The sequence below is a fragment of the Capricornis sumatraensis genome, chromosome 7 (assembly GCF_032405125.1).
Source record: "Capricornis sumatraensis isolate serow.1 chromosome 7, serow.2, whole genome shotgun sequence".
NCBI classification, from domain to species: Eukaryota; Metazoa; Chordata; class Mammalia; order Artiodactyla; family Bovidae; genus Capricornis; species Capricornis sumatraensis.
In genome coordinates this window covers 107,192,340-107,264,428 of record NC_091075.1, presented here as the reverse complement: position 1 = coordinate 107,264,428, position 72,089 = coordinate 107,192,340, and the positions used below count along the sequence as shown (strand labels likewise).

The following is a 72,089-nucleotide window of genomic DNA, read 5'->3' as shown; positions in this document are numbered from 1 at the left end:
CTTTAAATAAATATACTGATTAAGAGTGCTTTCAGCTGTGCATAATGGAAAGCCTGACCATTCATGGTTTAAGCACTGAAGATATACATACTGGTAAAGAATCTGCCTGCCAATGCAGGGGACATAAGAGATGTGGGTTCAGTCCCTGGGTCAGCATTATCCCATGGAGAAGGAAATGGCAACCCCCTCCAGTATTCTTGCCTGGAAAATCCCATGAACAGAGGTTCCTGATGGACTATAGTTCACAGGGTTGCGAAGAGTCAGACACGTCTGAAGCGACTGAGCCCAGCACAACAGGAAATTCAGAGGAAGCCAGCAAGGGCTGGTGCAGAAGCTCACCAATCCAACTATGAACCCAGATTCTTTTCGTCTTTTCATTCAAATGCTTCACCTTCTCAACACCGTGCCCTTGTGTCCTTAGAGCCTCATGGTCACAGGATGACTGTTATGGCTTCTGGAATCATGACCAAGTTCAAACTCCAGGTGCAAAATGGAGGCAGACTGTGCCAGAGGGACTTTTCTTGATGTGTCTCTCACCTGCCACCAGTGAAGAAAATCTTCTTAGAAAGACCTTCTGTCTCATTAGCCAGAGGGAACTAACTTAACTAGCCAGAACAAGCCTCAAGAAGGAGAAACAGTGTTCCCCGCCACCCTCACCCCACCCCCCGCAGCCAGCTGTGTTCCCAACTGGGAGAGGAGGAACTCTGTTGAATGAACAAATAAATGAATGAATGCTTAAAGATCTTTTAAGGCAAAAATGGGCAACTAGAAGATAGTTTCAATATATGGAAAGTTCAGTGAGAAAGTGTGCATTTAGTTGGTATTTGGCAATGAAGTTTAAAAAGTTATGGCAGGGGGGATGAGTTGGGAGGTTGAGATTGACATACATACACTTATTGATGCTTTGCATAAAATAGATAACTAATGAGAAAATATTGTATAGCTCAGGGAACCCTACTCTGTGCTCTGTGGTGACTTAAACAGGCAGAAAATCCAAAGAGGGGCTGTATGTATTTGCATAGCTGATTCACTCTGTTGCATAGCTGAAACTAACACAACATTGTAAAGCAACTGTATTCCAATAAGGCCTTCCCCGATGGCTCAGGGGTGAGGAATATGCCTGCATTGCACCAGACACAGAAGTCGTGGGTTTGATCCCTGGGTTGGGAAGATCCCTTGGAGGAGGAAATGGCAACCAACTCCAATAGTCTTGCCTGGAAAATTTCCCAGAGGAGCCTGACGGGCTTATCCATAGGGTCGCAGAGAGTCAGACATCGCTGAGCACACATGCATGTACTCTAATAAAAGTTCATTTAAATGTTATTTATTTGCTATTGGAGAAACTCAGATAAACTTGGTGAGGTCACCACTTCCTGATTAAGCTATACAGGGGCTTCCATGCTCCAGATGGAGAGCTGTGACGGAGCCACTTAACTATCAGTAGCTAAAGAAAAGGACCACCATTAAAACAATTTGATACATAAATGTAGGATTAAAAGATACAATAGACATAGGAAGGAAAGCTAAATGATGTTGTGAAAGTTCATAGTAGGGACACCAGACCCAGTCCAGGGCTAGTGGACACTTCCTTGAGAAACCACTGTTTGGATGGAGATCTGAAAGACGAGGAGGAATTAAGTAACTGAAAGGAAGAGAAAACAGCAGGTGCAAAGGTCCTGGGACAGGAGGAAACATAGTCCATTCAAAAAACTAAAGAAGCTGGTCAGTGTGATGGAACGCAGAGGAAAAGAGAAGCAGAAGCACAGCATAAGCAATAGGAGATCAGGCTAAAGAGCAGGGCAAGACAGACCATGCAGGACTCAGGGCCAAATTAAGGTTCTCTGTCTCAACACCAAGGAGAGGTCAGGGGAGCGTGTTAGGCAGGGGACAGATAGGAGCATGTTGGCCTTTTTCAAACTCCACTCCAGCCTCAGCGTGAAGGACAGACCAACAGAAGCGAGGATGAATTGGAGAAATAAATGAGGAAGCTACTTCAGAAGACCAAAATGGAGATGATCATGGCTTGCCGTAGGTAGTGGTGTTGGAAGTGGGAAGAAGTGGATAGAACCAAAGTATTTGGGGTTGGGAGTGACAGGTGTGGCCATTGGTTAGAAATGAGGCATAAAGGTAGTGTAAAGACAGCTCTTGTATGTCTGACTTGGTAAGAGACAGGCTGGTACAATTCATAGGGATGGAAAATATGGAGGGAGAGCTGGCCAGAGGAGTGGGAAATCTTGAGCTTGGTATTGGATGCCATCAGTCTAAAGTGCCTTTGGAGCACCCAAGTAGGCTGCCGGAAATGACCAGCCTGTAGTCCAGAGGTCAGGCTGGCAATGCAAATTTCAGAGCCAACAGTATCTAAAGAGTAGGTAAGCCCTTAGCCATGAACTAAACCACCAAGGAGAGCAGCGAGGAGCCAAGTGGATCCTGTATAGCTCTCTGCCGGAAATTCCAACACCAAATAGCCAAGAAGAGGGCCATGAGCCTGCCAACAGCCCTGAGAAGGAACCAACTCAGAGGGAGGGTGTCATCGAAGCCAAGACCCAATTCGTGCTGCTCACCTGCTCCATCTGCAGTCAGGGAAACCGAGACAGAGACAGCTTGGTATTGCCCTGGACCACCCAGCTTTTTCTAGGGCAAAGGGAAAAAGCATTTCCTATGGATGCTGTAACAAACTGCCACAAACTTAGTGGCTTAAAACATCACAAATTTATTACGCTACCATTCTGGACATCAGAAGTCCAAAATGAGTCTTATTGGACTGAAAAGAAGGCATTGGAAGAGCCACCAGTGGAGACCCTGGAGGAGAATCCCATTCCTGCCTCTTTCAGCTTCTGGCATTCCTTGGCTTGTGGCCACATCACTTTGGTCTCTGCCTCTGTAATCACGTTGCCTCCTCCTCACATATGTCCAATCTTCCTTGTGACTGCATTGAGGCCCCATCCAGATATTCCAGGAGAATCTCCCACCTTACAATCCTTGACTTGGGACTTCCCCGATGGCCCAGTGTTTGGAACTTCACTTTCCAGTACAGAGGGATGCAGGTTCAATCCCTCGTTGGGGAACTAAGATCCCACATACCCCCTAAACATAAAACAGAAACAATATTGTAACAAATTCAATAAAGGCTTAAAAAAAAAAAGATGCTTGACTTAACAGCATTTGAAAAGTCCCTTTTGCTTCTGAGTGACCTATCACAGGTTCCAAGGATTGGAAAATGTGGGCATCTTTAGGGAGCATTGTTTGTCCTCTTATGGGCTCTCTAGGCCATGTAAAGGACAAGTGATCTGAGAATTTTTGGACCCGCTCTTCTCCTGGGCAAAGAGAGACGTCTGGTCCACACGCGACAGCACCCCGGAGGCAGAGACCTGAAATGGTCCACGTAGCCTTGATAAGTGCTTGCTGCCTGCCAGGTGCTGTGGTTCCAGCTTTACATGCAGCATCTCAGTTCATGCTTTCAGTGACTCTTTAAGGTATATCAGGTGGTCCCCACTATCTTACAGAGGAGAAAACCAAGGCACAGGGAGAGGAAGGCACCTTGCAGTGGAGGGGACCTGAACCTGGACTCAACGCCTGTCCGTCTCCCCAAACCACTTCTGCCAGGGAAGCGCCAATCCTCAGGGACCTGTTATAGGGCAGCTCCAGCTCTGCCTGCACCTGGGCTGGTAGACTCGGTGCCCCTTCCCAGAAGGCCCCACCTCTAGACACTCACTGAGATCTTGACCTTTCTTCAGGGTCCAGCGTAGTACCCAGGGAACACCCAGATTCTAGCATCAGGGACAGAGCCCTGGCCTGTTTCTGCAGTTCACCCACAACCACGGTGCTGGCCGTGGTCTTAAGCACCACAGTGTCATCAGCCTGCACGTGCTAAGTTGCTTCAGTCGTGTCTGACTCTGTGCGACCCCGTGGACTGTAGCCCGCCGGGCTCCTCCATCCCTGGGATTCTCCAGGCAAAAGTACTGGAGTGGGTTGCCAGGCCCGCCTTTACATTGTAGGAGAAACTTCACTTTGGGGGGAAGTGCCCTGTACAGGAAGGTGACCTGCCCTGTTCCGCCTCTGGCCACTCTCTGGCTCTGTGACCCAATGGACACAGCTGGGAGGCTCAGTTCTGCCCAGTGAGCAGGCCACATCATCCCCGTCCAGGTTGGGTGGGTAAAGGGCTGACTGCGGCCAGACTGGAGTGTTGAGGGGAAGAAGGAACGCCTGCCATTCCCTAGATTGCATTCCTGGAAAAGGTGAAACCATTTTTGTCAAGTCAGGTGCTCATGGGACAGTTGTTAGGACTGTAAGAAGATATTGGAGGAAGCGATGGGCAGCATGCTATGGACACAGAGGAAAGGATGTGTCAGTGGGTGGGTTCTATGTGCTAATTCCCCACCACCAACCAGTACCGCAGACCCCACCCACTCTCAGGCTTATCCTTCCGCTCTAGAGCTGAGGCCAACTTCGGGGAGTGCTAGTCAGGATGCAAGTAACAATGAACCCAATGCACAGCAAGCTCCCAAGGCCAGATCCAGCATACTGCCTGTTTGGATCAATAAAGTTTTATTGGCACATCTATACCCATTCATTGATGAAGGGCTGTGGCTGCTTTCATGCCTCAGGGGCAAAGGTAAGTAGTCGCAACAGAGAACTAAAATATGTTCTACTTGACCCTCTACAGAAAATGTTTGCCCACTCTTTGCTTAGATAACAATAACGTTTATCTCCCATAAGAAGTTCAGACAACCACTGAGAGGGAACTCTACCCAATACTCCGTAATTGTCTATATGGGGGAAAAATTTTTTTAAAAGAGTGAATATAGGTATCTGTATAACTGATTCACTTTGCTGTACATCTGAAACTCACACAACATTGTGAATCAGCTATATTTCAATAAATGTTTTCCATTGTCAGAAAGAGTTCAAATTTCCTATCAAAACAAGGAGTCCAGAGGAAGACAGCTCCAGGATCAGACAGGGGTACAGCGAGGACCCAGCCTCCTTCCATCTGCTTCTTCTGTATCTTGGCCTCTCTTTCTTGGGCTTGTTGCTTCATGGTCCCAAACTAGCTGCCACAGCTCCAGCCTTGATGACTTCCTCCCACAGTCACATTTAGGCAGGAAGAGGGACAGACCTCCTTCTCATCTCTTTCTTATCAGGGAAATAAATCCCTCCAGGGCTATCCAGCAGAGGCCTCTTACCTCTCATGGTAAAGAACAGGGGTCAGCAAACATTTTCTGTAAAGATTCAGGTAGTAAATATGGCAGGTTTTATGGATCATGTACGGTCTCTGCAGCAAATTCTTTTTTGAAACTGTTTTTAAAAAAGACTTTAAAAAATGTGAAAACCATTCTAGCTCACAGGTGTAGGTTACCCACACATGGTCTAGAGCTATTCACACGCCCACTTCCATACTGATGCCCAGCAAAGGTTGGGGGCAGGAGGTTCACTATACTTGTCTTAGACCAACCACCCAAAAGTGAGTGTTCTAGAAACATCCGCCAAGACAGGTATGCGGCCCTGGCGGCTGTCAAGGAGACAGTGGGATCACTTCCTGTCGCAGGGGGAAGAAGCGATTGGCTGCTGGTTTTTCCCTACGTAGTGGGAGAGCAGACCCCACCTAGAGACCTCCGTCGAGCTGTGTCCCCTGCTTGGCTCCTGATCCAGAGCAGGCAGAGCGCGGCGCATCCTAATGGACAGTCTCCTGCACTCTGTATTAACAACCAGGCTTAAGGCGCCCTCTTGTGCCTTAAAGGTGAACGACGGCCCGGAGGTGTGGACTAGAAGCGCGCACAGCAGCTCTACCAATTGTACAGCTCTCACCAATTGTACAGTTCCCAGCGCCTGCTGGAAGAACTGACTCATTGGAAAAGGTCTTGATGCTGGGAAAGACTGAAGGCAGGAGGAGAAGGGGACGACAGAGGATGAGATGGTTGGATGGCATCACCGAACTGGATGGACATGAGTTTGAGCAAACCCTGGGAGTTGATGAGGAACAGGGAAGCCTGGCGAGCTGCAGTTCATGGGGTTGCAAAGAGCTGGACACGACTGAGTGACTGAACTGAACTAAACTGAGCGCCTGCTCACGTTCTGCAATAGTCTGGAGTCCCGAGGGCAGCACACGTGGTCATGCAACCCGTGTGGTGAGGCCCTGGGGCAGAAAGGCAGAGCCCCACCCTCCCAAGGCAGAGGGGTCCAATCCAAGAGAGACACCAGCAAGTAGTGGCAAAGGGCGCCAAGGTGGAGAGTCACAGCGGTCTACTTAGACTGATGTCAGTGGAAAGGGAAGAGACAGCGAAAGAAGGAAGTAGGGAGGGGAGGGGAGGGAAGGGGAGGGAAGCAGAGAGAAATAAAGTGCAGGCTTGCCTGGAAAATCCTATGGACGGAGGAGCCCGGAAGGCTGCAGTCCAGGGGGTCGCTGAGGGTCGGACACGACTGAGTGACTTCACTTTCACTTTTCACTTTCATGCATTGGAGAAGGAAATGGCAACCCACTCCAGTGTTCTTGCCTGAAGAATCCCAGGGACGGGGGAGCCATTTGGGCTACCGTCTATGGGGTCGCACAGAGTCGGGGACGACTGAAGTGACTTACCAGCAGCAGCAGGGGTGCCTGGGAGAGAGGGAGGGACCAGCAAAAGAAGAGGATGGAGCCGCAGAGGCCAGACCCTGAAGACCCCGACAGACCACCGTTAGGAGTTTGTGAAAAGTGAAAAAGTTACCCAATCATGTCCGGCTCCCTGCAGCCCTATGGACTGTAGCCCGCCAGGTTCCTCTGTCCATGGGATTCTCCAGGCAAGAATACTGGAGTGGGCTACCATTCCCATCTCCAGGGGATCTTCCCGATCCAGGGATCGAACCCAAGTCTCCTCAGTACTTTCTTTTAAAAGCAACCGGAAGCCAAGGAAGGGTTTTAGCAGGTGACTTAATTTGATCTACGTTTTTTAGACAACTAAGGTGCCTATTTCCCATGGTGCTTCATATGTTATTAGGGCAGCGGAAACACCACACCAGAAGTACCACCCGTTTGAGCACGTTCACGCTTCTGCTGCCCCTCCCCACCGTTCCCTTGGGGTCTGCTCACCAGAGCCCAAGAGCACCCTCTCCATCAGCTGCCCTGACAGGTCCCACCCCGGCCTCATGCTGGGGACTCTCCTCTTGCGGGAATCCGCAGCAAAACACCCTGATCCTCCAGAGCTCTCGATGGATCAAGGATGCCCCGCCCCCGCTCCGGGAAGTGAGAGGTGGTGAGGGCACATGGGGGAAGCATCCTTCTTAAAACTAAATAGCTCTCTCAGCTTCCCTGTGAGAACTCAAAATCTTCCCGATCCTCCCCTGGGATGCTGACAGCTACCTCTGACACATCGAGGGACCCCAGAGCTGTGGACAGAGTCCAATCAGGGCACCTGTTACCCTAGAGGCTGGTCCCACCCCCTCATTTTGGCCTCAAAGTGCGAGTGAACCCAGCAGAAAAGGCACCAGCGCCCTCTGCTGGCTGTGCTCTTCTACGGCAACGTCCACAATCCCACTGAAGAACCAGTTGTTTCCAGCGGCGTCCCCTTCACCGCTTCACCGTTTGAATTTATGACTAACCTAGACAACATATTAAAAAGCAGAGACATTACTTTGCCAACAAAGGTCAGTCTCATCAAAGGTATGGTTTTTCCAGTAGTCATGTGATGTGAGAGTTGGACTATAAAGAAAGCTGAGCGCCGAAGAATTGATGCTTTTGAACTGTGGTGTTGGAGAAGACTCTTGAAAGTCCCTTGGACTGCAAGGAGATCCAACCAGTCCGTTCTAAAGGAGATCAGTCCTGGGTGTTCATTCCAAGGACTGATGCTGAAGCTGAAACTCCAATACTTTGGCCACCTGATTCGAAGAACTGACTCATTGGAAAAGACCCTGATGCTGGGAAAGATTGAAGGCAGGAGGAGAAGGGGACAACGGAGGATGAGATGGTTGGATGGCATCACCAACTCAGTGGACATGAGTTTGAGTAAACTCCGGGAGTTGGTGATGGACAGGGAGACCTGGCGTGCTGCAGTCCATGGGGTCGCAGAGTCAGACACGACTGAGCGACTAACTGAACTGTACCAATTTACAACTGGGTGAAAAGGGAGACATTCTTCCATGAATGTAGTGGTCTGTACACACATCCCCAAGCCATTGTTTCATGGTTATATTCACTGAATTGCAGAGAGGGAAATGCAACAGGGTGTTTTAAAAAGGTTTATTGCTCCTGATGCTACAACTTCCTCACGGTGCAGTTGTGATCAAAGGTTCCCTCCATTCTAATAGAGTAGGAATTCTTATCCAGCGAGGTTTGGGAGCTTCTGAGACTTCGTAGACAGACCCTGGAGGTGCTTGGCAAACTTGAAGGGTTATGCAGTTAGGGAGGCGCGAGTAGTGATTGCTCCAGCTGGACTTCATGAGGATATTCACCCTGGGGAGATATAGGAGGCCAATGTGACCTCCAGATAGAGACGTCTAGACAGATGCTGGTGGAAGCAATGTCTTTTGTAAGGCACACCCACATGCCACGGGGCTAGTTGTGATCCTGGGAGCAAAATCCAAAGTTTTTGCTCTCCCACTTGGCCTTAACAACAGCTGTGGTACCCCAAAATCACAAGTTCAAGTCATCACTTGATGGATGAGCTCAAGCTGCCAAATGCGCAGGCTCCTCCCCAGTCTGGTTGCAACAAGTGAGAACAGGTAAGAGATTTTTCTGGGAACTTGACTGCCCAAGACATCAGTCCTCACAGTAAAGAACCAAGTGGGAAAACAAACCCATGTCAGGTTTCTGATGGACGTGGAATCATCCCTGGGGAGCAAGTTGGGTGATGTTTACAAGCTAATGGCATTGAGCTACTCCACCTCTGGGATCTACCTGCTGCCAAGGAGACCATACAGCGGTGACCTGGACACCCTCCTCCCAACAATGATGGGGGAATATTGCAAGTTCACCTTGTTTGACGACTCTAGTCTGTCTTCCTTACATTGGCTTTCTTTTCCTTCTCTTTCAAATGCTTTTATTATGAAATATGTCATGCATATCAAGAAGCACCTAAGAAAACATATGAATGCTTCTATACCAGTCACTTTGCCAAAGACATCAAACATTTCAGACACTGCATGTACTTGGATGCAAGTATAGAACTGGTTAGTCTCCACCCCAGCTCTGGCCCTTCTCTTCCTCCCAGCCCACAGGGAACCACTACACTAAGCCTGCGGTGCCTCCTTTCTTCATATGTGTCTATAATTTCACTGTCTATGGATGTAGCCCCTAAACATCAGAAATTGTTTTGCCTGTTTTAAAACACTCGATTAATGGTATCATACCAGTTATAGTTTTATGCTATTTCACTCCTTTTTTTTTTGGCTATGCCTCGAGGCATGTGGGATGTTAGTTCCCTAACCAGGATTGAACCCTGGCCCCCTGAAATGCTGCAGTGGAAGCATGGAGTACTAACCACTGGACAGCCAGGGAAATCCTGCTACTTAATACTTATTTCAGCATTTCTTGTGGGATTATCCAGGTTGATACACATTCTGGCTCATTCATTTTTCACTCCTGTATAATATCCCATTGCCGGAATAATCCATAATTTCTTTATACATACTCCTAATCGATGGCCATTTAGGGTGTTTTCCATTTTTCCCAATGACAAGGGCTATTGCTGTGGACATTTCTGAACACATCTCCTACGTGTGACGAATACATGTGAGGGAGAGTACCTCTGGGGCACACACCCACAGAAGAGTGGTATTGCTAGATCTCAAGGAATGTGCGCCTTCAGCCCTAATCAATATTACCAATTTTCTTCCGTCTGGTTTTATCAGTTTGCTCTCCTACCACCCATGTCCGTGAGTTCCCTTTCTTTCACATCTTGCTAACAACCTTTGCCAATCTGATGAATGGGAAATGGTATCTCATTATTATTTTAATTTGTATTGCTCTCATTCTAGCCCTGAGATCTGGACACTTGTTAACTGCACACTCTGCTTCCTATTCTGGAAATTTCATTAATATCAAGGTAATGAATTTTCCTTGGTGCCTAAGCTGGTTGAGTCAGGATGCTTGACTACTCGTGGGTTGAAGCTGCCTGGCTAGAATAGCCACCCCTGAAGCTGTGGGCTCTTCCTGTTTAGGGAAAAGAGATGACCCATTTTTAAGAATATTCCCAAATGCCCTGAGCCGCAGAAGACTGTGCTGACTTTTCTGAGCTCTAATGGTGCTCAGAAGAGGTGTTTTGAAGGAGGTCGCCATTATCTTCATTACCTCCACCATAGATGATGTGATCACTCATCTAGAGCCAGACAGCCAAGAATGTGAAGTCAAGTGGGCCTTAGAAAGCATCACTACGAACAAAGCTAGTGCAGGTGATGGAATTCCAGTTGAGCTGTTTCAAATCCTGAAAGATGATGCTGTGAAAGTGCTGCACTCAATATGCCAGCAAGTTTGGAAAACTCAGCAGTGGCCACAGGACTGGAAAAGGTCAGTCTTCATTCCAATTCTAAAGAAAAGAAATGCAAAAGAATGCTCAAACTACCGCACAATTGCACTCATCTCACATGCTAGTAAAGTAACGCTCAAAATTCTCCAAGCCAGGCTTCAGCAATACGTGAACCATGAACTCCCTGATGTTCAAACCAGAGATCAAATGGCCAACACCTGCTGGATCATCAAAAAAGCAAGAGAGTTCCAAAAAAAACATCTATTTCTGCTTTATTGACTATGCCAAAGCCTTTGACTGTGTGGATCACAATAAACTGTGGAAAATTCTGAAAGAGATGGGAATACCAGACCACCTGACCTGCCTCTTGAGAAATCTGTATGCAGGTCAGGAAGCAACAGTTAGAACTGGACATGGAACAACAGACTGGTTCCAAATAGGAAAAGGAGTATGTCAAGGCTGTATATTGTCACCCTGCTTATTTAACTTATATGCAGAGTACATCATGAGAAACGCTGGACTGGAAGAAACACAAGCTGGAATCAAGATTGCCGGGAGAAAGATCAAGAACCTCAGATATGCAGATGACACCACCCTTATGGCAGAAAGTGAAGAGGAACTCAAAAGCCTCTTGATGAAAGTGAAAGAGGAGAGCGAAAAAGTTGGCTTAAAGCTCAACATTCAGAAAATGAAGATCATGGCATCCGGTCCCATCACTTCATGGGAAATAGATGGGGAAACAGTGGAAACAGTGTCAGACTTTATTTTTGGGGGCTCCAAAATCACTGCAGATGGTGATTGCAGCCATGAAATTAAAAGACGCTTACTCCTTGGAAGAAAAGTTATGATCAACCTAGATAATATATTCAAAAGCAGAGACATTACTTTGCCAACTAAGGTCCGTTTAGTCAAGGCTATGTTTTTTCCTGTGGTCATGTATGGATGTGAGATTTGGACTGTGAAGAAGGCTGAGTGCCGAAGAATTGATGCTTTTGAACTGTGGTGTTGGAGAAGACTCTTGAGAGTCCCTTGGACTACAAGGAGATCCAACTAGTCCATTCTGAAGGAGATCAACCCTGAGATTTCTTTGGAAGGAATGATGCTAAAGCTGAAACTCCAGTACTTTGGCCACCTCATGAGAAGAGTTGACTCATTGGAAAAGACTCTGATGCTGGGAGGGATTGGGGGCAGGAGGAGAGGGGGACGACCCAGGATGAGATGGCTGGATGGCATCACGGACTCAATGGACGTGGGTCTGAGTGAGCTCCGGGAGTTGGTGATGGACAGGGAGGCCTGGCGTGCTGTGATTCATGGGGTCCCAAAGAGTCAGACAGGACTGAGTGACTGAACTGAACTGAAATAACAGGGCGGGTACACAGCTCCACCCATCAACAGAAAATTGGATTAAAGATTTACTGAACATGGCCCTGCCCATCAGAACAAGACCCAGTTTCCCCCTCAGTCAGTCTCCCCCATCAGGAATCTTCCATAACCCTCTTATCCTTCTCTATCAGAGCACAGATAGACTGAAAACCACAATCATAGAGAACTAACCCATCTAATTACATGGGCCACAGTCTTGTCTAACTCAAGGAAACTATGGGCCATGCCATGTAGGGCCACCCAAGACAGACAGGTCATGGTGGAGAGGTCTGACACAATGTGGTCCACTGGAGAAGGGAATGGCGAACCACTTCAGTATTCTTGCCTCGAGAACCCCATCAACAGTAGGAAAAGGCAAACAGATAGAACACTGAAAGAGGAACTCCCCAGGTCAGTAGGTGCCCAATATGCTACTGGACATCAGTGGAGAAATAACTCCAGAAAGAATGAAGAGATGGAGCCAAAGCAAAAACAACATCCAGCTGTGAATGGGACTGATGATAGAAGCAAGGTCCGACGCGGTAAAGAGCAATATTGCATAGGAACCTGGAATGTCAGGTCCATGAATCAAGGCAAATGGGAAGTGGTCAAACAGGAGACGGCAAGAGTGAACATCAACATTTTAGGAATCAGCGAACTAATCTGGACTGGAATGGGTGAATTTAACTCAGATGACCATTATATCTGCTACTGGGGGCAAGAATCCCTAAGAAGAAATGGAGTAGCCATCATAGTCAACAGAAGAGTCCAAAATGCAGTACTTGGATGCAATCTCAAAAATGACAGAATGATCTCTGTTCGTTTCCAAGGCAAATCATTCAATATTATGGTAATTCAAGTCCATGCCCCAACCAGTAATGCTGAAGAAACTGAAGTTGAATGGTTCTATGAAAACCTACAAGACCTTCTAGAACTAAAACCCAAAAAAAGATATCCTTTTCACTATAGGGAACTGGAATGCAAAAGTAGGAAGTCAAGAAACACCTGGAGTAACAGGCAAATTTGGCCATGGGGTACAGAATGAAGCAGGGCAAAGGCTAATAGAGTTTTTCCAAGGGAACACACTGGTCATAGCAAACACCCTCTTCCAACAACCTAAGAGAAGACTTGACACATGGACATCACCAGATGGTCAACACTGAAATCAGATTGATTATATTCTTTGCAGCCAAAGATAGAGAAGCTCTATACAGTCAGCAAAAACAAGACTGGGAGCTGACTGTGGCTCAGATCATGAACTCCTTATTGCCAAATTCAGACTGAAATTGAAAGTAGGGAAAGCCACTAGACCATTCAGGTATGATCTAAATCAAATCCCTTACAATTATACAGTGGAAGTGACATAGATTCAAGGGATTAGATCTGATAGACCCAGTGCCTGATGAACTATGGATGGAGGTTCATGATATTGTACAGGAGGCAGGGATCAAGACCATCCCCAAGAAAAAGAAATGCAAAAAAGCAAAATGGCTGTCTGAGGATGCCTTACAAATAGCTGTGAATAGAAGAGAAGCCAAAAGCAAAGGAAAAAAGGAAAGATATACCCATCTGAATGCAGAGTTCCAAAGAACAGCAAGGAGAGATAAGAAAGCCTTCTTCAGTGATCAGTGCAAAGAAATAGAGGAAAACAACAGAATGGCAAAGACTAGAGATCTCTTCAAGAAAATTAGAGACACCAAGGGAACATTTCATTCAAAGATGGGCTCAATAAAGGAAAGAGACGATATGGACCTAAGAGAACTAGAAGATATTAAGAAGAGGTGGCAAGAATACACAGAAGAACTATACAAAAAAGATCTTCATGACCCAGATAATCACGATAGTATGATCACCCACCTAGAGCCAGACATCCTGGAATGTGAAGTCAAGTGGGCCTTAGAAAGCATCAGTATGAGCAAAGCTAGTGGAGGTGATGGAATTCCAGTTGAGCTGTTTCAAATCCTAAAAGATGATGCTGTGAAAGTGCTGCACTCAATATGCCAGCACATTTGGAAAACTCAGCAGTGGCCTCAGGACTGGAAAAGGTCAGTTTTCATTCCAATCCCAAAGAAAGGCAATGCCAAAGAATGCTCAAACTACCACACAATTGCACGCATCTCACACACTAGTAGCGTAATGCTCAAAATTCTCCAAGTCAGTCTTCAACAGTACATGAACTGTGAACTTCCAGATTTTCAAGCTAGATTTATAAAAGGCAGAGGAAGCAGAGATCAAATTGCCAACACCTGCTGGATCATCGAAAAAGCAAGAGAGTTCCAGAAAAACATCTACTTCTGCTTTATTAACTACACTAAAGACTTCGACTGTGTGGATCACAACAAACTGTGGAAAATTTTGAAAGAGACGGGAATACCAGACCATCTGACCTGTCTCTTGAGAAATCTGTACGCAGGTCAGGAAGCAACAGTTAGAACTGGACATGGAACAACAGACTGGTTCCAAATCGGGAAAGGAGTATGTCAAGGCTGTATATTGTCACCATGCTTATTTAACTTAAGTCCAGAGTACATCATGAGAAACACTGGGCTGGAGGAAGCATAAGCTGGAATCAAGATTGCCGGGAGAAAGATCAATAACCTCAGATATGCAGATGACACCACCCTTATGGCAGAAAGTGAAGAGGAACTAAAGAGCCTCTTGATGAAAGTGAAAGAGGAGGGTGAAAAAGCTGGCTTAAAACTCAACATTCAGAAAACTAGGATCATGGCATCTGGTCCCATTACTTCATGGCAAATAGATGGGGAAACAGTGGAAACAGTGACAGACTTTATTTTCTTGGCTCCAAATTCTTTGCCGATGGTGACTGCAGCCATGAAATTAAAAGATGCTTGCTCCTTGGAAGAAAAGTTATGACCAACCTAGACAGCATATTGAAAAGCAGAGACGTTACTTTGCCAACAAAGGTCTGTGTAGTCACAGCTATGGTTTTTCCAGTAGTCATGTATGGATGTGAGAGATGGACCATAAAGAAAGCTGAATGCTGAAGAACTGATGCTTTGAACTGCAGTGTTGGGAAAGACTCTTGAGAGTCCCTTGGACAGCAAGGAGATCCAACCAGTCCATCCTAAAGGAAACCAGTCCTGAATATTCATTGGAAGCACTGGTGCTGAAGCTGAAACTCCAATACTTTGGCCACCTGATGTGAAGAATTGACTCATTGGAAAAGACTCTGATGATGGAAAAGATTTAAGGCGGGAGGAGAAGGGGACGACAGAGAATGAGATGGTTGGATGGCATCACTGACTCGATGGACATGAGTTTGAGTAAATTCCAGAAGTTGGTGATGGACAGTGAGGCCTGGCGTGCTGCAATCCATGGGGTTGCAAACAGTCGGACATGACTGAGCAACTGAACTGAACTGAGCTGAACTAATAGTATCCTGTGTCTACCTCAAAACCACCAAGCCAGGACCAGTTGTTCCCAGCACTACTGTGATTCCCTGAATCTCTTGGCAGGGCTTAAAACCCACAGGCTGAGGCCCTAGGGCTGTACTGGTGGATACTGATAGAACAGGGAGAAATTAATATCAACCAAAATGGGATCCCTTGGAGAAACCAGCATTTACATAAGGTCGTCTCACACAGGCTCATTTACCAATATGCCCAGAGACTCAGGAGAAGGTGCTTGCCAGGGTGTCATTTATAAAAGCAAACAAACAAGCAAGCAAACCACATAAATGTCTCTAAGTTTCCAACATCAGGGTTTGACTAAATCAGCTATGGCACAGCCCTCCAAGGAATACACTTTGAAGCTGTCTACAGTCAAGTTACAGAAGAGAACACAGTGTCTAGGAGTCTCTACTTGAGGTCCATGGGCTCCTAAGATGCTTCTGGAAAATTATCAGCATCTCCTGAGATGCTTATTTAAGCATCCAGGACTGAACTCCAGCCCAATGGAAGCTGACCTTTCACTGAGGAGGCAGGAATATTAACAGATGCCCTAAATGATTCTAATGCACCCAACTGTGTGAGAATAAGTGCCGTGGGAACCCTGAAATACCCTGGTGTCTTAAGATTTAAAAAGCAAGTCGCATGCAAATACAACGTGTATAAAAACAGTATTGGTTGTGCTTGTCTGCGTGCATATGTGAGTCTATGTGCGATAAGGGGTACCCAGGTACCAAAAATTAACAGCAACTACTTCTAGATTGCAAATTCTCAACCTAGGGACTATTAACAATTGGAGCCAGATAATTCTTTGTGATGGAGGCAGTCCGGTGCGAACCTTCTTTCCCGGCCTCTACCCATGAGTTGCCAGTAATGCCCCCTGTTGCTGAATGCAAAAGCAACTGCAGAATGAGAAGTGCCATGTATGCTACGGCTGGTTGTTTACAAGCTTATCTCCTGCACCAGACTCTTGAGATTGAAATAGAATATATAGACATGTCTCTGCTTGAATCGGTTTTATAATTTCTGTAGTACTAGAAATTTACCACTCAAGATGCCCCCTCGTCACTTGTGCTATTTATCTGACTTTGTTGTTGTTCAGTTGCTAAATCGTGTCTGGCTCCTTTGCGACCCTGTGGACTGTAGCCCACCAGGCTCCTCTGTCCATGAGATTTCCTAGACAAGAATACTGTAGTGGGTTGAAGAATACTGGAGCTCTCCTCCAGGGGATCTTCCCAACCCAGGGGTTGAACCCAAGTTTCTAACGTCTCTTGCATTGGCAGGTGGGTTCTTTACCACTGAGCCACCTGGGACATGCCAGGGTACACACCAGTATACTAGAGAGGAAGACATAAGGCCCACTAGTGTTTAACAAAAATGTCTCCAGACATTGCCCAAACTGCCCTGGAAGGCAAGATCATCCACAGCTGAGACTCATCGCTGTAGATGGAAATTACAACAGATAATGTTTTACTTTGTTTTTTAGTATCTCTGCCCATTACTTAGTTTTTTCTAAAATTAATATAAAGTATTTCGGTCATGTAAAAATTTGAGTGTTTCTTAATGTCCCACTCTCTGTACTGTCAAAAAAGAAAAAAAAAAACCACTCAGATAAAAAGATGTTCACATTAGTATTTACAGTAAGTAAACTGATTTTATTATGACTTTAAAAGACTTAAGAAAAAGCATATACAAAACCATCCCAACTGTCACTATTCCTTCAGAGGCTTTAAACTATTTATAACCTTTGGATAAGCATCTCGATTTTAAGGATATATCTTAAAGAAGCAATCCTAAATATAAAAACTGTTTTACATACATGGTTGATTTTTGCAGAGTTACTTATAAAAACAAAAAGTTATAAACACTCTAAAACCAACAGGAACAAAAATGAAGTTAATTACAGTGCTTGATACACTAAAACATGAAAATGATATTTACAGAGAGTTTATAACAATGAGGGGAGAAGGTTAATGCCATATTGTTAAGTGAAGGGAAATGCGTACAAAACTGAATATGCTGCATATCGCTAGCAAGTATAACAAAACAGCAGTGAAAAGAACCCTCTGCTTTCAAACAACTAAAAGAAACACATCAATCAAGTTGTTAGAAAAATGACTGTTGAGATCTTTATCTTTAATTTGCTATCTATATGAGATGGCAGGTGTTCACTAAACTTATTGTGATAAACATTTTACAGTGTATATAAGTCAAATAATTAATGTATACCTTAATACAGTACTGTATGTCAATTACATCTCAATAAAACTGGGGAAAATGTCAATTAAACATTAAAAATGAGTGTCAATTTAAAAAAGTATTATTAATTAAACATCCTAGGTGATTTTTCTCTCTCTATTCTTCTGAAATATCCAAATTTTCTAAAATAGGCCTATATATCTTTATAGTGAGAGGAAGACAGTAAAGGTGTATTATTTAAAAAACTTCAGAATGATTACAATGAAAATGTGCCAAAATTTCAGGTGAGAAATATGTCTTTATATTGATCTATACACAGTTTTCCATCCAGATGATAAAATAACTTTGTTCAAAAAATTAGACATAAAATATTAATTAAAAATCTTCAAAAGTACAATATAAAATAAATGGAATTGTAGCTGCATTCACAGTTCTGAGAAGGGTAAAATTTAAGGGTGATTAGACCATCCAGATGGTCAGAAAAAGGCTGTATATTGTAACATGATAACAGAAAGCGATTTTAATGAAAAACAAACTGGATATATATTTTTTCAACCTGCGACCACATTCTTTGAAAACAAAGGATCTCATTTTGAAGGAGATCAAATTTGGGTTTGATTAGAATTAACTAACCAAGGGCAGATTTCAGCCACCTCATCGATTTTGATCTAACTCGTTTACACTCATCCAGGGTGACGGGCAATTCCAGCTCATGGGAAAAGCAATTATCACAGACAAAAGGGGCCCTTCTCGCATCTGTAAGGCAATATTTGCCTGACCTCACCATTCCCAGGTGGCTCCACCAAATTCTCTTGTTAGCGCTCCCCTCCGTCTCTGATGTGGACACAGATTATATCTTACAATAGACCTCGAAGAGGGAGGCAGCTGCGTGCATTCGGTAGAAAATAGAAAAGGGCATGGCCAGGTTGACCACAATTATCCAGGGTTCAAAGCCAAAGACAGTTTCCTCCAATCCGTTGTCGTACTCAGGGCGGCAGCCAAAGGCGGGAGGGATCCAGAGCTGCAAGAGAAGAGGAGACGGTCCCAGCAGCTGCCAGGGGTCCCACACAAACCCTGGTGCTGACCTGAACTCAAGGAAACCGAGTCACACGCGACACAGCCAAACTGCCCCCACCCGTTGTCTCGCATCTCCATGCAGCCGGCCAGTGCACTGAGCCCCAGTTCTGCATGAACGCTCTTCAAACCCACCTGCTTCTCTCCATCCTCATGGCCCTCACTTGGTCTAGTCCCTGGTCCTTGGTCTCCCCACCTGAACTGCTGCAAAGCCTCCCAAGACCGCCCACTCCAGGGGGCACCTTCGATCCCTCTCTCCGCGACCCCCGCAATGTCTCTGCAGGGATGATCTTTATAAAGCACCCATCTGACCTTGTCACTCCTCTGCGGGTCACTCACCAGGGCTCCGTATGCCTTCAGGAAAAAGTCCAAATCTCCTCAATAATTAGACAGCTGTCCACGTCTTCACGTCCTTAATTACTCATTTCACTCTGCCCCGCCAGACTGTGCACAGCCCCCAAATATGCCTTTCTTTCCCCAGTCTTCAGGGCTTCGCTCCTGCCTCTTCCTCTATCAGGGACTCCCTGTCTTCCTTCTTCTGCTCAGTCCTACCTTCTTCCAAGTCTGGAGACAACCCCCCTTGCAGGAAGCCCTCCTCGATCTAACCGGTCAGGCAGGAACCTCCTCTGTCTTCCCACAGCCCCACCGTGTTTCCCCACAGTGGTGCTCCCTATTTCTCCTCACCCATCTGTACATATCACCATTGGTGCTTACAGATCCTGGGCCCATGGGTCTGGGCTGATGGTCTTTTTTCTGGCTTGTCCTTGGCTTAGAAAGACAGCCCAGGCCCTGCCCACATCCTCCTGACCAGGGGGAGAAGCACTGCCTTGGAGCCAGCCATGGGTTCCTGCCACTTACAGACTATGATTTAACCTCTCCAAGCCTTGGTTTCCTCATCTGTAATACGGGAATACTAACACCTGTCTCAGGGGGCTCAGATGAGAGTAAGATGGCATCTAAATCCGCAAAACATAGAGCAATAACCTATTGTATTTGTTGCTCGTGGAACCTATACCTTGGTTCCCCCTTCTCGGCCCTCCTGTTCCAGCTTCTGCTCCACCTCCCCTTAAATTCTCAGGCTCCGAGACCTGCTTCTCTCTCACACCGACACTTCTGCAACTTCCTCCATCCCCATACTGTGGCAGGCAGCCTCTCAGGTGACCCCCTGCAAAGGTCCCACCTCCTGGGATTCACGTTCCGTGGAGCCCCCTCCAAAGCTGTGATTTGGACTGATCCAACAGAATGTGACACCAGTCATGGGATGTCACTACTGAGGTTAGGTTACAAAAGGACTCCGGAGTCCATCTTGCTCACCCCCTCCCACAAGAATGGAAGCCAGATTCCACGTGAGCCACCCTATGGAGAGGCCACATATCCAGGAACTGTGGGCGGGTGAGTCTCAGGCTCACAGCCAGCAAGGAACTCAAGCCCTCAGCCCAACAACTCACCAGGGAATGAGTCTACATATATGATAAACTCACAGTTGCATACATGAGTTTAGAAACAGACCCCTTTCCCCAAAAAACCAACCCAGGGAATGACTGCAGCCCCAGCAGACAGTTTGACTACAGCCTGTGAGGGACCCTGAGCAGAGTCACCCAGCTAAGCCATGCTCAGCTTCCTGACCCAGAACAGCTGTGCAATGATAAATGTCTGTTGTGTTAAGTTGGTGAGTTGGGGTCATTTCTTACACAGCAGTGGGTAACTGATACAAGTGACTTTCACTCACATCTCCACACAGAAACCTCTCAGGCTTATATCTCTAGCCCTGGGTTCTGGGTCCTTAGAAGTACTCCTCCCGCGCAGCTGGTTCTTCTCGCCTCCTTGGCTGGCTCCTCTTCCTTTGCTGTCTCTCAGTGTTGGCTGGTCCTATGGCTCATTCATTCCTGGGTCCTCTCTTCCCTACACCCGTGACCCCAGTGATCTCACCCAGTCCGGGCTGCAAACACCAGCTCTGGGCCCACGACTTCCCAATCCAAATCACCAGCCTGGTCCACCCTCGGAATTCCAGGATCATATATCTCACAGCCTACTCAGCTGTCTACAACATATCTCAAACTCAACATTACATTCCCTTTCTCCCCATCTCCTCAGGAACACCTTCTTCCCAGGGGCTCAACAAAACTCCAGTGTCATCCTGGTCTTCTGATTCGCTCTCATAACCACCCGCCTACCATCTGAGTAAATCTTGACGACTCTGCCTCCAAAACAGCATCCTCAATCCACCCATCTCTCTCCACTCCACCCGCCAGGCCACCACCCCCATCTCTCACCTGGACCATCAGTGGCTCCCGTGCCTCGCTTATGCTCCCAGCCCACAGTCTATTCACCACTCAGCACCAGATTATTTATGTAAGATGGTGTCCCTTTCCTGGTTAAACTCCCAAAGGCTTCACAGCATATTTTTTAGAAGTAATCTGCCCCTACACAGAATGGCAGAGCCTAATGTTAGATGATTCCTTACCGGCCCCCAGCCCTGCTGCCCAGATTGCCCCCCACCCGCCCACGTGGTCACATGCACTTCCTCCTCTTCTGGAAGGAGGCAAGCTCTCCCACCCAGGATTTTGCATGGCTCTCTCCTCTACCTGGAGCACCCATGGCTCCTTCTCTGTTCAGCCCTGGGCTCTAAGCCCACCTCCTGAGAGTACCTTTTGCACCAGCCTGGCCTTCTGATCAACCTCAGGCATCCAAGCACCACTGTACACACCCTCCCTTGTAGTTCTCTGCAGGGTACGCGTCACTACGGGTGTTCTTCCTACTAGACTGTTGTTGCTAGTCCTGCCATCTGGTTTGTAAGCCCCATAGGAGGAAGACCAACATCCAAAAGGGCACGTGACTCACAGCAGTGCTGGCCCTCAGTAGGCAACCACAGCTCTATTTTCAGGAAGGGAGGAAGAAAGGGAAGGAGGGTGGGAGGGAAAATGAGAAGAAGAGATTATAAGCCTCTTTCCTGAAATCCAGACCTTTCCATCTGCTGTGAAGTTGGCTACAATTCTTGCTACTCATCCCCTTGGGAGGCAGAACTCTGCCCCCTTCCCTTGAGTCTGGATGGATGCTGTCACTCCTGGACCCGTAAAATCTGGTAGAAACAGTGCCGTGCAATGTCCACACCAGGCCTTAAAAGACTGATCGCCAGTCCAGGTTCCATGCATGAGGCAGGGTACTCAGGGCCGGTGCACCGGGACAACCCTGAGGGACGGGATGGGGAGGAAGGTGGGAGGGGGTGGTCAGGATGGGGTACACATGTACACCCATGGCTGATTCATGTGACTGTATGGCAAAACCACTACAATATTGTAAAGTAATTAGCCTCCAATTAAAATAAATTAATTAATTTACAAAAAAATAAAAAGACTGGCACTTCCAATCCCCTGGAAGCTTGGCTCTGGGGTACTGAGCCGCTATCTAAGAAGCCCACCTCCCCCAAAACCACTGTGCTGGAGAGACCTCCCATGCAGACGCTGCAACCAGAATCCCAGCTGAATCCAGCCTTTTGGCCTCCCCCACCCAAGGTGCCAAATCGCGGATTTTCCAACCCTACCACCAGCTTCAGTCGATACAGTGAGGAACAGAAAAGTCCTGCCAAGCCCTGCCAGCTTTCCTAACCCACAGAGTCATCAGATATAATAAAATGGCTGTTGCTTTTGTCATGCATTTGGGGTCACTGATTACACAGCAATAGAAAACCAAAAAAAAAAAAAAAATCTGCCTGTTGGTGATATCTAGAGAGACCTTCTCATTGAATTTGTTCAGTACTGAACTCACCCTCCCCCTGAGCCCCCCTCCAAAGCCTCCTCCCCATCCAGAGACCTTCAACCTCCATAAATAGCCTCACTATCCACCCAGGAACTCAAGTCAGATGAACCTGAGGGTCCTCACACCAAGTGAGATAAATCCTATACAATTCTCCCCATCCCCACTGGCACTGCCCTGGTTCAAGTTCCCATCATTTCCTCTCCGAGCAGCTGCAGAGGCTTCTGTACCAGCTTCCCTGATCTTTGTCTTATCTCTCTCCATCCTTCCTGCACACTGATGCAGGGACATCACTCCAAAACACAAAGGCTGAGAATTCTACCACCCTCAGCATGAAGACCGGACTCAGGCAGGCTTATGAAGCTCTGCTTAAGCCAGATCCATCTAGGCACACACTGCACCCTGCTTCCTGCTCTGCTTCACACGGATGGAATTCGTGCTAAGCTGCTAGCGCTCCCCAAACAGGCCTTGGGATCCTATGTCTCTGTGCCTTTGCACATCATGTGCCCTCTGCCCCAAGGCTTTTCCTTGCCTTGACTACAGTTGGCAGATTTCCAACCATTCATAGAGGCTGAGACAGGCAGTACTGAGTGGCTGTCTGTACATCTTCATTTTCCTTTTCACCTTCCGTCATAGGGGCTAGAAAACAAAGCATCCACTTCCCCATCCTCCCTGGCAGTCAGGGGTGTTCACATCACTCACAGACATTGCCTGGCACCAGTCCTTCCCTCTGTCTTCCTGTCTTGAACACAGGCATGATGCCTGGGGTTGCTGCAGCCATCCTATGACCATGTGGCAACAAGCACTACACCAGCCACAGTCAAGCAGAAAGGTGAACAGTGCCTGGATCCTTGATGATAAGGTTCAGCTGCCAGGCCAGCCCTGAGCAGCCAACTTCCAGAATTCTTAAGACTGAAAATACTACTTTTCAAGTTTTCTACTGCTTACCGCCAAAAGCACTCCTCACTGAGACTATGTCTCACCTTAAGCATCCCTTGCTCATTCAAGTCCGTCCCTGAATCCACACTCCCATTCTACCTTGCACATAGTCCTGTCACAGCATTTGCCGTCTTCACTACATTATATTTTTTTCTTTGCCTCCTTCTCCCACAAATACGATGACCTTTCTGAGGAAAGAGATTGAGTTTTCTCACCTTTAATTCTTAGTTCCCACCCCAGCCCCTGGCACACAGATACTCAGTACATGGATTTATATTGACAGAATATAAGCCTATGTTCCAGCCTAATATTTTAACCTTACACTTCAATTATTTTGATTATAAGCTGCCCTTCACTCTTCATTCAAAAACATCAGGGAAAATAGATTTATCAATTTTTTTAAAAAAACAAAGAAATAATGATGCAGATTACCGAAATATTGCAGAGGAACAAAAAAGCTGCAATATTCCTCAAGACTCTTCTCTGGGCATTGCCCTGCAGGAAACAGGGGTGGCAGGCTGAGCCCTGGGCCCTTTCCCAGCTCTTATCCTCCTTGTCTTTGCCACCGACTTCTCTCAGACATGTATTTCCATTGGCCGCAGGCGGCATCTCAAGGGCCTGGGGAGCCATGTCCCCGGCCGTAGGTCCGTTCTTAAGGCAGGAAGAAGGGAGAGACGTGGGATTGCCATTGTAGACTGTGACCACCCGCAGGGTTCTAATGTCTTCGGAGAGCCTCCCCGGCTCTCGGTGAATAGACTCGATGATGAAGAGGTTCTGGATGTATTTCTCGACAACTGCCAGGATGGAATAGGGCAGGTTGTACCAGGTGTATGGGGGGCGGGACTCAGCGCAAAGGATGGCCAGGATGGAACCCCAGGAGATGAACCAGGAGCCAGAGGCGGTGACCACCAGCAGGTCCGCATCCAGTTTGCGGGCCGGGTTTTTGGACTCATCTAGTGACTGCTCATCTAGCCTATAAATCCGGATCCCAACCAGCCCTGCCGCCCCCATAAGCATCAGCAAGATGATGGCATACAGGTAGAACATGATGAGTGCCGCCTCGCTCTTGGTTTTGGAACGGCCGATCTGGATCAGATACACCACCACGACCCCGATGGTGGTGGCCAGCGCGGTCAGGCCCAGGACCGAGCCCAGCAGGACCCCGCGCGACCTGAACTGCATCTTCCGATGCTGGTGACTGTCGACTTTGCGCCCGATGTTTTTCCACAGGACGTAGAGCATCGTGGAGGCCAGGATCTGATACTCTATGTTGAAAGGGTAGAGGTAGTACATCCCGTGGGAGATGGCCGGGCAGAGGGTTGGGGGCGTGCAGTTACACGGAGGCGTGTGGTCATCTAAAACTAGGGGAGGCGGATCACAGGGGAGAGCGGTTAGCACGTTCACGTGATGACATGGAAAACCACAAAGAAATATTCTCACTGGCGATGCATGCCTGGGTTTGCCCACTGAATGAAAAGCTTTGTGTCATGGCTTATTGTCATGCTGAATACCTTGTCTAACTTGACAGCCGTGAACGTCCCCCAGAGAGTACTAATTACGTGAATTAGATCTTTTCCAGACATCAGAATGCTGTCCAACCACTGGAAATGGTATTGTAGAAATCTACTTGCTGCTGCTGCTACTGCTGCTAAGTCGCTTCAGTCATGTTCGACTCTGTGCGACCCCATAGACAGCAGCCCACCAGGCTCCGCCGTCCCTGGGATTCCCCAGGCAAGAACACTGGAGTGGGTAGACATCTACTTACCAACACACAAAGATGTTCAGAAGATACTGGTGAACAAAAGCAACTTGCCAAAAAGGCTAGAGCATGAATCTGTTTTTATAGATATAAATGTGACATAGAGAGACAGGGAGACAGACATAGAAGAAGTCTGAAAGGCCACACACTAAAATGTTAACAATGGCTATCGCTGGATGGAAAAACAGCAAGTGATTTTCCTTTGGTTTACTTTTCTATTTTCTTTCTTTCAGTAAAAGAAACACCTCAAAGTATCTTTTTTGCAGTTTTACTGAGATATAATTGACATATTTGTGTAAGTTTTCCTTTAGATTTTGCTTCCCTGTATTTTCTAAGCTTTCTATATGAATATGATTGACATGTATTATTTTAAAATTACTTTTTTAAGAAACAACCTTGTGAGGGTAAATGCCTCCTATTAGTAAAGATTTTCCTCTTGAGAATATCTGAAGCCAGCAAGTGTCGTAAGAGACAAGTCCCATCTTCCGGAAGAAGCTTGTTGATTGTATAAAGGACCATTTCATAACAAGGAGGGGAAATGCTGTAAGTAAATAATTAAATATGCAACAAAAGCCTTAAAGATGGTGTAAAGTCTATGGCCTGTAATTCCAATCTATTCTAGGGGACAAGTCAAAAATATAATCAAAGCATTAGGTAAAATTTTGTTGCGTGCTTCTGAGAAAGAAACAGAAGCACTCAGTGTGGCACAATTTAGAAAGCACTAGATGGATTTTATGGCACCCCACTCCAGTACTCTTGCCTGGAAAATCCCATGGACAGAGGAGCCTGGAAGGCTGCAGTCCATGGGGTCGCTTAAGGTCCGACATGACTAAGCGGCTTCACTTTCACTTTTCACTTTCATGCACTGGAAAAGGAAATAGCAACCCACTCCAGTCTTCTTGCCTGGAGAATCCCAGGCACAGGGGAGCCTGGTGGGCTGCCGTCTATGGGGTCGCACAGAGTCAGATACGACTGAACTGACTTAGCAGCAACAGCAGCAGCAGCAGATGGATTTTATAATGGATTAATTAGATGAATTTACAAACTTAGATGAATGCTATAATACATCTTTATAATGGAATAGTGGTGGTGGTTTAGTCACTAAGTCATGTCCAACTCTTGTGACCCCATGGACTATAGCCTGCCAGGCTCCTCTGCCCAAGGGGTTCTCCAGGCAAGAACACTGGAGTGGGTTGCCATTTCCTTCTCCAGGGGATCTTCCCAACCCAGAAATCAAACCCACAATGCAGGAGACCGGGGTTTGATTCCTGGGTTGGGAAGATCCCCAGGAGAAGGAAATGGAATAGTATAATGGAATAGTAGGCAGCCATTAAGAATCATAATTGTGTCTGTGACAACCTAGAGGGGTGGGATGGGGTGGAAGCTGAGAGGGGTTCAAGAGGGAGGGGACATTCGTATACCCGTGGCTGATTCATGTTGATGTATTACAGAAAGCAACACAAACTGTAAAGCAATTATCCTTCAATTAAAAATAAATTTAAAAATTTTTAAAGATTAAAAAAATAACAATTGTGTGTTTTAATGATGTAAGAAAATAATTATGCTACAATAACAATGAGGGAAACAGCAAGAACAAATTGTATATCCAGTATTTTTAAATGCATACCACAACCCGGAATTCAGCTGTGAGCTCAGTTGAAAGGGTAGCAGCCAATATTTTTTAATGGAACTCCAGTGGAATAAAATAGGATTGACTGAATGGAATCAAACACAATAGAAATTTGAGCATCTTTGATATAGTATGATTATTATTTCGTGGGAACATACATGTAGACATAAAGGCATTTGGGTTGCAATGTAAAATCTATTTCTTACTGTAGGTGGTAGAAAAAAATGATTGAATATATACTGTATGATCTCAACTACAAATAAATACACAGCACACTACCAAAAACTAACCAGATGTTAACAGCATTTAGCTGCATTCCTCGGTAGGTGTTATTGTGGATTTTTTTCTTTACATTTTGCCATTGTTTTAATTTGATATGCATATACTACTTATAAAATCAGGCAAAAAAGTCTTTATGGTAGCATTAATTACCCTCACTTGTTTTTTTATCTGCTAATTCCAAACTCACAGTCCTTCCCTCCCCTATTCCCCTCCCCACTGGCAACAAGAAGCCTGTTCGCTATGTCTATGAATCTGTTCCTGTTTAGCTGATAAGTTCGTTCGTGTCATATTTGAGATTCCACATACAAGTGATATATATTCATCTTTCTCTGGCTGACTTACTTCACTCAGTATGATAATCTCTAGGTCCATCCATGTTGCTATAAATGGCATTACTTCATTCTTTTTATGGCTGCGTAATATTCCATTGTATATATGTACCACAGCTTCTTTATCCATTCATCTGTCAATGGACATTTAGGTTGCTTCTATGTCTTGGCTATTGTAAACAGCACTGCTGTGAACATAGGGCTGCATGTATCTTTTTGAATTATAGCTTTGTCTGAGTATATATATATACACATATATATAATACATATATGCCCAGGCATCACCGACTCGATGGACATGAGTTTGGGTAAACTCCAGGAGTTGGTGATGGACAGGGAGGCCTGGTGTGCTGCAATTCATGGGGTCGCAAAGAGTCGGACATGACTGAGCGACTGAACTGAATCTGCCTTACTTTCGCAGAGCACTACAATTTTCAATACATAAGGAGTTTCCCTACCACTTGTAACCTAAGACTGTATGATGCAAAAGACAAGGAAGAACTCAGAAGAAAAAGGTTCAGACTAATAGAATGTTAGAGCTGACAAAGTTTCCTTTTTCATAAATTAATCTAATCTCACCTTCACCAAGGTCTCTGGAGCCACATTGCTATGATTCAAATCCTGGCTCAATTGTCTACTCACTATGTGATCTTGCGTTAGTCACTTAACTTCTCTGTGGCCCAGTCATTTCATCCATATATATATAAGGTCAGTGTTGCCTACCTCCAAGTGTTGGGACAAGAGTTTAATGTGCCAGCCACTCAGAGAATGCTTAACAAAACATGTTGTTACTGTTGTCATTGCTGTTGCTGTTACTGATTCCAATGAGGAAATGAGGCTCAAGGAGCATGTCCTTCCCAAGAGTAGGCTGCTGGTCGGGGGTGGTGAAGAAATACAGCGTGTCCCCCGATTTTGCCATCTTCATCCCACTGGTGAGGAAACAGGTTTAAAGTTCTCTTTGTGACTGATCTGGGTTTGTACAGAGAGGACAGATGTGCAGTACATTAATGCTGGAAGGACTCATGGGAAGTACGTGGTTCAAGCCCCCTCACATTAAGAATGAGAAAAGAGAGGCTCAGAGTGGTTGAATGCTGTCCAAAGGTCACACAGCCAAAACACGATAGGCATAGGACCCAAACCCGAGGCATCAGTCCCCTGTGCATTGCATCTTCCTCTACCCCACATTCTTCTCAACTCCAGTGCTCTAAGATCAAATCGACAGATAGATTCCAAAAGAGAACTTTGGAAGAAAATGAAAAATTCGCACTACAGGCGCTCAAATAGGTACAAGGGGAAATAAAGATGGGCCAAAATTATAAACTAAGCAGAGTTACATAAAAACTCCAAATGAGCAAAAACCAACTAACCACAACATACATTAGACATCTATGGATTTTTAAATGCTATACTTGTAGTAGAAAGAACTGGTCATAGAGGTTTAATTAGAAACACAAACAGTAAAAGCCACCAATCTTCTGCAGTTGTAAATAAAGACATTCACCTCCATAGCAAACTGAACTGTGAGAAATGGTGATCAAAATGATGACCCTTGGATCTGACAAGTCACTGAAGAACCCTTTAATTATGCTCAGCACACCCTACATATGGAGGCAGGATGAAAGACTTAGGAGGTTTTGAAAGATTTTTAACAACAGGGGATTGTCTGGACGATGTTCAGTTGGGTGGACCCTGCAGGTCTTTGAAACCCATCCCTCCATCTCTGAGGTTTCCCAGCTGTTCCAACATGACAGCCAGGCAACTCTTACCACTCACCTATAGTTATGTTCCCAAAGCCCAGGGTGATGAGTCGTTCCTTGTGTTCGTTAAGTTGGTGCTTTGACTCATTCAGGACGCTGTTAGCCCACAGAAGCAGGTTGGTGAACACTGAGTGGATCACCCCAAACCTGAAAAACACAAGGACTTACTGCTTGAGCAGCCCTGGGAAACTCTGAGCCCAAGAGATGAGGTGGAGACTTTCTATGCATGCACACACGCACACACACATATACACACGCCTCTTTCTTAGCAGCAATTGTGGTTTCATCTGGCATGTTAAGCTCTGGGTGGGTCCCCTGTCTGGCTAGGAGAAGCAGTTGCATGGAACCTTCCAAAACCACAGTCTTGGCTCTGCCTTAATCTTGAACCTGCCAGGACTCAATTCATTGTCTATAGGACAAAAGAAAAAAAAAAGCCCTGGGTCTTGAAAGCAGGGACACAGGGATGGAAATTTACTAAAAGCAGGCAACCAACCCCACCATACCCCAAACCCTTTCCTCCAGAAGGGAAGAGGACAGTTAAGAAAAGATAAAAGGGCTACATTGGACATCTGGAGAGTTCAGCACGTCCTTACTGTTGGGTTGCCAACCCAATGGTCATTATCAATCCCCTCTGTCTTACCATTTACTTCAAAGGCACCAAAACAAACCACAGACTTGATATCTGGCCTCCCTTGCAATTAGGCATGGCCATTCTGGCCAATAGGATGTGAGGTGAAGTCTACTGGGCACTGCGGAAAAGCTTTCAGTTTCTTGATGGAAGACAACAGAATGAGAAAAGCCTCTTTAGTCTCCTTCTCCCCCTTTTTCCCAGCCTTGAATGTAGACGTGAAAGCTGGAGTTGTGGCAGCTATCTTGTAACCATGAAGCAACCAACACTGGATGAAATCTTCACCCACTGAAGGAGGCAGAGTGGAAACATTCAGAAAGCCTATTCTGTGGCAACACTGTTTAGCAGACAGGTTTAGGAATGCTGCTGTGCTTAGTTGCTCAGTCATGTCTGACTCTTTGCAACCCCGTGGACTGCAGCTCGCCAGGCTCCTCTGTCCATGGGGTTCTCCAGGCAAGAATACTGGAGTGGGTTGCCATGCTCTCCTCCAGGGGATCTTCTCAATGCAGGGATCGAACCCAGGTCTCCCGCATTGCAGACGAGTTCTTTACCAGATGAGCCACCAGGGAAGCCCAGGTTTAGGAATTAGGCCATATTATTCAAATGGTAAAGAATCTGCGTGCAATATGGGAGACCCGGGTTCAATCTCTGGGTCAGGAAGATCCCCTGAAGGAGGGCATGGCAGCCCACTCCAGTATTCTTGCCTGGAGAATCCCATGGACAGAGGAGCCTGGTGGGCTACAGTGCATGGGGTCTCAAAGAGTCAGACACTACTGAGCAACTAACACCACACTACTATTTCACAAATAGAATAAATAGCCACATTTGGAGTTCAAAAGTTAGTAAGTGCAAGGCTATTCTAGTCTGAGCAGAGTTCTATCCCTGCCTCTGACCACACTGCCTCCTAAGGAAGAAGAAAAGGGATGACTCTGGACTCTGGAGGACAGGGGAGGGAACTAGGGCAGTATGCTTCCAGTGGAGTCACGGTCTGTTTCAGAGCCTCCAAAGTCTCTGCATGGCTGCCAGTTTAACATGTGTTCACACTGGTCGCTTCTAGGGTGCTTAACAATGGGCCGTGCATGAAGCAGGTGCAGCAAATACGGGTGATTTGAGAAGGACATTCCTTGAAACTTCTAACTGATCACTTCCCAGAGGCAGAGCAGAGGCCCAGAGGATGCAAGCCCCCTTTAACCAAGAGCACCTACAGGAAAAACGGTACAGTTGGGTCCTCATCCCTGACCTTGCTTCTCCTCTGAGTTTTAACCCAGATGACTCCTCTGGGGCTCCCACGAATACTCGCAAGCCAAGTCTTTCCTTATTTGAACTCTAGCTTCCTTTGGCCGCTTCCCAACGTCCAGGCACAAGTGGAGAAGGCAGCAGCCGCAGAGGGGTGTGGGTGGGCAGTCTGAATCAGGTGTTTGCCCATCTGCCTGCCCCTTGTACTCATCCATTTGCTCCAGATTGTGGCCAGCCTTCCCCAGGGCACCTGGGAGGCATTGTATGTATAGAGACTTTGACAAATGCAGACAATACTGTTTGCCTCTGGCTGGCTGGCTGGCTTTTCTTTTACTTATAATGCACACAGCTCCCCTTTCTTCTCCTCTTTCCTGGTCCAAATGATGTTGCCTAATCCCAGTTCCACAGAACCCAAGCAGGTAAGACCAATGCCACCCATGGCTGCAGGCGTTTTTCTGTCACGCACCAGGAGCTGACAACCTCCGATTGGTTGATCTGGAAACTGTCCTGCAAACTAACAGCAGACATCATTTCCTCATGCCAGGCTGCCTTGCTCATACTCGGATCGAGTAACCCCAGACCACAATAAAGAGAAAGATTCCATGAGCCGTGTTTTGACCTCAGTTTATCTTTCCAGCTCTGATTTCAGAAGTGCTATTTCTCTAAATTTCACTCTTGAGAAAAGAAAAGCAGTCAAACCTGTAAGAATTATCAAATCAGGAGGAAAGTCCCTGTATGTACTAAAAGCATGGATAGCGGAGTACTGGCTCAAAAGACCAGAAGAAAAGGATATGTCCAAGAGTGGGAAGTTCTGAAACCTCCAGGCGTGGCAGGAAGTGTCAATGAATAAGGCAGGCCTCGGACACATTAGGGAGGGGTGGGTGATAGGGTCTACTTGGGGGCTCATGTTTGAAATGGCTTATTATGTTGACCTCATAAACAAAGAATAAAATCACAGTGACCCTTGAAACTGACCAAATTGCCCAATCAAAGTTCTGTTTTCCCCGCTGGCACCTACCTTCTCAAAGCTACAAGACCCCCAGATTCCAGACCTCTGGCTATGTGACCAGAGGACTCAGCTACAGGTTAAAAATTAAGCATCCCTTCAGAGAATTTTTCATTGGTGGTATATAAGAAAGATCCCATCAGAGAGGGAGGATGCTTGTTCTCCGTAAGGGCCAGTCACCCTCTCGTTCCCCTCTAATAAATTTCCCTTTGCTTGCCTGACTGCCCGGGTTGCTCTCTTTTTCTCCGCACTCCGTCTTACAGTGGGGACTGTAGCTAAATGAGTGGCCAGCTCCCATCTGGAGGGAGCAATCCCGACTCAGCCCTAGCTCTTTGCTGCCATGCACATTTTGGATTATCAAACCTTCCAATTTTTCTGGAGACATTTAACTCTGGGGACTTCCCTGGATGTCCGGTGCTTAAGACTCCACAGTTCCACTGTAGAGGGCACCAGTTTGATACCGAATCAAGGAACTAAGATTCCATGTGCCACCCAGCATGACAAAAAGTCTTTATAAAAATGTTTTTACAAAATCTAAAACCAAAAGGTAATAAGTCAAAAATGGTTTACGCTTTGCCCTATTTAAAAAAAATAACAGGCTAAATCAAGCTGTGAGAATATCTAGTTCAAACTACCTACTATTCAATTTAGGAAAGAGGCCCAAGACAGACAGCCTTGTCTCCAATCGCTCAACGAACAAGGTCAAGGCAGGACCAGGTTCCAGTCCTTTGGAATTCCTTTAGATGAAAAACCTCGGTGGGAAACATCTGGGTGCATGGCCTAGAGCAGCATTATCCTAAAGGAGATAACGTAAGACACGGAAGTAATTTAAATTAGAAAAAAAATTTAATTAATTTTTAGTTTAAATTTGAATTTAATTTTTAATTAAGAAGACACTTTTAAATTTCCCAGTAGTCACATTTAAAGAACAGTAAAAAGGAACAGGTGAAAATAATTTTAATGATTTTTTTTGTTAACCCCAGTATATCTAATATACTATGATGTCAACTAATCAAAAAGAAAGATTTCCCCCCAGTAAACCCAGATGGCCAGTGAGCCACTGTGATGCCGCGGAAATAGTGCTGGATTTAAAGTCAGCATCCGGGTCCCGCCCAGCTATGCACAGGTGAGCTGCCTGACCTTGGACAGTCACTTCCTTTCTCAGGTTTCCTCACGTGCTACATAGGATCATGATTGTAGCTACTGTCCCTAACTGCCAGGGCTATCATGAGACACTTTCATAAGTAACACATGTAAAAGAAAGTGCTTTATGAATGGGAAAACCCATTTTATTCAGCCAGGAGTTCCTGGTAGGACAAGTGGCCCAATATACATTTGTTTAGAACTTCTCACACTTTATCCCAACAATTCTACTTCCAGGAATTTAACTCAAGAAAATAATCAGAGGATAAGCAACAAGGTCCTACTATATAGCACAGGAAACTATATTCAATATCCTGTGATAAACTATAATGGAAAAGAATATGAAAAAGAATGTATATATAAGTGTAACTGAATCATTGTGCTGTACAGCAGAAATTAACACAACACTGTAAATCAACTGTGTAGGGGCAAGTCATTCCCGTTGTGTCCAACTCTTTGCGACCCTATGAACTATAGCCTACCCGGCTCCTCTGTCCATGGGATTCTCCAGGCAAGAATACTGGAGTGGGTTCCCACACCCTCCTCCAGGGGATCTTCCCGACCCAGGGATTGAACCTGAGTCTGTTATATCTCCTGCATTGGCAGGTGGGTTCCTTACTGCTAGCACCACCTGCTGCTGCTGCTAAGTCGCTTCAGTCGTGTCCGACTCTGTGCGACCCCATAGACGGCAGCCCACCAGGCTCCCCCATCCCTGGGATTCTCCAGGCAAGAAGACTGGAGTGGGTTGCCATTGCCTTCTCCGAGAACCACCTGGGAAGCCCCTAAATCAACTATATTTTAATGATATACATTTTAAAAAAAGAATCAGAGATGTTCAAAAGTACTTTTAACTGAAGAGGTTCATCACAGTACTACTCATAATAACGACAAAAACTTTCAGACAAATTCGATGTCCAGTGAGAGGCGTTATGGACTGGATTGGGTCCCTGCAGAATTTATATGTGGAAGCCCTAACTCTCAATGTGACTGTACTTGGAGATGGTGTACAAGGAGGTGTGTGTGTCAGTCGCTCAGCTGTGTCTGACTCTTTGCGACCCCATGGACTGTAGCCCACTCCTCTGTCCATGGAATTCTCCAGGCAAGAATACTGGAGTGCGTAACAAGTCCCTTCTCCAGGGGATCTTCCCGATCCAGGAATTTAACCTGGCTCTCTGGCATTGCAGGCCGATTCTTTACTATTTGAGACACCTGGGAAGCCCATGTAAGGAGGTAATTAAGGTTAAATGAAGTCATAAGGGTGGGGGCCAGATCCAATGGGACTGGTATTCTTATAAGAAGAGGAAGAGACGCTAGATAGCCCTGTCCCCATGGCCAGAGGAAAGGCCAGGTGCAGACATGGCGAAAAGGCAATGCCTGCAAGTCAGAACGAGAGTCTCACCAGAAATCAACCTGCTGGTACCTTGACCATGGATTTGGGGCCTCCAGAATTGTGAGAAGATACGTTTCTGCTGTTTACGCCCCTCCTCCCCTGCCCAGCATGTGGTACCTACCAGGGCAGCCCGAGACGAATACAACAGGGCTGTATAATTTGATCAACTACAGCAACGGCACTTTATGGAATCGGTAAAGATCATGGAAGTCAGGGGAAATGTTAATGACAGAATGAAAAGAAAAGGCAAGAAGAGCAGGACCACAATTGTAAAAAGAAAAAAAAATATTATCTCTCTATTCACTGAAAAAACGACTGGAAGGAAACAGACCAAAATATGAATAGCAGTTACCTCTGGGTGGCAGCTGTCTGCGGAAGCTCTGGCTGCTATAGCAAAACAACAGACACTTATTTCTCACAGTTCTAGAGGCTCAGCGTCCAAGACCAAGGTGCCAGCAGACTTGGTTTCTGGTGAAGCCTCTCTTCTTGGCTTGCAGATGGCTGCCTGTCACTGTGTCCTCACGGGTACACTCAGGGCAGGGGGTGCGAATCATGTATCTCTTTTCTATGTGGATACTAATCCCATAAGGACGGCCGTACCCTCATGAACTCATGACCTAATTACTTCCCAAAGGCACCACCACCAAACACCCATCCCCTTGGGGGTTAGGGCTCCAACACAGGAATTTGAAGGAGACATGATGTTCAGTCCATAATGGTGACATTATGGTGATTTTTAACTTCCACTGTGTCCTTACAAGTTTTATCAGGAAACAAACTACATTTTTTAAGAAGAATGTTATGGAGTAGACACAGTGAAACTCACGCTCCAGAACAAAATCAGCAAGCATTCTCCTCAAGCTGCGAGCCGAACCCAGCCTCACTGATGGAAAAAGGAGCAGGTGAAACACACACACCCGTCACTGCCCAGCACACGAAAGAGGAGACACTGGATGGAAATCCCTGGCTGGCCACTTGTATTCTGGAGACCCAGGGAAGTCCCCTAACCTGCTAGAACCTGCTGCCACATCCGTGAAATGCAGAGAAGAATAGTTACCATAGTTACCCGGACAGAGCCCAGATGAAACACGAGCATGGATAGGGACGTCTTTGTCCTGCTCTAAGGGACAATTCGCTTTTGGCTAAGATCAAGTGTAGTCTGGGGGCTTCCCTGGGGGCTCCGTGGTAAAGAATCCACCTGCCACTGCAGGAGACGCAAGAGACGTAGGTGGGTTACAGTACACGGGGTCATGAAAAGTCAGACACGACAGAGCAGCTGAACACAAGGGCAATTAAGATGGGAGTTAAAGATCACTGCCAAGGCCACTGCTCGGGGCTGCACTGGGGAGCAGTCCACACGCTACTGCAATGATGCTCGGATGCCTGGGTACCTTGACCCATTTCCTCTGCATATCACCACTAGTGCCTGACATGAGGCTCAGCACACAGTAGGAGCACAATAGATGCCTCACTGCTGGATGAGCAGATCCTTTTTGCATAATGAGGTTGGTGACAGTTATTTCTAGTCCATGGAATTCTCCAGGCCAGAATACTAGAGTGGATAGCCTTTCCCTCCTCCAGGGGATCTTCCCAACCCAGGGATCGAACCCAGGTCTCCTGCATTGCAGGTGGATTCTTTACCAGCTGAGCCACAAGGGAAGCCCAAGAATACCAGAGTGGTAGCCTACCCCTTCTCTGGTGGATCTTCCCAACCCAGGAATCAAACCAGGGTCCCCTGCATTGAAGGTGGGTTCTTTACCAACTGAGCTATCAGGGAAGCCCTCTACTTCAATAAAATAGTTCCAACCAGTGGTCATATGTAAGTCGCTTTCTTAAATAGCAATTTTCATTTCAAATGATACTGGGGGACTTTTTTGTGCCTTATGGACAGTTTATATGATGAGGGATCTTCTAGAAAGCATACAGTGATCCCTTGATGCCTCTATATGTGTCCACAGAGGCTTTCTTACCTGATAATCATAGTTTGCACTTAGGTAACTCACCTCATTAGCCTACAGATTCTTTCCCTTGATCCTCACAATCATCTCAAGAGAAAGACGGGCAGACAAAATAATAGACCCAACACTCAGGGTCCTTATTCTGTGCCAGGAACAAGCTCTACATCAATTACTGCATTCAGTCCCCAGAGGCTGGCTATGCTATTATCCCCATTTTACAGATGAGGAAAACTGAGGCCCACAGAGGGAAAGTTTCTAAGACAGCAGAGGCAAAATTCAACTCACATCACTGTACTTTAAGGGCTGTCCCAGAAGAGGCCAAAGGCAGAGGGTCCCCTCTCCAGGCCACAACTGAAGGCTTCACTTGTCAGAATGGAGAAGCGAGTGGTTCTCATATTTTAAACCCAAGTAATATGGCAGTGATTAGCTTTGTTTGCTCTAAATGAACATTAAATCCAGCATGTAAGCAATTACCCGCAATGTTTACCTTTCCAGTGTTTTGAAAGACTGGATGATATCCTTTGAGTGCCCCCAGAGAAAGTATACCTAAATGGAAACAAAGAAAATAAGGATATATCAACGGGAAAGCCATCACTATATCTGCACCATGAGAAGTTATAAAACCTAAGGGAATGATATGGAAAGCATTGGGCACATTAGCGACCACCCCATCCAAACATGACAAGTCATTTCTGGTGATGGTGCCATTCTCATGAAGACAGTGCTCCAGGGGCGGGAGGCCTCCAGGTTTAGGAGGAAATGGTACCCTTCATGCTGTGGGCTGGGCCTTGGGGAGCAGCAGCCTGTCCGCCATGATGCCTGCTCACCTGTTTATACCATCCTTATAGGGCTTCATTCGAGAAATATCCACTGAACTGTTACTACATCAGTGGCTGGAAACCAAATTTTGAGTGCTTAAAATGAAGAACAGAAGTGATTCAGGTTGGTCTTTTATCTCACTCTGCAGTAAGTCCACTATATACAAATCCTCAAGTTACGAACTTTCAGAGATGCAAGCATGCATTCTAGCAACCTCAGTCAGTCAGTTCAGTGGCTCAGTCGTGTCCGACTCTTTGCGACCCCATGGGCTGCAGCACATAAGGCCTCCCTGTCCATCACCAACTCCTGGAGCTTACTTAAACTCATGTCCATCGAGTCAGTGATGCCATCCAACCATCTCATCCTCTGTCATCCCCTTCTCCTGCCTTCAATCTTTCCCAGCATCAGGGTATTTTCCAAGGAGTCAGGCGTGAGTGAAATCATAGTTTCCCCTCCGTCTCCTATCACTGACAATCCTCCAGGCAGTAACTCTTCTCACCTGTCCGCTCATGCCAGCCCCTGTATGCCCGCTACTGTACGGTAATACTTTACTTTTCAAGGTGTGTGCCCTGTATGCTCAGTCACTCAGTTGTGTCTGACTCTTCGTGACCCCGTGGACAGTAGACTGCCAGGTTCCTCTGTGGGATTTTCCAGGCAAGAATAATGGAGTGGGTTGCCATTTCCTCCTCCAGGGGATCGTCCCAACCCAGGGATCAAACGTGCGTCTCTTACGTCTCTTGCACTGGCAGATGGATTCTTTACCACTAGCACCACCTGGGAAGCCCCCCCACACACACACACAAGGTACTGTGCTGTAAGATTTAAAATGTTTTACTTTTGTGTTTGTTTTTGTATGTATTTTTTATGTAAAAAGTATTATAAACCTATTACAGTACAGTACTATATAGCTGGACTTCCCTAGTGGCTCAGTCGGTAAAGAATCCACCTGCAATGTGGGAGATTTGGGTTTGATCTCTGGGTTGGGGAGATCCCGCGGAGAAGAGCATGGCAACCCACTCCAGTATTGTTGCCTGGGAAAGCCCATGGACAGAGGAGCCTGGCGGGCTGCAGTCCATGGGGTCACAAAGAGTTGGAAATGAATGATCAACTAAAGCACAGCATTACATATCTAACTGTGATAGGTGGTAACTAGGCTAACTTTGTTGGACTTACAAAAAAATTTGAATTACAAATGCACTCTCAGAACAGAACTTTCTTATGTAGGCGATTATATACTTATATGTACTATATTATATCTGTTGCCCAGGCCCCTGGCCATGCAGTCACTAGAAGCAACTCAGGATGCAGGCTAAATGTGGGGAGGCTGTATTGGACCCATGTGCAAATCTCAGCTCCCTTGGCCTTGGGCCAGTCTGTTTTCCCATCTGTGAAATGGGGATGATAATGAAACTTATCTTGGTGGGTGTTGTCAGCAGTGAAATAAGATAATCCATGTCTACTTAGAACAGAGCCTGCAGTAGGTATGTTTTCAGTAAAAGCTCTCTGTTGTCAACTTACTCCTCTGTCTTATGCATAATCTGAGTTCCTAAAGCATTTGGAGCCTTATTATCAGATGGTAAAGAATCTGCCTGAAGTGCAGGAGACATGGGTTCGATCGCTGAGTCGAGAAGGTCCCCTGGAGAAGGGAATGGCAACCCACTCCAGTATTCTTGCCTGGAGAATTTCATGGACAGGGGAGCCTGGCGGGCTACAGTCCATGGGGTCACAAAGAGTCAGACACGACTGAGTGACTACACGCTTTAGACACAAACACACATTGAGCACCTACTACTTGTCAAACACAGCCGGGCACTTCATAAATTTGTCTCAGCCTTCATTTTGCAAGTGCGATCTATAAAAAAATAATCAGACAACACAAACTCAAAAATACACCGCACATACTCTCTCATCCACAACATTTCGCCTAAGATTTACTATGCTGCTCTGGAAAACACTGTCAGGCATGATTCATGAAAATCTAACAACTTAAAAAACAGAGAAACAGAGAGCAGTGACCCCTGGTAAAGATGACACTCAGCCCAACAACAGGGAAGCGCTAAAGTAAATTAGTTTTTGTCTATGAATTCTAAGTTAGATGGCTACTTAGCTGATGCTTTGATGAAAATTACATAGCAGGGGCTTCCCTGGTGGCTTAGTGGTGGAAAGTCCGCCTATCAATGCAGGTGACACCGGTTTGACCCCTGGTCCAGGAAGATCCCACATGCCAAGGACCAACTAAGCCCGTGCACTGCAACTATTGAGCTTGTGCTTTAGAGCCCGGGAACCGAAACTGCTGAGCCCACATGCCACAACTACTGAGGCCCGTGTGCCAAGGGCCTGTGCTCCGCAAAAACAGACGCCACTGCAGTGAGAAGGCCGAGTATTGCAGCTAGAGAGGAGCCCCTGCTCGCCGCAGCTGGAGAGGAGCCTGCAGCAACTAAGACCCAGCACGGCCAATTAATAAATAAATATCTTAACAAGAATACTTTAAAAAAGACCATATAGAAAAGTAAAGAAGTTTGTGATTTAAGTGAAAAATTGTACACAGAAAACTCTGCACCTTATATATAAAACTTTGATAAGAATATACACTTGAGGACAAGGAGAGGGAACACATAAAAACAGCAACTAATATTTCAGTTGAGGACTTACAGGTGTATTTTTAGACTCTTTCAATTTTTTTCAGTAATGTTACATTTTTTAAATAAATATTTTTAAATCACCATACAGTCCAGCAGTTTGACTTCTAGGTACATATCCAAATGAATTGAAAGCAGAGTCTTAGGACTTCTCTAGCTGTCCAGTGGTTAGGAATCCATCTGCCTAATGCAAGTGACAGGTTGGATCCCTGGTCTGGCAGGATGCCACCTGCCATGGAGGAACTAAGCACCATAATGACATTCTAGCCCTCATTCTAGAGCCCACAAGCCTAGAACTACTGAAGCCTGCATACCCTAGGGCCATACCATGCAAGAAGAGAAGCCACTTCAGTGAGAAGCCAGCACCCCGCAAGCAGAGAGTAGACTCTGCTTACCACCACTAGAGAAAGCCCACACAGTGCAGCCAATAAATAAATATTTTTTAAAAAGCAGGGTCTCAAAAATATATTTGCACACATACGTTCACAGCAGCCTTGCTCACAACAGCCAAAATGTGGAAGCAACGCCAGGGTCTATCATTGAACGAACAGATAAGAAATGTGGTCCATCCATAGAATGGAATACTTATCAGCCTCAAAAAGGAAGGAAATTCTGACACATCTACAACTTGGATAAATCTTGGGGACATTATGCTAAGCAAAATGAGCCAGTCACAGAAGGACAAGCCTTCTATGTTTCTACTTGTCTGATTCAAAGAGACAGAAAGCTAAATGAGTTGGAAAGTTGAATTGCAGTTGCCCAGCGGTGGGAGTGGTAGAAATCAACAGTTAGTATCTAAAGAGGACAGAATTTCATTTTTGTGAGATGAAAGAGTTGTGCTGACTAGTTGCATGACAATGTGAATACATTTAACACTGCTGAACCAAATAGCTCCTCTTGGCCCTCCTGCGGCTGCACAGCCACCGCTCCTTGGATGTGGGGTTGCTCCTCTCGGCCGCCACCCCTGACCTTGGATATGGGGTAGCTCCGCCAGAGCAGGAGCTTTGCTGGAGCAGCTGTGAAGAGATACCCCATGTCCAAGGTAAGAGAAACCCAAGTAAGACAGTAGGTGTTATGAGAGGGCATCAGAGGGCAGACACACTGAAACCATAATCACAGAAAACTAGTCAATCTGATCACATGGACCACAGCCTTATCTAACTCAATGAAACTAAGCCATGCCGTGTGGGGCGACCCAAGACGGACGGGTCATGGTGGACAGGTCTGACACAATGTGGTCCACTGGAGAAAGGAATGGCAAACAACTTCAGTATTCTTGCCTTGAGAACCCCATCGACAGTATGAAAAGGCAAAATGATAGGACACTGAAAGAGGAGCCGCCCAGGTCAGTAGGTGCCCAATATGCTATTGGAGATCAGTGGAGAAATAACTCCAGAAAGAATGAAGGGATGGAGCCAAAGCAAAAACAACACCCAGCTGTGGATGTGGTGATAGAAGGAAGGTCCGATGCTGTAAAGAGCAATATTGCATAGGAACCTGGAATGTCAAGTCCATGAATCAAGGCAAATTGGAAGTGGTCAAACAAGAGATAGCAAGGGTGAATGTCGACATTCTGGGGATCAGCGAACTAAAATGGACTGGAATGGGTGAATTTAACTCAGATGACCATTATATCTACTACTGCGGGCAGGAATCCCTCAGAAGAAATGGAGTAGCCATCATGGTCAACAGAAGAGTCCGAAATGCAGTACTTGGATGCAATCTCAAAAACAACAGAATGATCTCTGTTCGTCTCCAAGGCAAACCATTCAATATCACAGTTATCCAAGTCCATGCCCCAACCAGTAATGCTGAAGAAACTGAAGTTGAATGGTTTTATGAAGACCTACAAGATCTTTTAGAACTAACACCCAAAAAAGATGTCCTTTTCATTATAGCGGACTGGAATGCAAAAGTAGGAAGTCAAGAAACACCTGGAGTAACAGGCAAATTTGGCCTTGGAATACAGAATGAAGCAGGGCAAAGGCTAATAGAGTTCTGCCAAGAGAACACACTGGTCATAGCAAACACCCTCTTCCAACAACACAAGAGAAGACTCTACACATGGACACCACCAGATGGTCAACACCAAAATCAGATTGATTATATATATATTATATATATATATAATATATATATATAGATTATATTCTTTGCAGCCAAAGATGCAGTCAACAAAAACAAGACCGGGAGCTGACTGTGGCTCAGATCATGAACTCCTTATTGCCAAATTCAGACTTAAATTGAAGAAAGTAGGGAAAACCGCTAGACCATTCAGGTATGACCTAAATAAAATCCCTTATGATTATACAGTGAAAGTGAGAAATAGATTTAATGGTCTAGATCTGATAGATAGAGTGCCTGATGAACTATGGAATGAGGTTCGTGACATTGTACAGGAGACAGGGATCAAGACAATCGCCATGGAAAAGAAATGCAAAGAAGCAAAATGGCTGTCTGCGGAGGCCTTACAAATAGCTGTGCAAAGAAGATAAGTGAAAAGCAAACGAGGAAAGGAAAGATATTCCCATTTGAATGCATAGTTCCAAAGAATAGCAAGGAGAGATAAGAAAGGTTTCCTTGGCGATCAATGCAAAGAAATAGAGGAAAACAATAGAATGGGAAAGACTAGAGATCTCTTCAAGAAAATTAGAGATACCAAGGGAACATTTAAGGCATGGGGTCCTCCTGGCTTCTGCCCCTGACCTCGGACGTAGGGTAGCTCCTCTCGGCCGCGCTATGCGCGCTGGTCGCAGCCACCCGCGGTATTAAGATCAAATTGCCAACATCGGCTGGATCATTGAAAAAGCAAGAGAGTTCCAGAAAAACTTCTATTTCTGCTTTATTGACTATGCCAAAGCCTTTGACTCTGTGGATCACAATAAACTGTGGAAAATTCTGAAAGAGATGGGAATACCAGACCACCTGACCTGCCTCTTGAGAAACCTATATGCAGGTCAGGAAGCAACAGTTAGAACTGGACATGGAACAACAGACTGATTCCAAATAGGAAAAGGAGTACATCAAGCCTGTATATTGTCACCCTGTTATTTAACTTCTATGCAGAGTACATCATGAGAAACACTGGGCTGGAAGAAGCACAAGCTGGAATCAAGATTGCCGGGAGAAATATCAATATCCTCAGATATGCAGATGGCCCCACCCTTATGGCAGAAAGTGAAGAGGAACTAAAACGCCTCTTGATGAAAGTGAAAGAGGAGAGTGAAAAAGTTGACTTAAAGCTCAACATTCAGAAAACTAAGATCATGACACTGGGTCCCATCACTTCATGGAAAATAGATGGGGAAACAGTGGAAACAGTGTCAGACTTTATTTTGGGGGGCTCCAAAATCACTGCAGATGGTGATTGCAGCCATGAAATTAAAAGATGCTTACTCCTTGGAAGAAAAGTTATGACCAACCTAGATAGCATATTAAAAAGCAGGACATTACTTTGCCAACAAAGGTCTGTCTAGTCAAGACTATGGTTTTTCCAGTGGTCATGTATGGATGTGAGAGTTGGACTGTGAAGAAAGCTGAATACCGAAGAATTGATGCTTTTGAACTGTGGTGTTGGAGAAGATTCTTGAGAGTCCTTTGGACTGCAAGGAGATCCAACCAGTCCATCCTAAAGGAGACCAGTCCTGGGTGTTCATTGGAAAGACTGATGCTGAAGCTGAAACTCCAATACTTTGGCACCTCATGTGAAGAGTTGACTCATTGGAAAAGACCCTGATGCTGGGAGGGATTGGGGGCAGGAGGAGAAGGGGATGACAGAGGATGAGATGGCTGGATGGCATCTCCGAATCGATGCACATGAGTTTGGGTGAACTCCGAGAGTTGGTGATGGACAGGGAGGCCTGGCGTGCTGCAATTCATGGGGTCGCAAAGAGTCAGACACGACTGAGCGACTGAACTGAACTGAACTGAACTGAAGCAAATAGGTAAAAATGGCTAAGGTAGCAAATGTTATGGTTACATGTATTTTACCACAATTTAAAAACAAAAAGTCTGTTTTAAAAAGTAACATTTTTATTTTTCCATCATCTAATGTAGCAAATGCACACAGTCAGGATCCAATAAGGATAGAAAAATGGATTAATTGACTGACTAACAAAATGTCTTAAATTAGGAAGGAAGAGATCCCCAAGCCATCAAGTAACAGAGTGATATTTTGAAAACCATATCTGCCTAGGTCTTTCCTCTGCCCAGAACCTTCAATGTCTCCCCACTGCCCTTGTGGAAAAGTTTGCCCAGGTCTTTCCTCTACTCAGAACCTTCGATGGGTCCCTACTGCCTTTGTGGGAAGGTCAAAACTCCTAAAGTGGACCTCACCCTTGACCAAGCACTCACAGCAATGTGCTTGGTACACACACCACGCCTTTAATTTTCACAACAACCCCATAAAGGAGGCGTTTCACAGATGAGACCATGAGGCCCAGAGAAGTTAAGACATTTGCTCAGAGTCACACTGCTGGTGTGAGCCAAAGCCAGAGTCCATGCTCGTAAGCCCTACACCAAATCATGGCTCAGTCCAGGCCCATTGCCTCCCCCTACAGCCCACACATCTCCTCCCCATCATGTGGAGAGGCTGCACACCCCTAAATGTCCTCTGTTATGGTGTCTGACACACCACAGCCCTCTTTCCTTGACAACACCCTCACCTCAAAACTAGTGAGAGGCCTTCCTGGCTCTCCCTCGTCCCTGGGTGACTTTGTCTAAGCATTGAGTTGTGGTGCTGGCATTGTCTGTTTTGTTGATTGTCTCCCCCTTGACTGACTTCTCCAAAGAGAACAGACCACAGCTAGACTCAAGAGTACTGAACACAGGGATTTTTGTTTTGGGGGTGAAGGAAGGAAGAGGCGGGGGAGGAAGGGAAGGTGGGAGGGCACAAGGAAGTTCTTTCTGGTCCCCTAAGGCTTTCCACATTGTCACTGGAATCTCCAGAAGATTGTCCTCGTGGGATGGGGTGAATTGCACACCCCTGGAGTTAACTGCATTCATTTGCTGGCACTTCAAGAACAAAATACCACCGATCAGATGGCTTAAAACAGCTGAAATTAATTTTCCCCCAGGTCTAGAAGCCAGAAGTCTGAGATCAAGGTACTGGCAGGTTGGTTCTCTCCTTCCCTGTAGATGGCCACCTCCCTTCAATGCTCTCATACTGCGAGTCTGTGTCCTCCTCTCCTATTTTCATAAGGACCCCAGTCCTGTAAGATTAGGGCCCACTCTAGTGACACCCAAGATGGACCATAAAGATGGAAGAGCACCGAAGAATTGGTGCTGTCAAACTGTGGTGCTGGAGAAGACTCTTGAGAGTCCCTTGGGCAGCAACGAGATCAAACCAGTCAATCCTAAAGGAAGTAAATGCTGAACATTCACTGGAAGGACTGAAGCTGAAGCTGAAGCTCCAGTACTTTGGCCACTTGATGCAAAGAGCTGACTCATTGGAAAAGACCCTGATGCTGGGAAAGATTGAGGGCAAGAGGCAAGGAGGAACAACAAAGGATGAGATGGTTGGATGGCATCACCCATTCACTGGACATGAACTTTGGCAAAGTCCAGGAGATGGTGAGGGACAGGGAAGCCTGGCGGGCTGCAGTCCATGGGGTCGCAAAGAGTTGGACACGACTTGGCAACCGAACAACAACAACAAAGTGACCTCATTCAGCCTTGATTACCTCTGTCAAGACTCTGTCTCCAAACAATTACTTTCTGAGGTCCTGGACTATAGGTCTTCAACATGTGAGTGTGAAGGACACAATTCACCCCATAATAATTCTCAAAACTCAAGGTGACCCCTTTGCACAAATCACCCTGGGAACTCCTGCCCAGTTCCAGAGATGCTCCCACAAAGACAAACTTCTGCCAAGCTCGCCTGGCACATCCTCTCAGAGAACCTCACTTGTGAGAATATGTTCCATCTCAAGAAACATTGTAAGGTCACCAAAAGCTGACTGGTAGTCACCTGGATGCAGGTGGAGGCTACTTTTAATAAAAGATGGAGATTGAAAAATGGTATCACGGGCCTTCAGAAGTGAGAAATTTGTCCTAAAGAACGTTCCTCAATGGGGAATGCAGAAACATTTTCAGCAATAACAGTATACCTGGATCATAGCTTTTCAGGGTGACTTCTGTGGAGACAAACCATCTGAGAAAGTTTATGTATGTATAAAGAATGCATACATGTGTAAGAATGTGAAGCTGAAGCTCCAGTACTTTGGCCACCTGATGCAAAGAGTCAACTCATTTGAAAAGATCCTAATGCTGGGAAAGATGGAGGGCAGGAGGAGAAGGGAGCGACAGAGGGTGAGAAGGTTGGATGGCGTCACCAACTCAACTGACATGAGTTTGAGCAACTCCAGGAGAGAGTAAAGGACAAGGAAGCCTGGCACACTGCAGTGCCGGGGGTCACACATAGTTGGACCTGACTTAGCGACTGAACAACAACATAAGAATGTGTGTGTATATGTATAGAGAATGACTCTATATGTAAATAACTGAATCATTTTTCTGTACAGCAGAAATGAACACAACACTGTAAGTCAACTACACTGCAGTTAAAAAAAAAAGAATCACGGCAGCTTGGTTGTGACTTTGGGCAAGTCATTTGTCCCCCTGTCCTTATTGTGATGATCCAAGAGCTGTGCTTGTGGAGATGTTGAAAGCACTACATGAAGTGAAATGCCAAAGTCCAATAGAAACACTACTTGTTACTTCTGTGGTTATGTCAACCCTGGTAGCCATCACCAGGGATTTTGGCCAAGAATGGAAGCTATGCTGGAGACCCATCTCGGGTCTTCTTCAAACATGAGGTTTTTCTGATTCTAAGCTACAGATTTAAATTACATATCAAGTCCTTCCTTCTTAGCCACACCAAGTTGACCAAGGTTGAGAAGGAAATTCTCATACATTTCTAAAGATTTTAATCCACAAGTAAGCTAAAAAAAAAAAAAAAGTGTCTCAGTGACTCAGAGCAGAGACTGTAATGGCACAAAGTTTTTTGGGGGTTGATGAAAATGTTCTAAAATGGATTATAGGTATGGTTGCACAACCCTATGAATATACCAAGCCACCAAACTGTACAATTTAAATCAGTGTGTTGTGTGGGATGTGAATTCTATCTCAATAAAACTGTTAATTAAAATTCCCCAAGCCTATTCCCATGGGCTCCAGCCTGACTGAATTTCCTGACTCTTCATCAGTGTAAGTTTTGCCCCTTAAGATTCCCACAAAAGTGGCCACGGGGACACAGTCCCACTGTGCAGAGGAGGTGGCCGAAAGACAGTCTTAGACACCCTGGGATACAGTTGGCAGACATCACAGCAGCATAAGCAAACACCGTGTGGTTTACCTGCAGCAGAGTGTGCACCGCATGGGTGACAGGGAAAACTCCTTCAGTGGCTGACAGACATTCAGAAAATCCAATGAAGTACCCAATTTTAAGGCATCCCAGGATGACGGTAATGAGTGCGAACAATGCGATACTACCTAGATGGGGTGGGGAGCCGGTAGAAACACACACATGTAAGTGTTAGCATGCACTGATCTCACTTCAAAACAAATTATATTAGGCCCTCATATATAAACTCAAATGATTTTTGACAAGGCTGCCAAGATGGCTCAACTGGGAAATGACATTTGTTTCAAAACCTGATGCTGGGAAACTGGGTGTCCACATGCAAAAAAATGAAGCTGGGGACTTCCCTGGTGATCCAGTGGCTAAGACTCTGTGTTCCCAAAGCAGTGGGCCTGGGTTTGATCCCTGATCAGGGAACTAGATCGCGTATACCGCATCTAGTAAGACCCAGGGCAGCCAAATAAATGTGTGTGTGTGTGTGTTTGTCTATGCATGTGTGTGTTAGTTGTTTAATCGTTCAGTCCGACTCTGCGACTCGTGGACTGTAGCCCACCAGGCTCCTTGTCCATGGAATTCTCCAGGCAAGAATACTGAAGTGTGTAGCCATTCCCTTCTCTAGGGGATCTTCCCAACCCAGGGATTGAACCTGGGTCTCCCACATTGCAGGCAGATTCTTTACCATCTGAGCCACTGGGGAAGCCCAAATAAATAATTTATTTTTTTTTAATGAAGCTGGATGCTCACCTTACAGCATATATAAAAATTAACTCAAAATGAAAAATGTTAATCTTTCAGTCATGAAAGATGTAGGAACCCAGGTTTTCTACATGGCAGGCAGAGTCTTTACCATCTGAGCCACCAGGGAATGAATCAAAGACTTATTCTAAAACCTAAAACTATAAAACCTTAGAAGAAAACATAGGAAAAAAATCCTTATATTGTTGGGTTTGGCAATGATTTATTGGATATGACACCAAAAGCACAAGCCACAAAAGTAAAAAATAGTTACATTAGTTGCTCAGTTATGTCTGACTCTTTGCAACCCCATGGACTATAAAGTCCATGAAATTCTCCAGGCCAGAATACTGGTGTGGGTAGTCTTTCCCTTCTCCAGGGGATCTTCCCAACCCAGGGATCAAACCCAGGTCTCCCGCATTGCAGGTGGATTCTTTACCAGGTGAGCCACGGGGGAAGCCCTCATTAAAATGAAAAAATAATTAGGCATCAGAGGACACTATCAACCCACAGAATGAAAGAAAATATTCACAAATCACATATCTGATAAGCTGAGAGTATCCAGATCCTATGAGGAACTACAATATAACCATTTTATTTTAAAAAGCAATTAAAAAAATAAGCACAGGACTAGAATAGACATTTCTCCAAAGAACATACGTAAATGGATATTTAACACATGAAAAAACACTCAACAGTACTAGCCATCAGGGAAAGGAAAATGAAAATTACTATGAAATGCCATCTCACATGCATTAGGATGGCCACTACCCAAAAAAGAAGAGAGAGAAAAAAGATGGCAGGGGGAAGGAGAGGGGAAAGGGGGAGGGGAAAGGAGGGGAGGAGGGAAGGAAGGAAGACAAGAAAGGAGGGAGCAAGGGAGGAAAGATGGAAAATAATAACAGAGATGCAGAGAAACCAGAATCCTTATACACTGGTGATGGGAACATGAAATGGTGTAGCCCCTGTGGAAAACGGTATGGCAGTTGCTCAGAAAATCAAAAACAATAACTCCACATGGTCTAGCAATTCCACTTCTGGGTTTCTACCAAAGGATCAAAAGCAGGGACACAAAGGGGTACGTGGACACCGATGCTCATGGCAGCATCATTCACAAGAGCCTAAAGGAGGAAGCAACCCAAGCGTCTACGATTGGATGAATGGATAAAAATGTGGCGTGTCCATTCAGTGGAATATGATTCAGCTTTGAAAAAGGAAGGCCGTTGTGACACGTGATACCACCTGGTCAAACGGTGAGGGCATCATGGAGCTCAAGGTCCGTAAGTGAAATAAGCCAGTCACAAAAAGACAAATACTACATAATTCCACTTATTCCTTGGAGTAGTCGCATTCACAGGAACAAAAAGTAAAACAGTGCCTGCCAGGGGCTGGGTGGAGGAGGAAATCGGGAGTTATTTAATGATACAGACTTCTAGTTTTACAAGATGAAAGAGTATTGAACATTAACCGTAATTAATTCACAAAAATGAATGTATTTGACACCACTGAACTGTACCTTTAAATGATTAAGCTGGTAAATTGCATGCTATGTTTATTTTATCATAATTTTTAAAAAATTCTAATATATATAAAGCAAATTCTACTATTGGCCTCAAGAGCTAAAACTAGAAGAAAACATTATGACTTGTTTACCATTGTACAGGCCTCAGGCATATTCTGAGGTCTGACAAATGATGTACATTCAACAGAATTTGGGCAAAACAAAAGAAGTCCTCTAGAAGACTTTCCCATGCAAAATGATCAATCTAAGAGTGTCATTGTTCTGCTTAAAATATCTCAGTTCTTTGATCCTAAAAGCCCGCTCGCTAAAGAATAAAAGTAAGGGGTATAAGGTATACAGGAACTTTCTGTACTATCTTTGCAACTCTCCTTTAAAATAGAAAGTTTACTTTTTAAGAATGACAGGGACATGTCTATAGTCGTAGCATGTAAAGTGCTGTGCTAGTGACATGGAGAAAGGAAACACTCTTTGATGGTATATCCGGCATGGTTGACAGCAAATGAAAACAAACAAAAACAGGCATATGAATAAGATTGGAAAGGAGTATGCAAAATACATTTAAAAAGGAACTTGTAACCAAATGAAGAAATTAGCAAGAAAAGCATAAAAACTGTGGAGATTTGATCAAGGCCAAAGTCCCTAGTCTCTCCTCTGGGCCAGCATCAACCACCATTCATACATTCTCTCCCACGAAAGCAGGAAACCAGATCGTGTGTGACATGCATTATGGCAAGAGAGAGAGGAGGGCCTGGGCCATCACAGGGAGCTATAACATTACAGCTCCGGCCTAAGAAGCCTCCAGTGAGGAGTAATGCAATCGCCTGGCTCCTTTCCACTGCTCAAAGCCTTGCAGAAACAACTCTAAGTCACTTTTTTTTTTTTTTCCAAATTCTGGAAAACCCCCAGTGAAATCAGAAACCTCACAGGAGTGGAGATTCAATCCCAGTACTTTGAAATGGTTTGACAAATGCATGGTTCCTTTTGATTACAAAGAGAAATGGCCAGATGAAGTGAGGCAGGCTGATTGGGTGGCAAGGGCAGAGGCTGTAACTCTGGGGACCCGGCTGTGTCACAGACAGAATGTGTGAGTTCAGATAGGTCATTCCCAAGCTCCTCGTCTTGGTTTTCCCATCTATAAAAACGAGACTGGTCCACCGCCGTGGTTCTCAAACTTGAGCCTGGGTCGGAATCACCTGGAGGACTTGTTAAAGCAAAGGGTACTGGGTCCCACCCCCAGAGTTTCTGATTCAATAGATCTGGGGCGGGGTGCCCAAATTTGCATCTCTAACAAGTTCTCACGTAGAGCGTATGCTGTTGGCCTGGGACCCCACCTGGAGAATCACTGATTTAGGACATCTCTGTCACTGACATTTCAAGGGTTGTGATAAGAACATCATATGCCTTCTCACATTCCTGCAGCCCTTCCTTCCTTCATCCATCCTCCCATCCATTTCTTTCTACAACAAATGTTTTAGGGACTCCTACTATACATGAGGGGCTTCCCAATTGACACAGTGGTAAAGAATCTGCCTGCCAATGCAGGAGACGCATTGGGTTCAAGCCCTAGGTGGGGAAGATCCCCTGGAAGAGGAAATGGCTCCCCACTCCAGTATTCTTGCCTAGGCAATTCCATGGACAGAGAAGCCTGGCGGGGGCATGAGGCATTTTGTCAGGCGCTCAAAGGTAAACAAATAAGATTGCTGGAGGAAAAAAAAATACACGCATATAACACTGCATAAATTGGGGTGTGCAGAAGATATAGAGGGGTGAGCTGGCCCCAAACTTCTCATCTGCATCATGCAAAATCAGAAGCCAGTGGAAGAGTAGCAAGAGTCCACTGCAAGGAAAGGACTGCAGTTGAGAAACACTGTTCCCAGGCAAGAGGGTGCCCATGGGTCAGGGCAAAAGACAGAAAGATATTTGAAGATATGCAGAATATAATTGTTTGACACCTCTTTGTTGTTCAAATAAGATCCAGGCACTTGGGATATAAAAACATCAATAAAATAAAGTATATGTCCTTGGTGAGTTTAACCTTCTAGTGGGGAAGACAGGAAAATAAGCAAATAAGTGATAAACACAGAAGAAATGTCAGGAAGTGTCAAGTGCATGAGGTTGATGATGGTAGTCAGAAAAGGATTCTCTGAGAAGGTGACAGCTGAACAGACAAAAAATGATGGGAGAAAAATATCCACAGAACTCAGCTGACAAAGGGCTTTAACTAAACAATCAGGAGCTTTAACCAAACAATCAGGAGCTTTAACCAAACAATCAGGAGCCCCCTTAGCGAGGGAAGATGTAGAGGAAAGGGAGAAACAATGAGCGATAAACTTTGCAACAGACTGAAGAGGTAGATGGATATATAAGGGAAGGAAAGAGAGAAGGAAGGGAGGGAGGGTGTAAATGCGTGGATGATGGATGGATGGATGGATGGATAGATGGTGGATAATGGATGATGGAAGAAGGGATGGATGGATTATGGATGGATGCATGAGTGAATGGATGAATAGTCCAGTTTAATAGAAATAAGAAGAAAAAAAAAAGAAAGAAGAAGATTGTAGAAGTTATATCTAAATGGATGAAGATAAACTGTCTGGAAATGTGTAATTTACATGCTCTTTAAAGACTTGTGATACAGACTAAAGCTGGGGATGGACTGAGTGAGGAGCAGAACAACCTTTCAAAGTTCTCAAGGTAAAGAGACGGGTACTAGGGGAAAAGAGGGAAACAAATGCATTCTAAAGGTCTTATCTCTTTGGAATAGAGAGGGATGGGAGGATCTTGGAGTGGGAAGCAATGTGGTGAGAATGGAGTAATATTTATCTGATTATGAGAATGAGGAAAGGTAAGCTAGTGATTAATAGAGTAGAAAAACACAGTAGAACGTTCAAGTTCTCCAAAGAGCAAACACTGGAAAAGGCAAATGAGTCAACAATATGTACAATAAATCATTATAATCACCCTAAAGAAAAACAGAAACAACAAACTTCAGAATATAAACCATTACAATTAGAATGGTCTAAGTCTCCCATTAATTAGTAAGCAAAGATGGGAATCCTGAATTAAAACCAAAACCTAACTATATGATCTTTACATGAAACACACTTTTAGCTGAGTGACAACGCTGGAAAACAGGGAGGTGGACAAAGCGGAAGTAGGCAACACAAACTAAAAGAAACGAGGTAGACGAATGTTCATATCCGACCACACGGGATTCAGGATTCACTGTAAACACTTAGGACAAATAATTCTTCCATCTTTATCATTACATGTGAAAAAAAAAAAAAACATCATCTATGAGGAAGACATCATAATCAAATAATCCAAATTAAATCATTTTTTTTGTGTGTATTTAACTCCTACTTAAAAAAAAAAAAATTGAGTGAAAGATTTCAGAACCAGACAGACCTAGCAGACATAGACAGGACATAGAGGAACTGAACTGCACAACTGACAGACTTGGTTTTACGACATCACCTTGCATGTTGATAAAAATCAGTTATGTCATAAAAGCACAGAACATAGAGTGTCATGGTAGGTACTAACACCCTGGCTTCAAATTCATTTGCTACCACTTTATTATTGTTGATGACCTTGAGCAACTTCCTAACTTCCCTGTGCCTCCATTTCCTCATCTGTAAAATGTGGATTATAAGACTGACTGTCTCCTAGGGATGTTCAGTTCAGTTCAGTCACTCAGTCGTGTCCAACTCTTTGTGACCTCATGGACTGCAGCATGCCAGGCTTCCCTGGCCATCACCAACTTCCGGAGCTTGCTCAAACTCATGTCCATTGAGTCGGTGACGCCATCCAACCATCTCATCCTCTGTCATCCCCTTTTCCCACCTTCAATCTCTTCCAGCAGCAGGGTCTTTTCCAATGAGTTGGCTCTTCCCATCAGGTGGCCAAACTTTGGGAACTTCACCTTCAGTCCTTCCAATGAATATTCAGGACTGATTTCCTTTAGGATGGACTGATTGGATCTCCTTGCACTCCAAGGGACTCTCAAGAGTCTTCTTCAACATCACAGTTCAAAAGCATCCATTTTTCGGCACTCAGCTTTCTTTATAGTCCAACTCTCACATACATATGTGACTACTGGAAATGGCAAAGTAATGTCTCCGCTTTTTAATATGCTGTCTAGGTTGGTCATAGCTTTTCTTCCAAGAAGCAAGTGTCTTTTTATTTCATGGCTACAGTCACCATCTGCAGTAGCCTAAAGGCTACTTTGGAGGTCAAGAAAATAAAGCCTCTCATTGCTTCCACTGTTTCCCCATCTATTTGCTATGAAGTGATGGGATCGGATGGAATGATCTTAGTTTTCTGAATGTTGAGTTTTAAGCCAACTTTTTCACTCTGCTCTTTCACTTTCATCAACAGGCTCTTTAGTTCTTCCTTGCTTCTGCCATAAGGGCGCTATCATCTGCATATCTGAGGTTACTGATTTTTCTCCCAGCAATCTTGATTCCAGCTTGTGCTTCATCCAGTCCAGCACTTTGCATGTTGTACCCTGCATGTAAGTTAAATAAGCAGGGTGACAATTTATAGTCTTGATGTACTCCTTTCCCGATTTGGAACCAGTCTTTTGTTCCATGTCCAGTTCTAACTGTTGCTTCTTGACCTGCATACAAGCTTTTCAGGAGGCAGGTAAGATAGTCTGGTATTCCCATCTCTTGAAGAATTTTCCACAGTTTTTGTTGTGATCCACAGAGTCAAAGGCTTTGGCATAGTCAATAAGTCAGAAGCAGATGCTTTTATGGAACTCTCTTGCTTCATCGACAATCCAGCGGATGTTGGCAGTTTGATCTCTGGTTCCTCTGCCTTTTCTAAATACATCTTGAACATCTGGAAGTTCTCGGTTCATGTACTGTTGAAGCCTAACTTGAAGGATTTTGAGCATTACCTTGCTATCATCTGAAATGAGTGCAGTTGTGCAGTAGTTTGAACATTCTTTGGTGTTGCCTTTCTTTGGGATTGGAATGAAAAATGACCTTTTCCAGTCCTGTGGCCACTGCTGAGTTTTCCAAATTTGCTGGCATTTTGAGTACAGCACTTTAACAGCATCATCTTTTAGGATTTGAAATAGCTCAGCTGTAATCCATCACCTCCACTAGCTTTGTTCGTAATGATGCTTCCTAAGGCCCACTTGACTTCGCATTCCAGAATGTCTGATTCTGGGTGAGTGGTAACACCATCATGGTTATCTGGGTCATGAAGATCTTTTCTGTACAGTTCTTGTGTGTATTCTGCCACCTCTTCTTAATATCTTCTGCTTTTATCAGGTCCATACCATTTCTGTCCTTTATTGTGACCATCATTGCATGAAATGTTCCCTTGGTATCTCTTAATTTTCTTGAAGAGATTGCTAGTCTTTCCCATTCTATTGTTTTCTTCTATTTCTTTGCACTGATCACCGAGGATGGCTTTTTTATCTCTTATCTCACCTAGGGGTGTAGAGGAGATTAATAAAGTCAACTGTCTCCTAGGGGTGTGGAGGAGATTAAATGAGTCATGACATGGAAAGCACCCAGAACAGGGTCCCACAAATAAAAAAATTCTACAAGGATGTTATCATCCTTATTATCATCACTTTACTAGGTAGAGCCAATTAGAAGGTTCTGCAGCCATATTACTTGAGAATAATCCTAAAATGCTTAGTGTTGGCAGAGGGGAGACCTCTTCTTCTGTGTTAGGTGCCCAGAGCCCTCCTCGGGGCCTAGAATCTTGAACTGTAGACTCTTAGAGGTTGAAGTTACCACAGAGCTAGTCTACATCCCCTGTCTCATGCAAAGATGCTTCCCATTGCATCATGACCAGCACCTGTCTGGTCTCCACCTGAATGTGCCCAGGGCTGGGAGGCTCACCCTTTGCATCACCAGCTGCTGCTTAGATTAGAATGCTCTTCCCCACACAGAACTTCAGCCAGCGTCCCAGAACCACCATCCTCTTTCCTGGCAATTCTGCCATCATTCACTCATTCCTTCATCCATCCATTCAGCTACCCATTCATCCATTTGATGATTCAGTAAATATCAACTGGCACTCACTGCATGTTAGGCAGTGTGCCAGGAGCTCAGGTTATAATGGGAAGTGCATTCAAACAGGGTCTCTGCTTTGAAGAGCTCACTATCTGGTTAGATCAACAAACTGAATGACACAATCTCTGCTTGTGAAGTGCTAGGAGGAAAATGAACAGGATGTTATAAGAACATACAACCTGGAAGACCCACCTGGTCTGAAAGCAACATGAAAGGCTTCCCTGAAAAAATGACTCTCATTTCCTAGGAAACCCCCTACCATCTCCACATCCTCTCCTCTGGACTGTCTGTACACCCCTTTCACTCCTCCTGGGGCCACCCCCTAGCGGCACCCATGTGATGCTCAACAGGGGACACTCCACTTGCAGCCTGACTTCCTTTCCAATCAGTGCCCAACCAGCATCAGCTTTTTAGGCAGCTGCATTGTAAGGCTGAAATCCTGAGAGGAGATTTGTATTTTCTACTAGAGCAGAAATCCCATCCAAAAAACAAAACAAAAAAGTACATGTGAGAGAATGCAGGCAGTTAGGCAAGACTCTCTCACAGTAAGCCCAGGCTGAGCCTAGGAGATAGTCGCTCCCTTTCCTGGGGATATTGCTCAAAAACCCCTGCATCTTCACCTGCTCCAGAATTTTGCTGGGTGTCACTGTCATGCTCAGTTCTCTATATTCTGTGTATTCTTTTATCCTTTTTTAAATTCAAGGTAGCCTCCCGAGACCCTACATATTCTCCCTATATGTAATGTACACACGTGCTCAGTTGCTTGGTCATGTCTGATTCTTTGCAACTCCATGGACTGTAGCCCTCCAGGCTTCTCTGTCCAGGGGATGGGATTCTCCAGGCAAGAACACTGGAATGGGTTGCCCTGCTCTCTTCCAGGGGGTCGAACCCAAATCTCCTGCATTGCAGCAGATTCTTTACTGCTGAGCCATCAGGGAAGCCCCACCCCCGACATTAGGGTATCATCCCATTTTACAAATGAGGAAATTGAGGCAGAAAAGTGAGGCTACATGCAGGGGGGTGGGGCAGAGAGCTCTTAGCCCTCGTGCTCTGACGTCCCTCACTGTCTGCACCATCCTTGCCCCCTCTTGCAGCTCTCCATACAGGGGCCTCACCCGAGCATCCTGTCCCCAGAGCCCAGCCAGTGCCCCAGAGCTCAGTCCAGGCTGTTGAACCAAACTGAATCAATGTTTCTGCCCAGGCACCACGAAAGGTGCCCCCATGCTGTGGGCTCTGTTATTTTCTGCATGTTCCAAAGATTCCTCTGCTGGGTGGAGAGGACAGAAGTTACATGGAAGTGAGGGATTTTGCCCCCTCTGTCACCCTCTAATATCACAAGGAGCTCAGCCCTCTTCTCTTTCTCACTCTGTCTGAATGTTTCCATTGACAGGGGCTCAACCCTCCCCCTGATGCCCTTTCAGCTCCTTGGTCCAGAAGATGAAGACGATAACATCCACCTCAAGAACCGCTGTAAGACTGGAAATATTACACTAAGTGAAAGAAGCTAATCACCAACAGGACATATTAGGTGATTCCATTCACTAAAATGTCCAAGCCAGGCAAATCTAGAGATAGAAAGTAGATTCATGGTTATCTGTTCCTAGGGTGGATATGGGTTAGGGCTCTCAGGGGGTAAGAGGTATCAGGGGATAAGAGCTAAAGGGCACATGCTTCTATTTGAGATGATAAAACGTTCTAAAAACTGACTGTGGTGATAGTTGCACATATCTGTGAATAGGGTTATTCACAACCCATCAGCTTGTGCACTTGTGTGTGTGTGTGTGTGATTGTGTGTGTGTGTGTGTGTGTATGTGTCAGTCGCTCAGTTGTGTCCAACTCTTTGCGACCCCATGGACTATAGCCTGCCAGGCTCCTCTGTCTATGGAATTCTCTAGACAATAATACTAGAGTGGGTTGCCATTCCCTTCTCCAGGGGATCTTCCCAGCCCAGGGATCAAACCCGAGTCTCCTGCATTGCAGGTGGATTCTTTAAATGGGTAAATTGTAGATTATGTGGACTATGTCTCAAGAGGACTATTGTTTAAGAAACAGGATAAGAATTGCTGGGCATGCTGACACGTGCTCACTATACTCACAGCAGGAACAGAAGCCCAGGAAAACAAGGGGTGTCTGGAGAGGCTGTGTCTGCAGAGGCCTGAGGTGATCAGATTGAGATGAACATGCATCCTGAGGAGGGAGCCACCTGAAGCCCAGCACCACGTTTATGAACTTGCTGCATCCGCCCTGAAGTCAGCAGGGTGGACTGGAATCCCACGGGGACCCACCCTGACCGCTCCCTTCTTAGCCGCAACAGACACTGCCACAGGGCTGCATGTGGGGTTTTGCAATCCTGCCAAGCATCCTCCAGGAGTTTCTGGCTGCACTGCCAGACTGTGGGCTCCCTAGGTGCAGAGACAGTTGCATCCTTGGATCCTGTAGCCTTCATCCCTTGCCTCTATCTCCTCCTCTGCTCCCTGCCACCATCCCCGACAGGCCCCACCTCTCTTAACACAGGTGCTTGGAACCATCTGTTTTTGCAGCCTTCAATTTCTCACACATGGAGACGGCCTCTTTTTGAAATCCATCACTGCATCCCAACCTTCATCTCTATGGCCACCTGTCCTGGGCATGTCTTACAGATGCACCTTGCTTTACTTGTAGCCCCCTAATAGATAAGGGCCACAGTACTCAGAGCAGACGGAGAGGCAATGTGCCGTGTACACAGATGCACCTCATTCTAAAAAGAGGTGTATAACTGGGCCACTTTGCTGTATAGCAGAGATTGGTGCAACACTGTAAATCAACTATCCTTCAGTTTTTTAAAAAAGAAAGAGAAAAAAAGAAGTAATGATAAGAGCTAATCAATTATGGTGCAGGAGAGGGCAGAGAAGCAACCAATGAATCTTTTCCTAAGCCCTCTTTGCATAAAAAAAAAAAAAAGAAGAAGAAAAAAACGAAAGAAAGAAAAAAATTGGGGGAGCACACCATAAAAATCTGATCTCATTTCAAAAGGAGTAGATTTGGGAGTGATTATTCACACACACAAAGAAAGCATCACCGTAACAAACGACTTTGTTAGGGACAATATCTCTAACCAGCATTCCGAACACACTCATTAAACGTGGCTATTAGTCCTATTGTCGTCATTGCCATGATTTTGTGTTAATAACACTTCTCTGGGCTTGAGACAGGCCAGAAACCAGGAAAAAAGAAACCTCCCTTCACCACTGCAGTCCTTCAAGAGACCAGAAACAACAGAAACAGGACCTTGGTAACTAACAGGATGAAACAGCTACTCATGGGATTTTCCTGTCACTGCGCACCAGGGTTGGCATGAGATGTCCTGCTGCTGCCAATTCTTCCAGAAGAAATCAGTCTCTTTACTCAGCAAATAGAGGATCTGGATGAATAATTCATCCTTCCTGCTGATTTTTTACGACAGCCAATGATTTTTGTTCCCCCCAAAGTCTTCACTTTCTCATATGCAGTAGGTGAGACAGAATGTCTTCTACTCAAAGAAATGTTTCACAGCTCATACCAAGACCCAAAAACTTTCTCTGGAAAACCTCAGGGTCCCGAATGCCACAGGCTGGCTCAGAGCTGTAGACTTCCAAGACCAACACAGAAGCCAGGGCAGAGCTAAGTCAAACCTGTCTTTCCAGCTGGGATTCCAAGGAAAACCTCAGTCCCTGCTTCAGCTGAAGGCACTTCCTTTGGCACTGTGGCCTCCTAGCGTACTTTTGGGATGATTAGGCTCTTGCCTCTTTGATAAACCACAGCTCACTTACAGGGGTAGACAGTGCTTCGCAAACCACGTTCAGGCAACATCTCCCAGCTCCTTCCCTGAAAGGCAACCAGGATTCTTATTTTACTGATGAGGAAACTGGGACTCAGAAAGGCAAGGGTAACAGAGCTGAGTTATCGCGCCATGCCTTCAGAGTCAGCACCACTTCCATCATCCACATGCCTCACCTGAAGCGTTCTGTTATTATGGACAACTTGCTGAGTGTCCAAACAGCCACACCATTTACTGAACACCTACTACGTGCTCTCTCGACGTTGCCTCTTTTATTCCATCTCTGCCTGATGTCTAATGGACATCTCAGATGTAACACATCCACAGGAGGGGCCCTGATTCTGCATTCCCACCCTGCTCCTCCCTCTGTCTTCCTAGTCTTGGAACATGGCAGTGCCACCTACCCATTGACTGGGGCCGCAATGCTCAGAGTCTTCCTGGGAGGAGGGAAAGAGAGAGGAGGGAAGAGAGAGGAAGACCAGGGCAGAGGAGGGAGAGAAGGAAAGAGGAGGGGAGGGTGGGAGAAAGAAAAGACGGAAGGAGGGAGAGTAGGGGAGGAAGAGAGAAAGGAAAGAAGGAAGGAGGGTGGATGGAAAAGGGAGGCATGGAGGAGAAGGGAAGGGTTGGATGAGGGGAGAAGAAGGGAAGAAAGAAGAACAGAAGGATGGAGCAGGAAGGAAGTGAGGGAAAGACCAAGGGAAGATTCTGCCACTACAGAGAAGTGAAGGTCAAAAGCCTGTGTGTGATATTTTTGAGCCTAAGTCAACAGCCCAAAGTAACATTCCATTCTTTTTGCATGTTTGTAGGATCACAAAACCATGAACCTCCTTGAAACAACCACTTTCAGAGCAGCAATTTGGGCCACCCTGGAGTGGTGTGCAGTTTTTCCAAAGGCAAGATGAACTAGACACAGTTCCTGAGCCTAAGAAATCTCAAATCTCATCTGGATGACCAGGCTCATATCCAACTAGTCATAAGACAAGGCGGAAATTCACAAAAGCCAAAAGAGCTCTACACAGAGGCATGGAGACCCATGGGAGTGAGGAGTAATTCCTGCCAAGTGTGTGGAGAAGGTGGCGTTGGGGCCAGATCTGTGACGGAATGACACACTGCGACGGGAACTTGAAGCCTTTGAGCCTGGAGCACAGAATGAGGACAAAAGAGAAGATAAAACCGGAGTCACCTGGGACCCGATCAGAGAGAGCCTTGAACGCCAGGATAGGGAGTGTGGCCTCTGTCACGGGGTCAGTGGAACCATGGCAGGGCTTTAAATAAGGAAAGAAGGATGTGAATAGGTTTGTGTAACCGTAGCTGTAAAGTCGGAATATAAGGCAAGAGCCTGAAGGCGGAGGGAGAGAGACGAGAAGTGAAGGTGGGGGGAGGGGGCGCAGAAAAGATGGACAGGAAGACGGAGGCAGAAAAGACTAACGGAGAGAGGTGGAAGGGAGCGAGGGCGCAGAGATACCGCGGGGCTGCAGCTAGCGGGCGAGCAGGCTGGTTTCGCGGTGCGCTCGCCCGCCCGCCCGCTGGTTTGCTGCGTCGGGGACTCACCGCGAAGCCAGCGCGCGCCGGCGTACGTGTCCTTGAGGCGGATGAGGCGGCGGTGCGCGGAGCTGCGGCGCACATACCACAGCATCCAGAGCAGCTGCAGCAGCATGAGCGCCGTGAGGAAGCACAGCAGGTCCCTCTTACCCACGCCCGAGGCGTGCACGGCCCAGGCCAACAAGAACAGCAGCCCCGCCACGAACACGTTCAGCGCGTACTGGCTGCTCAGGGCCTCGGCCAGCTTCTGCGGGAAGCTCTCGCGGACGGCGCCCCGCCGAGGCGCCGGGGAACCCGGGGATCCCCGGAACCCCGGAGCCAAGAACGGGGCCGGCGGGCGGGCCGCGGGCCAGGACGAGCCCCTCTCCGAGTCGCTCGGAGCCGCCAGGGGAGCGGCAGGCGCCCCTTGACCCTCGCGAATCATTGAGTGACCCTCACCTAGTCTTGCCTCGGGGATGGCTGCGACTTGCGCCCCACCCGCTGCTCCCGTCCTCCCCTGCCCTAGCCCCGAGGGGCCTCGGCCGATCAGCCCCCCTGTCCTGATCACCCGCGGACACCTGGTCTCCCGCCTTCTGCCCCCTGCCCTCGGTCAAGGCGCTCACCCAATCCACTTACCACGTCCCCACCCGCTGACCCCAGCTTCTTCGCGCTCCCCTATGCACACTACCCACTTCCCCTCCTTCCGCAGGGTCCGGGGCAACCCTTCCCAGCACCCTGGACCCACGCGGAGTCCCCGATGCCTCGGTTGGGCACCAGCCTTGCCGCGACGGCCGCGCGTCCTCCTGCTCCCCAGCCCACCGCGTCCGAACCCGCCCGCCGTCCGCTGCCCTGTTGTCCCCTGAGCCGACGCCGGCTGACCCAGCCCTGCCCGGGCGACAGGTGGCTCCCGGAGTTGGGGTGCGAGGGAGAGAGGGGTTGTCCAGAGCCGGCCGAGAGGGTGGGCACGGGGGCGTGGCAGCGGGGGAACAGCGAGCCCGGAGGGTGCGTGTGCAGCTCCCGTGCCGCAGCGTCTGCGTGGCAGCCCGCGGAAGCTCGGGTTAGTGGGAAGGTGTCCGTGTGCGTGAGTCTGCCTGTCCTCGTCCCTGCGTGTCTCTGTGGTCTGTTTTCTCTGTGCGGGGTCTTTCTGTCTGGCCCGTCAGTTTTTGGGTGTGCCTGGTTGGGGCGGAGAGGAGGGGACGGAGTGGCAGCGCCCGTCCCTAGATCTATGACTATGGGGATGGCGTGTCTTTTTTGCTTTTTCTGTTTCTTTTTTGCTGTTTCTGTTCGCCCGTCTGCCGCAGAAGCTGTCCCTGTGTGTCTGCCTGGAGATGCCCAGAAGCGGATAAAGACGGGAGCCACTTCCCAAGAAAAGATCATCTCTCTCCCTCCTACAGGAGCATGGGGAGCTGCTTCTGGACTGAGCCGAGCTGGGGCTGGGGGCTGCCCCCGGGTCCTCCCTGGAACTCGAGGCCCAGGGCCCCTCCCTCAGCTCCCTCCGCACCGCCACCCCCCCGCCCCCCGCCCCGCCAGACCTTGTCCGACAGGTGCCCCTCTCCGGAGGTCTTCAGGCGCACCGGAGATCCGGGCTAGAGTAGGGAGCTGGGAAGCACGGCTGGCGGGGAGATGGAGGCTGGGGAGGGTGGGCAGGGCTCGCAGCAAGCCACAGTGCAGTAACAGAGGGCTCAGCGCCCCGGAAACACCCTCTTCCCCTTGGTTTAACATCCTGTTGTTTGCCGTTCTAAAGTTCTTAATTTTGAAACAGGGGACCCACATTTCATTCTGCAGTGGATTCAGCAAATTGTATGGCTGGTTCCGACTGCCAGAGGGTCCTGGCTGCAGGGAGCCCCCAGCTGGGAGTCAACCTGAGGACTCCGCCATCGTTCACGTTTTCACTTTGTTCATTCACTTATGTGATGGATACTCATTTATCCTACATTGAATTAGTTGCCGGATTCTGCTCTAAGTGTGGGGGATTCAGCTCTGAAAGAGTATCGTTATGGAGCTCACCTTCTAGTGGAGACACCCTCGTGGGACAAGTACTTAACTGTCTGGAAACGGGGAGAGAATCACAGGTGAGACTCAGCCCTGTCTTGCAGGAGCCCATGACCCAGGGCTGTCTGGATGGGGAGGGCTGGAGGAGCCCTGAGTCTGCCAAGCAAGGCGAGAGGTTCCCAGAGGAGGCAGCACCTGAACAGTCTTGGGAGAAGTAGGAGTTGGCCAGGTGACATGGGAGGGCAAGTAAGGGGGTTCCAGAGAGAGGATGAAACACATGCACAGAAATGAGTGCAAAAAGGGACTGAACATCAGGGACCGTGTCCATCCGTCGAAAGCTCAGAGTGTGCCCTTCACCTGGATGTCCCCAGAGCTAAGCCAGGTCGCTGTCAGTGAAAAAGCCAAGGAGTTAGTGAATGCACATGTAAATGGAGGCTGCATGAATGAATAAGTAAGCCAGGCGTCATCTTCTCATCAGACTAACAGGGGCAGTGGGATCCAATGAGTCCTCCCCACTGTGCTCCACCCCTGACCTTGCTTTGTTTTCCTTCTTTGCATAGTGTTACCCGGAATGTGTGTATTTCTGGGGCCTGTCTCTCCCATTGTAATGAAAGCTCTATGAGAAGGACATGGCCTGTCTCGTCCACTGCTGTATGTCCAGCACATAGAACAGTGGTACCCAGCACATGGCAGGTACTCAGTCAATACCTATTGAATTGTGTCTCCCCACAGAAGATGTTGAAGTACCACGGATGGTAGCCCACCCAACTCCTCTGTCCATGGAATTCTCCAGGCAAGAATACTGGAGTGGGTAGCCATTCCCTTCTCCAGTGGATCTTCCCAACCCCGGGATCGAACCTGCATTGCAGACGGATTCTTTACCATCTGAGCCAGCAGAGGAGCCCTGAAGTACCTGTGAATGGAAACTTGTTTGGAAATAAAAGTTCTGCAAGTGATCAAGTTAAGGTAATAGGATCCCATTCAGTATGACTGCCTCTTTCTTTAAAAAAGGAAACTTTGAAGACAGACACGTATGGAGGGAGGAGGATGTGAGGATATAGAAAGAATGCCATCTACAAGTCAAGGGTTATCTGAGACTACCAGAAACTAGGAGGGGCCTGAAACAGATTTTTCCCTCTCAGCCCTCAGAGGGGACCAACTCTGTGGACACCTAGATCTTGGACTTCTAGTCTTGAGAATTGTGGACTATAAATTTCTGTTGTTTAAGCCATCCAGCGTGGCCTTTGTTAGAACAGTTGCGGGAAACTAAGACATCCAGCTTACTCCTTCTGTGGTCCCCTGGGGACCTATCTACCTCTCTGTTCCTCTCTTTTGCACATGGCATAATCTTTTAACTGTCTTTCCTATTCTGAACTCCGAAAGGCAAGAACTGGGCTTCCCTGATGGCCTAGTGTGTAAAGAATCAGCCTGCAATGCAGGAGATACAGGAGAGACAGGTTCAGTCCCTGGGTTGGGAAGATCCCCTGGAGGAAGAAATGGCCCCCACTCCAGTATTCCTGCCTGGGAAATCCCATGGACAGAGGAGGCTGGCAGACTACAGTCCAAAGGGTTGCAGAGTCAGATACGACCAAGTGACTAAACCCACAACACACACACACACACACACACCCAAAAGCAAGATCTACATTTGGTTCATTCAGCTTTCTTTATAGTCCCACTCTCATATCCTACATGACTACCAAAAAAACCATAGCTTTGACTATACAGACCTTTGTTGGCAAAGTGATGTCTCTCCTTTTTAATATACTGTCTAGGTTTGTCATAGCTTTTCTTCCGCAGAGCAAGCGTCTTTTAATTTCATGGTTGCAGTCACCATCTGCAATGATTTTGGAGCCCAAGAAAATAAAGTTTGTCACTGTTTCCATTATTTCCCCATCTATTTGCCATGAAGTGATGAGATCCAATGCCATGATCTTAGTTTTCTGAATGTTGAGTTTTAAGCCAGCTTTTCATTCTCCTCTTTCACCTTCATCAAGAGGCTCTTTAGCTCCTCTTCACTTTCAGCCATTAGAGTGGTGTCATCTGCATATCTGAGGTTATTGATATTTCCCCCGGCAATCTTGATGCCAGCTTGTGCTTCATCCAGCCTGACATTTCGCGTGACGTACTCTGCATATAAGTTAAGTAAGCAAGGTGAAAATATACAGCCTCAATGTACTCCTTTGCCGATTTGGAACGTCTGTTGTTCCATGTCTGCTTCTAACTGTTGTTTCTTGACTTACATACAGGTTTCTCAGGAGGCAGGTAAGGTGACCTTTTAGTCCCATCTCTAAGAATTTTCCAGTTTGTTGTGATCCACACAGTCAAAGGCATTAGCATAGTCAATAAAGCAGAAGTAGGTATTTTTCTGGAATTCCCTATGAACTTGGTGGAAGATATTTTCCTAGACTGAGAGTTCAGCCTTCTCTGCCCCTCTGCCCCTCTCACAATTCAGTTCTGTGCTCCCTTGCTTTTTCCAATGGTTATTGGCAATTTGATCGCTGGTTCCTCTGCCTTTCCTAAATCCAGCTTGTATATCTGGAAGTTCTTGGTTCATGTACTGTTGAAGCCTAACTTGAAGGATTTTGAGCATTACCCTGCTAGCATGTGAAATGAATGCAATTGTATGGTAGTTTAAACATTCTTTGGCATTGCCCTTCTTTGGGATTGGAATGAAAACTGACTTTTCCAGTCCTGTGGCCACTGTTGAGTTTTCCAAATTTGCTGGCATATTGAATGCAGCACTTTAACAGCATCATCTTTTAGGATTTGAAATAGCTCCCTTATCTACTTTTAATCCAGCACCACCAGGATCACACACTCCTGATATTTATCATAAGTTATTCAGGTCCTGAAACAACTTTGCCATGTATGGATCCCTCTCTCTTAGTGGGCCAGTGCATCCCCAGTAAGGCTAGTTTAGTATTTGATCCAGGATAATGGTTGAGTGGCCAGGAGGATGTGACATGGGACAAATCCTGAAGAGAGTAAGCATTGCTTTGTGAGGTTCCTACCTCCTCTGGAACCCTTGCAGGGCCTTGGGCTTCCCTCGTAGCTCAGTCGGTAGAGTCTGCCTGCAATGCAGGAGACCCAGGTTCGATTCCTAGGTTGGGAAGATCCTTTGGAGCAGGAAATGGCAACCCACTCCAATATCCTTGCCTGGAGAATCCCATGGACAGAGGAGCCTAGCAGGCTACAGTCTATAGGGTTGCAAGAGTCGGGCGCGACTGAGCGACTAAGCACACACATACCTCCTCTGGAGCCTCCGCATGGTCCTCAAGCAAGGAACGGCTCTGTTACCCAGGAAGGAGAGGTGGCCCTTCTGTTGGTCCAGAAGGTTCTGAGGAATCTAGGAGTGCAAGGTTCTCAAGTGCTTTTCACCAAGATCCCCATCTCACTTCTCAAAGTCCTGCTCCTTCCCTATCAGGGCTCTGAACTTGGTGGAAGATATTTTCCTAGACTGAGAGTTCAGCCTTCTCTGCCCCTCTGCCCCTCTCACAATTCAGTTCTGTGCTGACCCTTAGCTGTGTCTATCCTTCAGCTCCAGAAGATAAAGATTTCTTTAAATGCTATCAAGAAGCTACTCTATTTCTCACTTTTTGAGAACTGCCCTAGTGGAAGCACTACTGGCTTCCACTAGAAGAGACACAGAGGGTGGAACAGAGCCCAGAGGATAGAGCCTAAAGCTTTGCACATCCTAAGAAGCAGCGCTGGTCCCTAATCAATAAAGGGGGACTTGTGCCCAGGTGGCATTCAGGATTTTGGGGGACCAAAGGCCACATGCCTTATTTATCTCTTTCTGAATGGGAATGTTATTGTGAGTACGCTATGGCCACCTCATCCCTTTATGTTTGGTGTGAAATTGGCAGGTAACTTATCTTCAAAGGGGCTTCCTTGGTGGTTCAAACGGTAAAGAAACTGCCGGCCAACGCAGAAGACACAGAAGACGCTGCTTTGATCCCTGGGTTGGGAAGATATCCTGGAGAAGGGAACAACAACCCACTCCAGTATTCTGGCCTGGAGAATCCCATGACAGAGAAGCCTGGCAGGCTACAGTCCATGGGGTCGCATAGAGTCGAACACCACTCAGCATCTAACAGTTTCACTTTTACCTTTAAAGGTGTGCAAATCAAGAGGACCATGCCTCTGATGAGGCACCCTTTACTGATTTAAGATTATGAGATCAGGGAGCTAAAGCCTAAACCTGATGCTATAAGTGGGATCCCTGGAAGGTAAGTGACTCTTACAAGTGGAAGGAATCTAGATAATTTGTGAACAGAGATTACACTGTAGCAATTTCCCTTTCTTAAAATTGGGAAGTATAGTTGATTTACAATGTTGTGTTAGTTTCTGGTATATGTGTGTGTGTATATATATATATGTACATATATATATATAAAAGAATATGTATATATTCAGTAGGGCTTTGTTATCTATTTTATATATAGTAGGATCTGTTAATCCAAAAATCCCAGTTTATCCCTCCCCAACCCTCTCTCCCATTTGGCCATCACAAGTTTGTTTTCTGCGTCTAGGAATCATGAAGTAAGTTCATTTGTATTGTACTTTGAATTCCACATGGAAGTAGTATCATACGTTTGTCTTTCTTGGTCTGACCGACTTTGGTATGATAATCTCCAGGGTTCATCCACGTTGCTGCAAATGACATCATTTCATTCTTTCTCACGGCCGAGTAGTATTCCACTGTGTGTATGCGTCACACCCTTTTCATCCATTCATTTGTTGGTGGACATTTTCGTTGCTTCCGTCACCTGGCTGTTGGGAACAGGGCTATAAGCACTGGAGTGCATGCATCTTCTAGAATTTGAATTTTCTCTGGATCTATGCCCAGGAGTGGGATTGCTGGATCACATGGCAACTCTATCTTTAGTTTTTTTAAGGAAACTCCATACTGCTCTCCATAGTGTCTGCTAGACTGTGGCCATTTTAAACCACGAGCTCCAAATTCCTTGGCACTCCTTTAGGATGTGTGGAAGCCACATGCCCTCCCCTTGAGTCTGGGATCTGTGAGTGCTTGACCAATAGCATAGGATGGAAGTGACATGCTCAGCTTCTGAGTCTACGCTTTAAACAGTAGCTTCCATGTCCTGTCTTTGGGAACAACAGAGTAATGGCAGAGTAATGGGCCCAAAGACGTCCACACCCTCATCCCTCAGTTCAGTTCAGTTCAGTCGCTCAGTCGTGTCTGACTCTTTGCGACCCCATGAATCGCAGCACGCCAGGCCTCCCTGTCCGTCACCAACTCCCGGAGTTCACTCATCCCTGGAACCTATGAAAACGTCGTGTTACATGGCAAAAGGAACACTGAAACAAAGTAAGGGTTTTAAAACAGGGAGATGATCCTGGGTAACCAGGTGGGTGGGCCCAATGTATCCACACAGGCCCTTAGGAATGAAGGAGGCGGGGGTGGGGGGGGGGGCGGTCAGAGCCAATGTGACCATCAGGAGAGGCAGGAGAACTTCCGAGTATAAGAGGGGCTCGTGGGACGTCCCTGGTGGTCCAGTGGATAAGACTCCACGCTCCCAATGTAGGGGGCCCAGGTTCCATCCCTGGTCAGGGAACTGTTCCTAGATCCCACATGCCACAGCTAACCACGACTAACCATCCTGCAGTTACACACTGAAACTAAGACCTAGTGCAGCCAAATAAATAATTTTTTTTAAGAATTATTTGGTGGAAATATTATTAAATATAAATAAAATAATTATTTTCTTTTATTTTATAAATAAAAGAATTATTTTGCTGGAAAGGAGACCCAAAAAGTGGTCAATAACTGGAGAAGCACGAGGGAGCCCTGTTTGGGGTGTGTTTGTTTGAAGATGGGAAACAGTTCAACAAATTGGTGTGCAGACATGAGCGATGCATCTCAAGACATCATGAATACACCCAAAGCGAGGCATGAAAAGGCTTGGAGAAGCTGCAGCTCTGCTAAAAGCTAGTCACTCACATTGCTTTTGAAACAAAACAGCTACTCATGACATTTATGCGAAATTGGAACAGTCCTCTTCCTCAACCTCAAGAACTGAATCCGTCACTTAGATGACATCTTTGTGGCCCTCTGGAGAATAATTTTCTCTTCCGTTAACTCCCAATCTTCCCTTGACCCAGAGCCTGCAGTTCAGTGTTGTTGTTGTTGTTATGTTACTTTACAGTTTTTCTAAATTTATTTAATTGAAGGATGATTGCTTTACAGAATTTTGTTGTTTTCTGTCAAACCTCAACATGAATCAGCCATAGGTATACATATATCCCCTCCCTTTTGAACCTCCCTCCCCATTCCACCCCTCTAGGTTGATACAGAGCCCCTGTTTGAGTTTCGTGAGCCATACAGCAAATTCCCGCTGTCTATCTGTTTTACATACAGTAATGTAAGTTTCCATGTTACTCTTTAAAATTAGTCCTTGGGTTTCCTTGGTAGTGACCCAGTGGTTAAGAATCCACCTGCCCATGGAGGGAACGAGTTAGATCCCCGCTGTGGGAAGATCCTGTATGCCGTGGGGCAACTAAGCCTGCATGGGCCACAACTACTGAGCCTGTGCTCTAGAGCCCATGAGCTGCAAAATACTGAGTCCAGGCACTGCGACAAGGAGTAGCCCCCACTCACCGAGACTAGAGAAAGCCCATGTGCAGCAACAAAGGCCCAGTGCCGCCAAAAATGAAGAAGTAAATCGTCTTAAAAATTAGTCTTTAGTGTATACAAACTATTCCTGGTTGCTATGATTTTTACAAGTTCCATGTAAACATTTCCTAAAATCTGCCAAACACTTCCCCACCTCAAGACTCACTAAGCTGAATTGAAGACTTTGTGATATTTTTAATTATCTAAGATCATGATCAAGTAAGATGGTAAGTGTAGCAAGAGGGCATCAGAGGGCAGACACACTGAAACCATACTCACAGAAAACTAGTCAATCTAATCACACTAGGACCACAGCCTTGTCTAACTCAATGAAACCAAGCCATGCCTGAGGGGCAACCCAAGACAGGCGGGTCATGGTGGAGAGGCCTGACAGAATGTGGTCCACTGGAGAAGGGAATGGCAAGCCACTTCAGTATTCTTGCCTTGAGAACCACATGAACAGTATGAAAAGGCAAAATGATAGGATACCAAAAGAGGAACTCCCCAGGTCATTAGGTGCCCAATATGCTACTGGAGATTAGTGGAGAAATAACTCCAGAAAGAATGAAGGAATGGAGCCAAATCAAAAACAATACCCAGTTGTGGATATGACTGGTGATAGAAGCAAGATCTGATGCTGTAAAGAGCAATACTGCATAGGAACCTGGAATGTTGGAAGTGGTTAAACAAGGGATGGCAAGGGTGAACGTCGACATTCTAGGAATCAGCAAACTAAAATGGACTGGAATGGGTGAATTTAACTCAGATGACCATTATATCTACTACTGCGGGCAGGAATCCCTCAGAAGAAATGAAGTAGCCATCATGGTCAACAAAAGAGTCCGAAATGCAGTACTTGGATGCAATCTCAAAAACAACAGAATGATCTCTGTTCGTCTCCAAGGCAAACCATTCAATATCACAGTTATCCAAGTCTATGCCCCAAACAGTAATGCTGAAGAAACTGAAGTTGAACGGTTTTATGAAGACCTACAAGATCTTTTAGAACTAACACCCAAAAAAGATGTCCTTTTCATTATAGTGGACTGGAATGCAAAAGTAGGAAGTCAAGAAACACCTGGAGTAACAGGCAAATTTAGCCTTGGAATGCAGAATGAGGCAGGGCAAAGACTAATAGAGTTTGCCAAGAAAATGCACTGGTCATAGCAAACACCCTCTTCCAACAACACAAGAGAAGACATCACCATGGACATCACCAGATGGTCAACACTGAAATCAGATGATTATATATATATATATTATATATATAGATATAGATTATATTCTTTGCAGCCAAAGAAGCAGTCAACAAAAACAAGACCAGGAGCTGACTGTGGCTCAGATCGTGAACGCCTTATTGCCAAATTCAGACTTAAATTGAAGAAAGTAGGGAAAACCACTAGACCATTCAGGTATGACCTAAATCAAATCTCTTATGATTATACAGTGGCAGTGAGAAATAGATTTAAGGGTCTAGATCTGATAGATAGAGTGCCTGATGAACTATGGAATGAGGTTCGTGACATTGTACAGGAGACAGGGATCAAGACCATCCCCATGGAAGAGAAATGCAAAAAAGCAAAATGGCTGTCTAGGGAGGCCTTACAAATAGCTGTGAAAAGAAGATAAGTGAAAAACAAAGGAGAAAAGGAAAGATATAAGCATCTGAATGCAGAGTTCCAAAGAATAGCAAGGAGAGATAAGAAAGCCTTCTTCAGTGATCAATGCAAAGAAATAGAGGAAAACAACAGAATGGGAAAGACTAGAGATATCTTCAAGAAAATTAGAAATACCAAGGGAACATTTCATGCAAAGATGGGCTCGATAAAGGACAGAAATGGTATGGACCTAACAGAAGCAGAAGATATTAAGAAGAGGTGGCAAGAATACACAGAAGAACTATACAAAAAAGATCTTCATGACCCAGATAATGATGATGATGTGATCACTAATCTAGAGCCAGACATCTTGGAATGTGAAGTCAAGTGGGCCTTAGAAAGCATCACTACGAACAAAGCTAGTGCAGGTTATGGAATTCCAGTTGAGCTGTTTCAAATCCTGAAAGATGATGCTGTGAAAGTGCTGTACTCAATATGCCAGCAAATTTGGAAAACTCAGCAGTGGCCACAGGACTGGAAAAGGTCAGTTTTCATTCCAATTCCAAAGAAAGGCAATGCAAAAGAATGCTCAAACTACCACACAATTGCACTCATCTCACACGCTAGTAAAGTAATGCTCAAGATTCTCCAAGCCAGGCTTCAGCAAGACGTGAACCGTGAACTCCTTGATGTTCAAGCTGGTTTTAGAAAAGGCAGAGGAACCAGAGATCAAATTGCCAACATCTGCTGGATCATGGAAAAAGCAAGAGAGTTCCAGAAAAACATCTATTTCTGCTTTATTGACTATGCCAAAGCCTTTGACTGTGTGGATCACAATAAACTGTGGAAAATTCTGAAAAAGATGGGAATACCAGACCACCTGACCTGCCTCTTGAGAAATCTGTGTGCAGGTCAGGAAGCAACAGTTAGAACTGTACATGAACAACAGACTGGTTCCAAATAGGAAAAGGAGTATGTCAAGGCTGTATATTGTCACCCTGTTATTTAACTTCTATGCAGAGTACATCATGAGAAACGCTGGACTGGAAGAAACACAAGCTGGAGAGAAAAATCAATAACCTCAGATATGCAGATGACACCACCCTTATGGCAGAAAGTGAAGAGGAACTAAAAAGTCTCTTGA

The 72,089-nt window shown here is 46.0% G+C and overlaps 1 protein-coding gene across 1 annotated transcript; it reads right to left on the bottom strand.

The window, feature by feature from the left end:
- Nucleotides 1–18,251: 18,251 nt before the first annotated feature.
- Nucleotides 18,252–61,160, bottom strand: OTOP1 (otopetrin 1). Its single transcript, XM_068974984.1, has 6 exons — nt 60,746–61,160; nt 47,098–47,234; nt 36,773–36,831; nt 28,941–29,071; nt 23,600–24,528; nt 18,252–18,422 (listed from the first exon to the last, which is right to left on the bottom strand). Exons 1-6 carry the CDS (start codon nt 61,158–61,160, stop codon nt 18,252–18,254), a joined length of 1,842 nt encoding a protein of 613 aa, XP_068831085.1.
- Nucleotides 61,161–72,089: the final 10,929 nt, after the last annotated feature.

Coding starts and splice junctions, on each gene's coding strand:
- OTOP1 (XM_068974984.1), bottom strand. CDS start 61,160: ATGATTCGCGAGGGTCAAGGGGCGCCTGCCGCTCCCCTGGCGGCTCCG. Junction 47,235..60,745: donor CGGCGCGCGCTGGCTTCGCG/GTGAGTCCCCGA, acceptor CACCCCATCTAG/GTAGTATCGCATTGTTCGCA. Junction 24,529..28,940: donor CTTTGGGAACATAACTATAG/GTGAGTGGTAAG, acceptor CGCCTCCCCTAG/TTTTAGATGACCACACGCCT.